Genomic DNA, 72,089 nt, shown 5'->3' with positions numbered 1-72,089 from the left:
AAGAGTTAAAGAGAAGGTTGACTACTGCTCCTATTCTGATATTACCGAGTTCGTCGGAACCATTTGAGGTTTACTGTGATGCTTCATTGTTGGGTTTGGGTGGTGTGTTGATGCAGAATAAGCAGGTTATAGCTTATGCTTCGAGACAACTGAGGGTTCATGAGAGGAACTATCCGACGCACGATTTAGAGTTGGCAGCTGTGGTATTTGTTCTGAAGTTATGGAGACATTATTTGTACGGGTCAAGATTTAAGGTTTTCAGTGACCATAAGAGTTTAAAGTATTTGTTTGATCAGAAAGAGCTGAATATGAGACAGATGAGATGGTTAGAGTTTCTGAAGGATTATGACTTTGGTTTGAATTACCATCCGGGTAAAGCAAACGTAGTGGCTGATGCATTGAGTCGGAAATCATTACATATGTCTATGTTAATGGTTAGGGAATTGGATTTAATTGAGCAGTTTAGAGACTTGAGTTTGGTGTGTGAGAGTACTCACAATAGTGTTAAATTGGGAATGTTGAAGTTAACGAGTGGTATTCTGGATGAGATCAGAGAGGGTCAGAAATCCGATATGCTTTTGGTTGATAAGTTGACTTTAGTGAATCAAGGTCAAGGTGGTGAATTCAGAGTTGATGAGAATGGTATTTTGAAATTTGGTAGTCGGGTGTGTATTCCGGATGTTACTGAGCTTAAGAAGAGTATTCTGGAGGAAGGACATCGTAGTGGCTTGAGTATTCATCCTGGAGCTACGAAGATGTATCATGATTTGAAAAAGTTATTTTGGTGGCCGGGAATGAAAAGAGAAATTGCGAGTTTTGTTTATTCTTGTTTGACTTGTCAGAAGTCGAAGATTGAGCATCAGAAGCCATCTGGGCTAATGCAACCGTTGGCTATTCCAGAGTGGAAGTGGGATAGTATCAGTATGGATTTTGTTTCTGGTTTACCGAGGACAAGTAAGAATTTTGAAGCTATTTGGGTGATTGTTGATAGATTGACGAAGTCGGCTCATTTCATTCCGATTAGAATGGATTATCCATTAGAGAGACTAGCTGAGTTGTATATTGAGAAAATCGTAAGTTTGCATGGTATTCCGTCGAGTATTGTTTCGGACAGAGATCCTAGATTTACATCGAAGTTCTGGGAAGGTTTGCAGAAGGCTTTGGGAACTAAGCTAAGGTTGAGTTCTGCATATCATCCGCAGACTGATGGCCAGACTGAGAGGACGATTCAGTCATTAGAGGATCTTTTGAGAGCTTGTGTTTTGGAAAAAGGAGGTGCTTGGGATTGTTATTTACCTTTGATTGAGTTTACCTACAACAATAGTTTTCATTCGAGCATTGGTATGGCACCGTTCGAAGCTTTGTATGGTAGGAGATGTCGGACGCCTTTGTGTTGGTATGAGTCCGGTGAGAGTGTTGTGGTTGGACCGGAGATTGTTCAACAAACTACGGAAAAGATTAAGATGATTCAGGAGAAGATGAGAATTGCTCAGAGTCGTCAGAAGAGTTATCACGACAAGAGGAGGAAGTCACTTGAGTTCCAAGAGGGAGATCATGTGTTTCTTCGTGTCACTCCGATAACTGGTGTTGGTCGAGCTTTGAAGTCGAAGAAGTTGACACCTCGATTTATTGGTCCTTATCAGATTTTGGAGAGGATAGGGGAAGTAGCCTATCGTATCGCTTTACCGCCGTCGCTTGCGAATTTGCATGAGGTTTTTCATGTGTCTCAGTTGAGGAGGTACATTCATGATCCGTCGCATGTAGTCCAAGTAGATGATGTACAGGTGAGAGATAACCTGACTGTTGAAACATCACCTATGAGGATAGAGGATCGAGAGTTGAAGCAGTTGCGGGGTAAAGAGATTGCCTTGGTGAGGGTAGCTTGGGGAGGACCAGCAGGTGGCAATGTGACTTGGGAACTGGAGAGTCAGATGAAGGAGTCTTATCCGGAGTTATTTGCTTGAGGTATGTTTTCGAGGACGAAAACTCTTTTAGTGGGGGAGAGTTGTAACACCCCAATAAAATAAAATAATTATTTAAATTAAGTTAATAGTATATTATTAATTTAATCAAATAATTGGGTTATTTTATTATTGGATTATTATTATTATTATTTTGGAATAATAATTATTGGAAAATATATAAGTTGGAATAAGGAAAAAGAGTTTTCATTTTGTAAAAGGGTTTTACGTGAAAACTGAGAAGCTGCAGAGAAGAGGAGAAAGGGGCAAAGAGGAAGAACCAGAGAGCAAAGGTTGGAGAAGAGCTTGGAGCTTAGAGATTTTGCCGGATTAACTCAGGTAAGGGGGGTTTATCGTCGTTTAATGGGTATTATGGATTAGCATGTACTGGGTAGTGATAAGCCATGGAATTGACCCTAATTGGGATTACGAATGCTGAAAAATTATGTTGGATAAATTGTGTTTAGGCTGTAATTGAATTTGTGTTTGAGTTAGTTGTGAATTTCCGAACATATAGCTTTTTACGGAATTGGAATCGGAGGTCCGGAAGTCCTCCAACGGCGGAAAATGCGGAGAATTCTGCATTCTGCCTTGTGTTAGCGCAGGAACAGCTTCTGTCTTGCGTTAACCGGTTAACCCAGGGTGTTAACCGGTTAACACTGTGTTGAATTGTGTAATTTGCTGTTTTGTCTGCGTTAACCGGTTAACCCAGGGTGTTAACCGGTTAACACTGTTGTGATTGCTGAGATATTGCTGTTTGTGCTGTGTTAACCGGTTAACCCAGGGCGTTAACCGGTTAACACTGTTAAGTTTTGGGACAGGAAGCGTGTTTGTGCTGCGTTAACCGGTTAACCCAGGGTGTTAACCGGTTAACACTGTTGCAGAAGGGAAAAAGTGTTAATTAAAATGTTGTATGCCTAATTGATGGTTGCCTATACCCGTGTGTGATATAGTAGGGATTATTTCCCGCTGTTTTGAGCAGTATCGGTATTAGTAGAGTGTGTTAATATTGTGATTGAATTAATTGACATGATATGATGTTTTGATACATGTGTTGATGATGTGTAATGGTATGCATAATATTGTGAATGTATATGTTATGCATGTGTTGTGAATGGACTGTTTTATGGCTTAGAGTGTGAGCATATGTCCATTGTGGATTTTGTTGTGATGTTGCATTGCTAGATGATTAGCATGCATATTGTGGCCTTTATGGTGGTAGCTAATTCCCGTGGTGAGGAATTAGTGATGTTAGTCGTTTTGGACTATTGTTGATGTTTGCATGCTAGGTGAATTAGCGTGCATAGCATGGCCCTTGGGGTGGTAGCTAATTCCCATAGTGAGGAATTAGTGATGTGAGTCACTAGGTCTCAAATGAGTGGGACTAGTGAGCTTGGTAGCCGTACCTGGATTGGTCGGTGAAGTTGAACTATATGTTCAAGAATAGTCGGTACCGCATGCATGGAGTCTCATCGCATAAATTTTGTATGGCGTATAATATGAATGGATGTATTCCAGTATTATACGTGTGTTGTGTGTTTGTGTTGGCATTGAGTATGAGTATGAAGTGTGTTGGTGTTGAATATGATATTTGAGTTGATGTGTCGTTACTGAATAAGTGATATGATTAGGGTGATTAATGTGTTATTTACTTAACAATACATGAGATTTTATAATGCTTGTTATATCGATTGAGGAACTCACCCTTACAACTTTATTTTCAGGTAACGAGCAGTGATTGAGTAGAAGCTAGTCCTTGGAGTCTAGTATAGTTCCTTAGGGGGTCGTGCTCTGATAGATGTAACATCGGGACGGGATGTTTTACTTATTTTCATTGATGATTGTTGAATAAGTTTACATGTATTGTGTTACATGTTTTATACTGATGTTGGATTTTATTCCGCTGCGAACTATGCAAATGTTTTATTCGATTAAATAAATGAGCATGACAGGATAATTTGGAACATGGTGTGAAGTGTTTGTGTGACACCCTTAAATGGCATAATTACTCTGATTGATATGTTGTTATATTTTAATTGAATATTTGGGGTATTTTAGAAGGGTGTTACAAAGACTCCCCTAGAGTAGACCTGTTTGTAGATCTCGTTATAAGACAGCTATCCTGTTGCATGACGTTGATTCATGAAGGGTCCATGACTCTAGGACCCCCTCTTAGAACCAGTTTCTGCTTTGGTGGTTGTGTAATGTTGGACCCCAAGGGCCTTTCCTTGTTGCACCCAACATGAAAACCCCGCTCAGAAGAGACCTTTTCGTCACTCTTGTCATAAAGCGGCTAGCCTGTTGCATGATGTTGATACGATTATGGTCCATGACTCTAGGAACCTTATCAAAAATGTAGAAACTATCCCGTGAGTGGGTTTATGGGTAGAAATCCTAAAACTATATGTTAAGGAGCCTACCTAGTAAGATGTTATGAGTTACTCACATTATCCCAGATCCTAACTACCTGGATTGCATACCAAAACATAAAAAAAAAATACATTGCATCCATTCATATACCATTGCATCTGCATTCGTTATCATGCATTGCATATCATTTTCCAAAAATACAAAAAAAACTCATTCATCCTTTGTCCATGAAGAGCAAAGTGATTCCTGACACGCGTTTAGAACAAAGAACCATGTCTAAGGAAAGTTCAAGAAGCATTAGAGGAGGAAGGCTCAAGTACATATATCTTGATTTCTGGGCCAAGTAATGTGAAAGGGAAAGGACCCCTGAAAGCCCTCAAGGTTTTGTAACACAAGGAAGAGGTCAGGGATGTGGCTAATGAGATATCATCATTTCCTGGTAAGAGCATTGAGATATCGCCTTGGATTTCCAACCCCTATGACATATAGCCAACTCCTATAACCTCTATTTCAAAACTCGTTGGTGGTTCCCAAGTCTCTCAAGCCGGTTCCACAACCTTACTCACCCGGGTATGACCCAAATGTGCAATGTGGATATCATGCTGGATCAGAAGGGCACTCAACTGAAGACTACAACGCGTTCAAAGCCAAAGTACAACAGTTGATTGACAACAGGTACATAGCCTTTCAAGAAGGAAGATTGGTGGTAAACGTTAACCCATCGGTCGGATAAGTGCGAAGGTCTCAAGGGGTGTCCCCATAGGTTAATGGATCAAGTTTGAAGAAGTCATTCCCTAAAGCTGGCAATCATTTGGTTGTTTTAGCATTTCTGTTGTGGTTTCCTCGCATGTTGATTGTTATTTGCTTTTAAGTTGTTTTCTTTGAATTGGTAAGATTAATGAAATGTTTATGCATCTTTTGAATTGATCCATTCGTATTCACTCGTTTCTCATTCATGTTAAAAACAAAAATACTCCTCTCATTCACTTTTGTTTACCAAACCGTTGTGGCAACAAAGATTGGAAGGAGGAGGATGAAAACGAAACACCTAAAATTGTTGTGGTATGCTTTTGAGTAAAACTTTGTCGATGATGTAAGGCATTGTTTCAAATCCCCAAACACTAAAGAGATAAGGAGTTAATCCCTAGTCAACCACTTTGAGCCTAGAAGTTGGTGTTTATTTCGGATCTAAAACCCTTAATCTTAACCTGGGGCGGGGTAGTTATGTTCAGATAGTTTGATTGTGCATTCGATCTTTCAAAAATCGTCCATATGTACATCCTCCAATTAGGTTCAACCACACGTTATCCTTCGCGCACATGTTGAAGTGTCAAAGGAATTGAGAAAAGCTAAAATTAGTGTTGGTTGATCCTCACCCACCAATAACCTGGCAGTCAACACGCGTAAAAAAATAGAAAAAAGTCCGCTAAGTCAAACACCATAAAATGACTTAGGCAAAAGTCAGGGCATCCCGATGGACCGAAAGCTTCAAAGAAGCGATCCAGGAAAAATTAGGGATAAAGAAAATCAATCAAAAGAGGTCATTAAATCCTCAACAAAAACAAAATAAGGTGATTGCCATTTCAAGAAAATCTCACATTGAATCCTCATTTTCACTTTCGCACCTTCGAAATCGAATGCGTGTATTGAATTAACTGAACATAGGAACTGGAGATCATCAAGAAGAAGGGGTGGGTAAAAATAAATTTTGAGCCTTATATCCTTTTGTTTCAAAAAACCGTGAACCAGACCACGTTACAATCCTTAAGAGACCTAATTGAGACATGGTCTATTTTGAAAGCATACTACAGCAAGGTTGTGTTAACCTGACTCCAAACGATCTTTGTTAATCATTTGATCGCCCAACTTGCATACTGTGAATGACTTGATCACCATTGTGTTCTTCTCAATGACTCGTTCACTGTATTTCACCCATTCATATCAATAAACTTTGATTTCAAATTTTTGCATAAGCACTGCATTAAAATTACCATTTTTGAATGAACAATCTTATTTGCAAGTCAACAGTTAGCATAAAAGAAATTCCAACAATATACAGTTGAGGAACTTGATAAAGTGAAAGAAGTCCAGTCATGGAAAAATCACTTTGAGTATCATTCAACCCGATCCAATCACCCCAAGGGTCATTTGGTTAAGAGTAATTTGTTTCAAGACTCAGACCAGGGCAAGCTACCTCAGAGCTCAATAAGTCCAACTATCCAAGGAAAGTCAATCAAGAGTCTACCATTCCAACATTTGGTTAGTCAAATTCAGACCATTGTAAGTTTCAAACACTTGGGGCAAGCCATCTCGAGGTAGTCTCATGGCAAATTGTTTCCAAACTCACTTTCAAGGTGAACATTTTCAAAGACCCAACAGACTGGGGCAAGATGAGCCACAGAGGGGCAAAACCTCTTTCTCCATGATTTCAAACTGCTCAAACAAATTCTGCCATACGTCAACAACTATTGAGTTTAAGACGAGTGCCCAAAAATTATGATAGCATGATTCATTAATCCTCCAAGAGGATCCCATTGGCTAAGTTGTGGCTGTCAAGCTTGATAGAATTCTCCTTTGATAACATCTATCATAAAATATTTGGTTGAGTTCTCGGTGTTGAGGAATCATGAGCTTCCATAAACAGTCTTTACAAATTCCCTGTCCACTCAGGTGTCAGCATTTTCATATCATGATCATTCATATGTCATGCATAAAAGGAAATTCAAATCATACATAGCCGAAATATACTTCGTGCTCATTTTGCATTGACCTAGGTCTTGTTGTTGATCCTATATCCTTTGACCTCTAATTCCAATTTGTATTTGGTGCCCTTAAACCATCATCCAATTTTTGCAGTCATTTTCAAGTCCGACTCAGTTGGCAGTTTTGTCCAGGAGGTTCAATTTCTTTTTTGGATTATCCGATGAATTTCCGGATTACTCCTTGGTTTATTGATGTATTTCCATAACTTGTCTGATCTATTTCCAGATGTTTCCTCACCGATCTGATGTATTCTTGAATATGTTTATCTTGTATTCTGATGTATTTCCAGAATTTCCTCGATGTATTACCAGATGTGTATGTATTCTGATGTATTTCCAGAATATCACTTATAATTCTGATGCATTTCCAGAATTCGTTTCTTTTACTCCCTGATGAATTCCCAGACATGTCATTTTTGTTCTGACGCACTTCCAGAACCCTTATGCCACTCCCTGGAATTATTTCAAGACTCATTGGTGTCTCCTAAAACCCAGTTGTCACTAGCATTATTCCAAGCTCAGTTGTTACTAGAACTCATTTTAAACCCAATTTTTGTTGGCATCATTGTCACTCTGTTTATAAATACAATTGTAATTGGTATTTGAATTTTGGTTGTCACCAACATCATTTCAAGTCCAATTGTTGTTGGCACCAATCCGTTAAAAGCTGGTTGTAACCCATTACTTTCGGTAAAAGTCCAGTTGTTGCTGGCAAGCTGGTTGTAATCCATTGCTTACGGTCAAAGTCCAATTGTTGTTGGCAAAATCTGTTAAAAGCTGGTTGTAATCCATTGCTTACAGTCAAAGTCCAATCGTTGTTGGCAAAATCCGTTAAAAGTTGGTTGTAATCCATTACTTATGGTTAAAAGTCCAATTGTTGTTGGCACGTACAGAGAGTTTAATTACCCTGTCTTTCCTGATGGTTCCGTGAAAGTCATGTATGACTCATCATCTTGAGGAATTCCCAGAAGCTTGGAGATTGTTTTTCGTGTTAGAAAGCCCCAATGACGTTGGTTTTGTTTGATTTCTTTGTAAAGAATCACCGTAGCCTTTTGCGTGGATGATCTACTTATAAGAAGACTCCCGTTTATCTTTGTTTTGCATAAATTCCCTATTAGGAATCTCCAAAATCTTTGATTGGATGAATTTCTTGTGAGAAATCTCCAGAATTGTCAGATGTATTCTAAAGTGTCAGGTCATGTATGAACCTGTTGATGAAACTTGATATGTATGTTTTTCAGTATTTTCAGGTCATGTATGAACCTATGGTTGAAGTTTCCTTTGTGTTTTCTAGTTTGTCAGGTCACGTCTGAACCTGTTAATTCTTTGACTTTCTCCAGAATCGTCAGGTCATGTCTGAACTTGTTGTTGAAACACTTTGAATTTTCCAATGTTGTCAGGTCATGTTTGAGCCTGTTGATGGAACTTTTGTTTGTTTATTTTCTAGTATTGTCAGGTCATGTTTGAACCTGTTGATAAAATCTTTTGATGTCCCCTGAAATTGTCAGGTCATGTTTGAATCTGTTGATAAAATCTTTTGATGTCCCCTGACATTGTCAGGTCATGATTGAACCCGTTGTTGAAATGTTTTGTATATTCCAACGATGTCAGGTCATGTATGACCTATTGATAAAACTTGCCTTGTATGTTTTCCAGTATTCTCAGGTCATGTTTGAACTTGTTGATGGAACCTTTTGATATCCCCCAGCATTATCAGGTCATATTTGAACTTGTTAATGAAACTCTTTGAATATTCCAAATGGTCAGGTCATGTATGAACCTATTGATGAGATTCTTTGATTTTTTCCAGTGTTGTTAGGTCATGTATGAACCTGTTGAATAAAGTTTCCTTGATATTCAAGTTGTCATTAAGTCATGTATGGACCTGTTGGTCAAACCTTCCTTGTATGTTCCGAAATGCTGTCAGGTCATGTTTGAACTTGTTAATTGAGAACTCTTTGAATATTCCAAATGGTCAGGTCATGTTTGAACCAGTTGTTAAAAATTCTTTGAATATTCAAATGTTGTTAGGTCATGTTTGAACCAGTTGTTGAAAATTCTTTGAATATTCAAGTGTTGTTAGGTCATGTTTGAACCAGTTGTTGACAATTCTTTGAATGTTCATGTTTTGTCAGGTCATGTATGAGCTTGTTGTTCAGCCTTTATTCCAGTATTACCAGGTCATGTCTGGACCTGTTTTGAAGAATCTTTCTCTATGATTATTTCAGTGTTCTCAGGTCATGTATGAGTTGTTGATATACTCTTCTTGAACCTTTTTTGGGTTTGTTAGGTCATGTTTGAACTTGCTGTCAGAACCGTTCTTGGTATTCCTCAGCATTGTCAGGTCATGTATGAACTCGTTGTTGTTGAGCCTTTATTCCAGTGTTACCAGGTCATGTCTGAACCTGTTTCGAAGAATCTTTTCTTTGATTATTCTGGTGTTGTCAAGTCATGTATGAACCTGTTGCAGAACCTTTTGTTCCAATGTTGTCAAGTTAGGTATGAACTTGTTGTGGAAATTTTCTCAAAATGTTCAAGTTGGTCATCAGGTCATGTATGAACCTGTTGATATGCTCTTTTTGAACTTTTTTTGAGTTTGTTAGGTCATGTCTGAACCTGCTGTCAGAACTTCTTGATATTCCCCAGCATTGTCAGGTCATGTATGAACCTGTTGTGAGCTTTCATTCCAGTATTACCAGGGCATGTATGAACCTGTTTTGAAGAATCTTTCTCTATGATTGGTTCAGTGTTATCATGTTATGTACGAACCTGTTGTATAAATTTTTCTTATTCGGGTTTAGTAAATCATGTGTGAACTTACTGCCGAAATCTCTTGTATTCTAAGTGTCGTTCATCGAATTTCATTTTGAGTGCTCTCTAGTATGCGTCCGATTCTCCACCAGGATTATTTTCCCCAGCGAGTTGGTTTTTACCATTTGTCTGTCTCCCTGTGGACCATCAGCATCCCCCACAGATCTTTGTTTCATTTTGTATCCATCATAAAGCATCATGCTAGGGTTTATCTTATGTCTGATCATATCCCTAGCAAATCAAATGAAAAAAGAGTCATTCATTCGGGCATTCATCTCATATCATATCCTATCATTTGCATTTCAGGATCAAAATTCGGGTCTTCTTAGTATTTAACTATCTCCCACTATGATCATATGAAGAGTGTACTGCTTCATATTCTCATGTTGAAGATACTTAAATAGGGGCAACTATCACACCCCAATTTTGACCCTGAATCGTTGATTCAATACATTCATCATAGCTATTGCATGTCTACATAGCATACCATGCATTCCATATCGCATAGCGCCTAAAATATCAGTCGAAATAATTTTTTCGGATATACAGACAAACCGGTCGAATTAATCAATGGATGTGCGTCAAATCAGTGGACGAAAAATTTTAAAATCAAGCTTCTAGACATCAATTTTACTAATCTACGTTTCACGTAGTTTAATCTGGTATGCTCGATTTATTTTTCAGCTAATTTTTCGGCCATTTTCTGATCAGCTCAAGCCTGTTTAACCGGTCAAAATTTATTTCAAAATTAAAAGAAACGCTGTATTTTTTCAATAAGTTTATTTCGCACTGATCATTTTGGTGCGTTCAATTTAATTTTTCGAGCGATTTCGCACCTGATTTTTATTCATTTTAAATCCGTTTATTTTCATTATTGTGTCAGAAAAATAAAAATAAAATCAAATAGGTATAATCATGCTCTCATTTTAATTTTATCATGTGAAGTTTATTTAATTTAGTTGATTTAAATTGATTAAAACTTCTATAAAGGGTAAGCTGGGCAATTTAAATTAGTTAATAAATTGTGTTTCTTTAGTTTGATCTTGACCGTTGGTCTCAGTTAATCAAAAGCCTAGAATTTCTATCCATGTTTTTCTCTCTTAGCTAATAGAAGTTAAGGAAATAAGTTAAAAAAATAAAAAAAAAAAGTTAAATAAAATAGATGGGAAAACTCCCCCCATTTTTCTTTTGGTCGACAGCCCACGTCACCCTGGCTGACAATAACTTTCACTCATGTCCCTCTCTCTCCTCCTCACACGCGTCCCCCCTATACCTAGCCACTCACCACTCTCAACTGTGGACGCTCTCTCTTCTCTCTCACTTCTCTGAAAAGATAAAACAAAAAAAATCTCTTCTTCTTCCTTCACTCCCTCACGAAACCCTCACAGCGAAAACCCTACGCCACCACTCCACAAGCCCTCACCGTCATCTCCTTCATCATCGATCACCTTCAATCTTCCACGATACCCTCCACAAATACATCCGACCACCTCTCATCTTCCACAAATCGAACCAACAACCCTCCGTTTTCGTCCTTAACCGTAACTCTCACTTTCTCCATTTTTATACGCCGTCAAAACCTATTTCACTCAACCAACCACCCCCACCGTAAATCCCTACTCCTTCATCATCACCTCCGTGCTAAACCGCCGGCGAAACCCCTTCCAACAAACACCTTCATCCGCTCTCTTCCGCACAACCTTCGCATCATCACCACCTTCCTAACACGTCAAAACCCTCAACCTCTGCTTCCAACTTCCGTCGTGGCATCTCCATCGCCAGAGGTAAACTGAAGAAGGAAAAAGGGAAAACTTTCACAACACACACCCTAAGCGGTAATGTGACTAAGAAGATTTTGGATGCCGGTAAGAAGGTTATTGTTTTCGAAATCGATTCTCGTATGGTTCTTGAGCTTCACAAACAGTTCCAAGGAGTCCCTTCAAGTCGCCTCACGATTATCAAAGAGGACGTCACGAGACAACACTCAAAGGAATGGATAAAGCTTGTCTGTCATGCCGGATTCGAAACATATTAAAGTTCTGATCATTAGAAGAATGAAGCTCAAATCTGGAATTTCTTTTCGGCGATAAAACACTTGTCTTTTCGAGCTTCATTTTCTCTCCGACAAACTCCGTTGTTGACACTTGTGGTATCCTGGATGCATTTTGGTATAACTCACAGCATGGATATCAGCAGAAGTCGATCTAAAAGATTAACAGGAAGTTTTTGAACAAGCAGCTAACCGTCAATAATCAACATAACCTGCTGCTCGGATGTAAACAATGGTAACCTCTACATTTTGAACTTATATTCAATCCGATCCATTTTCGGTTCAAATTCCGTCACACCTCAAAAGCAGTAGTTATCGTCATTTATGTTGGGTGATTGTAAATGGTTTTTCATAGCATTTTGTGAGCAGGGTTCTGTGGAGTTGTTGTTGCAGGTTCATAGGTTGCATCAGTTCTGCAACCAGTTCCTTGCTGCAGGTTCTGGTTTAGTAAGTTGATTTGGTGTTAATTTGTGGTGATGCCATTAATTTGTACTTCTATCATTGTTAATTCTATGTTAAGTTGTTGTACCAAGCATTGGTTAGTGAATGTTGGTTAATTAGATGATGCAAATGTTAATTGGGAAATTAGAATTGTTAGATTTATTACTAACAATTAGTTGAATAAGACTGTTAGATTAACATGCTGATTGATATGCCTAATGGTGATTTTACTGAAAAATCTATGTCGTAGTTGTTTTCCTCTGTTTATGACTCAAATGCTAGGAATATTTTTGAGCAAGGCTTTGATTTTGCTGATTGAAACAAAATTGGTTATGCAATGCAAAGTGTTCATCTTTTAGCCGTTGTTTCAGTCTGTTATGCAATGCAAGAATTGATGGAGTTGTTATATGATATTGATGCATGGTTGCATCCCGTTGTAATTTCACAAGCAGGTCTGTTAGGATGTATGTGCATGAGATGTTTGAATATGCAATGTTGGGATTTGTTTGGGAAATGACCATGTGACAAATCAAAATTAATTTATTTTTATACTCACGTCATTTAATTGATTATTTAGAATTCTCGTTGATTAGTTTAAATTTGGGTTAATCAGTTTTAATTAACTTGACTATTTGATTCAACTAAATAATCTTGATAATTATTCCTAATTAACTTAATTAATCAACTTAAATTAATTTTAATAAATTATTTTTTTTAATTAAATATTCTTATCTCGCTACCATCCCAACCATTTTTACCATTCCAATTTCAATTTAAATCTTGTCTCAATTTATTTGAATTAAACCTTGACCAGGTATCAATTGACCTCTCTTAAACCAAGTGCAATATTCAATTGTCTTTTCTCCATTTGTTTTATTTTTTATACTTGCTGTTCTATTTATATCTTTTATAATTTCTTACTATAACTTACAAAAATCTTTTCTTAAACAAACTCGAAAGAAAAGGACCATCGGAATCTAGCATTCTGGTGGGAACTCTCGAATGATTGATTCCGAGCCACGCATTTTGGGTTAACCATTCATTCTTTTCTTTCGTCCCTAAAAAACTTTAATTAACTTGGACAAAATAAGGGCCGTTGGGATCAAGCATTCTGGTGTAACTCTTTGAACAATTGATTCTTATCAAGTGTTCATTAAATAATTTTCTTAAATGATTCGAATGAAAAAGGACCATTGGAATCTAGCATTCCGGTGGAACCCTGAATTATTGATCTCGGGGCTTATGTCCCGTTCTTATAAATATTCGTCTTTCAAACTCAAAAAATACTTAATCCCTACCTTAACACTTTTTTAATAAAGATGGAAATGGAACATGGTGTATACCGTGCACTCCTGAGATTAAGATTCAAGGTGGATGCCTTGCCTATCTTAGCTCTCGCCATCGTCTAAAATTGTCAATGCGGTTTCTTCAAACCCCTTTCTCAATCAAATTCAAAACACTTAATCTTTATTAAACACTTTTGCCAATAAAGATGGAAATGGAACATGGTGTATACCGTGCACTCCTGAGACTAGGATTCGAGATGGATATCTCGCTCGTCCAAGTTCTCGCCATTACTCAAAATAAATCCAACCAATCAAACTCTTTCTCGCCGCCGTGCGATTAATCAAAAACCTTTTTCATAAATGAAAGATATATTGTCTTAAGGTGATGCAAAACAATGTTTCGGCCACGATTGTTGAGTTGAGATAAGTGACGTTTTTCCGAATGATGATTTGTAAATCCATTCGATGTGTGATATACGTCCACTCCTCATCTGTTTTGGGTAAAACAATGTTTTCGTCGATTAATACAATATAGCTTTCGCTAAAATCGACCAACAAACAAACATTTTTCTATCCAGAAATACGTAAGCCTTGATTTCTCTTTTGAGATACGTAGGAGCAGGATTTGTAAATCTTGTCAGACCCACTAATAAAAAGCTTAGGTTTAGTCCCCTTTATTGCAAAAATCAAAAAACATCTTCTCTTTTCTTTTGATCCTATTATTCTCTCCCTAATAACTTGAGAAGACTAACATAAGCTAACATTCAAAATGAAACTAACTAAACGGTTCCCGTTGAATACAACGGACGTGAGGGGTGTTAATACCTTCCCCTTGCGTAATCGACTCCCGAACTCGGATTTGGTTGCGACGACCAATAATCATTGTCGTTCTTTCTTGGGTTTTATCGATATTTCCCCTTTCCTTTTTAGGAATAAATAAAGTTCGATGGCGACTCTGTTCAGTTCATCATTGTGAGCGTGCGATTGCACTTCGCTTATAGTCGTGTTCTCATTTTTCGAGGTGCGACAAGGATGAAAAGGACTCTGACGGAGAAGGAAAAGTTCATTCGATTCAATGTTGGTCTTTCAAAAGGTTTCTAGACATCAACACTCGATATGGCATGTTATCTAGTTAACAAAAAATCAACACGAGCTTCATTGGATGGAAAAGTTGCAGAGGAGGTATGGATAGGTAACCCCATTGATCTAAGTAATTTGAGGATTTTGGGGTGTCCAGCATATGTGCATATTTCCAGTGAGGATCAGTCTAAACTTGACCCCAAGTCAAAACAATGCGCCTTTATTGGCTACAATAAAAGAGTGAAGGGGTACAAGTTATGGCATCGGGTTAAGAGGAAGGTGGTTATCATAAGAGGTGTTATATTTTATGAGCAATCAATATTGAAACACTCAGATGTGACAATTTTTCCAGATATTGATGTAGAAATTTCCAGTCAAGACAAGATTCAGGTGGACATTCAGAAGCAACCAGTGAGTCCAAGACAAACTATATCCCAACAACAGGATGAACCAGACTCAGATTCAGGTGGAATAAAAGACTTTACACTTGTGCGTGATAGGGAGCCTCGTAGTATTACACCTTCAGTCAGATATGGGTTTGAAGACTTAACATCATATACTCTTCTTACTATTTCAGGAGACCCTTCTACGTTTTGAGAGGCTATGGCTAGCCAGGAGAAAGATAAGTGGGTGGGTTTTATGGTGGAGGAGATGGAATCTTTGAAAAGGAATGAGACATGAGATCTTGTTAAGTTGCCACATGGAAAGAGAGCTATTGGTTGTAAGTGGGTGTACAAGAAAAAGCCAACAACAACAGAAAAAAAGGGAAGAGTTCAAGGCCCGCCTAATTGCAAAAGGGTATTCACAACAGAAGGGGATTGATTATGATGAGATTTTCAGTATGGTCGTTAGACACGCTTCTATTAGAGAAGTATTGGCTCTGGTAGTCAACAGGAATATGCATTTAAAGAAGATGGATGAGAAAATAACTTTCCTCCATGGTAATCTAGAGGAGCAAATCTACATCAAGCAACCAGAGGGATTCAATGATACTGGACATGGCATAATTATTTTCAAATTGAAGAGGTCTTTGTATGGCTTGAAGCAGTCTCCAAGGTAATGGTACAAACACTTTGATTCATACATGCTATGGATTACCTATATAAGGTGTGATTATGATTGTTATGTTTATGTGAAGAGCCTTGATGATGTCTCTTTTATTTTCCTGTTACTTTATGTTGATGATATGTTGATTGTTGCAGATCATTTACGTGATGTAAATGATTTAAAGACCAAGTTAGGTAAGGAGTTTGATATGAAGGACCTGGGTGCTATAAATAATATTCTTGAAATGGAAATTCACAGGACTGAGGAGCTAATAAATTATGGTTTTCTCAAAAAAGTCATGTTAAAGATGTTTTGAGCAGATTTGACACGAGCAAAGGAAAGTCTGTGAGTACTCCATTGGTGAATCATTTTAAGCTTTCTTTAGAACAATATATGAAGACAGACTCATAAATTGAAGATATATCTAAAATTCCTTATTCTGGTGCAGTTGGTTGTTTGATGTATGTTATGGTTTGCACTAGACCCGATTTGGCACAAGCAGTTAGTCAAGTGTGTAAGTTCATGTCCAAGCCAGGGAAGCAACATTGGGAAGCAGTCAAGTGGATCCTAAGGTACTTAAAGGGTACAACAAATCATGATATAATGTTCAACAAGGAGCAGGGTGTTCCATCAGTTGTGGGATATGTGGATTATGACTATGCAGATGATCTAGATTATAGAAGGTCCAAAATAGGGTATGTCTTTACTCTAGCGGGGGCCTATATGCTGTAAATCATCAGTTTAATCCATAATAGCTATGTCTACAACTGAGGCAGCATACATGGTTGTAGTTGAAGCTGCCAAGGTAGCATTATGGCTACAAAGTTAGTGAGAGAGTTGGGTGTTGAGCAAGGTGGAGTTCAGTTGCATTGTGATAGTCAAAGTGTTATTATTTAGCTACCAATCATGTGTATCGTGTTAGGACCAAGCATATTGATGTGAAGTTCCACAAGATCAGGGAGTTGTTGGTGTCCGAACAAATATTACTTTAGAAGGTTCACACTTCAGAGAATGCAACTGATATGTTGACCAAGTCAGTCACCAGTGACAAGTTCAAACACTAATTGGACTTATTACATATTTCTCAGCGTTAAGCAGGATGTGTACCTCCTTAGTTTCCAAGACGAATCGTTATGAAGAAGTCTTCATAGAAGTTTGATATTCGCCAAGGAAGAGCTTGTTGAATATGTGCTTATATTGTTGATATCATTATGGGTTGTTGAGAGTATAACTCATATTGTTGAGATATTTAGGGGTTGTTGAAATAACTATAGGTTGTCGAGAGAATAACTCATATTTTGAGATAATTGGTTGTTGAGGAAAATTATAGATTAGGATTTTAGATAAACTAAAACCTCGTATTATATATATATATATATATATATATATATATATATATATATATATATATATATATATATATATATATATATATATATATATATATATATATATATATATATATATATATATTGTAATCTATATAAATAAAATGAACCATAGCTACTTTATAATCGCATACGTAGGTAATTTGGTCGAATTGCGTGAAGAAAACTTTTGTATTTTGTGTGTTTCTCTTTACTCTGATTTATATTCGTATTTTTGTTCTAACATAGAGATGCATTTGTTTGGATAAATTTAAAGAAGAAATTTGCACAAGGGGATTTGATTCGTATTTCTGAATTGTAAAACTAAATTTATGCTCTCAAGTAGGATTCTCAATCAGTAACTGAATTCTATTATGAACTTAAATTTTGTTTAGGAGAAATTAGAAATTTATATGCCTATAAATGTTTCCACCTGTCATATTAAATGTTCCATCAATGTTATGCGAATTACTTAGAATAATCATCATTTGCTACATTTTATTGGTTTTCTTACAGGATTGAATGATAACTTTGTAATTGTAAAATCTCAGATTTTACTTATTGATCATTTACCTTCTATGGACAAACTTTTCATGGTTCTTCAACATGAAATAAAGAGTGGCATTGTAATTTTAGAATTGTAAAATCTCAAATTTTGTTGAATCATTCATCATATTTGTGTCTCACTTCACTACTTTCATTCTTATAATGAAATCACTCTCATGACCATCAAATTGCCTAATGGTCATCATACTATTACAAAATATGCAGGCACATTAATTTGCCTAATGGTCATCATACTATTACAAAATTCACATCATATTTTAAGTTTTTTTATAATAATTACAACCACACATAAATTTTTCAAACATAGAGAATATGGTACAACATATGAACAAGGTTATGGCACATGACACATGAGAATGAAAATGATTGTATTGTCATGTTCTTTGCTCCTAAATGAGGGTACATCATAATCTTTAACCCTTAATTAGTTGATCAAGTTCATGCTTGATCAATTGATTATACTTGATATTGGACCTTGTCTTAGACTTGCCATGAATAACTTGCATGTTTCTCCTATTCAGCCAAGTGATCATAAGTCTCTTGATCACTTGATTGGATTAGACTTTGACACTTGCGTTGAACTGGATCTCAAGTCACATCAAAGACTACACACTTAAGACCTTGGAGACAGAAAGGACATCAAGACCTTGATCATTGTTGAGCTTCATCATTCAAGCACACAATGTATTTGCAAAACAAAAAGACTCTTATACTCCTTAAAACACTTCTTAGTTATGATGTGAATTACACGCCATGAGCCTTAAGCAATGGAGAATAATAAGAGGGATTTTTTCTATCCTTGTTCTGAATATCTTTGAATACGGGACGTATGTCCTAGTTATTCAAAGTATTTGCCTCCTTCATAGACTTTAGTGCAATTCAAATCAAATAACTTTCAAGTTCACTCCCCATTGACAACACTTCAACAATCCTCGTCAACAATACTTTTCTCTTTGGACCAAACACAATTCTCTTTGGACATCATACACTCTTTGGGTTAATCACCTTCTGATGGTTAAACACACATCTCTAAATAAAACCCCTCTCTTTGGGTTTATCACCTTTCACAATTAAAATCTTTGTTTCATGCATTGCCCTTTGGAGCCATGTGTTATGGCAACCTCATGCATTGACCTGTGGATCCATGTGCTCTGGTAATGTCATGCATTGCCCTTGGAGCCCTGTGTTCTGAAAACCTCATGCATTGCTCTGTCTAGCCCTTGCTCTGGAAACCTTCATGCATTATCCTATGGAGCCTTGTCCTCTGGCAACCCCCATACATTGTCCTGTGGAGCTCCATCCTCTGGCAACTCATTCATGCCCTATAAGCCATGTGCTTAGACAACTCCCTTTCTTGTAGGTCTTGATCTCCCGGATCTAAGAAAAACCCTACAACTTTGCATTGGTTAATCATCATCTATTGGTTGAACGCCACACTCTTTGGTTCAAACACATATGTTATATGAATTCAAACAACACAACCTTGCTCCAAACCATACTTTCACTACATCCACATAACATCTTTCTTCATTTCATAACTCTTTTGTAATTCAAGCAAACTCTTTCTTTTTTAATTCAATTCAAGCAACTCTTTCCTTTTATTTTTATCACAAAAACATTTTCCAAAACACCAATATTTCTTTCTTTTTATAAAAGAACCATTATAACCTATTTCTTAGCAGTCAGACTAAAAACTTAGAGCATCAGAACAAGGATCAGAATCAGCTAACATCTACACACTTCTAGGATACGATTATAAATGTTCACTAAAATCAACCAACAAATTCGTATTTTCTACCATAAAATATGGAGCTCTGATTTTCTCATTGTACTATGAGAATACATAGACACGAGGTTTCAAATCCTCGGTGAGCATACTAATTAATAAATTTATTTTTTCCCTTTTATCATTCGTAAGTAACCTTTAGATGATAACACTCATCCGCGCAAAAAACAATCAAAACGGTTCTCATTTAGTACAACGAATGTGATTGATGCTAATATATTTTCCTTGCATAACCGACTTATTTATCGTTTTTCTCTTTCCCTTGAATTTTATCGATATTTTTCCTTTTATTTTGGAATAAATAAAGTTCGATGGTGACTTTATTGTATCTTCGAACGTGCGATGCACTCAGTTATTTTCCGTGGCGCGACAAGATGCTTATCCAAAATAAGATTGTTTAAATAGCTTAAACTGTACTTTCAAAGATGCATCTCTGAATACACTTCATAAATGTTTCGCAGATACATCTTCGGACTAATATTTTGCAAAATGGGGTGGTTGCTTGATTTACAAAAGTTAAGGTGATTAAAGGTGTGTCCGGAGATTCATCTTCGAAACACTTAAGGACAATTATATGTTTTCAGAGGTGCAAGTCACATTATAAAGATGAATTTTTTTTCTCTATTTTAACTTATCAAAACCGAAGTGTTCTCCTATATAGATTGAGTATTGGGTTTGATCAAACTCAACCTAAACCGACTTATGTACATCCCTAATAGTTTATTACATATAGATATTTGGAGTTCAATCATTCTGAAATGAATTTAATTGATGTACACTGACATGACAGTGTAAAGATTTTTTAGACTGTCAGTTAATCACAACCACCGATATATTTTAAAGGTTTAACTTTTATTTTAAACATTTAAAAAGTAATACAAATAGATGATTGTGATGTATTGACAGTGTAATTTTTTTTACATTGACAATACATACCAATTAATCTCTTCTGAAATATATTAATGATTATTCTTAATTTTTGAGTGATGTTTATGATTATTCTAAATATACTTAGATTACTTTAATGAAACACAAAGGGGAAACTAGACAACATATCACGAATTTCATAAATCAATATATGCCAAAATACACGTTGAACAAGCTTGCAGCAATTCAAAATTGGACTGCATAGTAAGCTATGAAATCAACATCCCTGCTCCAAAATCTTAAGCATCTCCCTTTACATTTTGTATAGTAGTGATATTTTCCAAACGTTGCATTTAATCCTTTGTTGAAAAAGGAACTCAAGTTGCTTGACAATTACACCTTTGGCTAGACACATTCCACATTTTATGGGTCCTTCAAATAACTGACTTTATCATAACGTGGAAGGGGACCTATTCTATGATAGATTTAACATGTTCTTTGGTTTAATCATAACTAAAATTATTATAGATATTTGTAAGACTATTCCAATGAGATGAGGATTTAGTAGTGAAATGTTTGATAATTTAGTTAATGTTAAAATAAAACCATAGTAATTGTTAATATTTTAAAGTGTTTATTTAGATAACAATTACAACCACGGAGAAATTTTCCAGACGTAGATAATACGGTACATCATGTGAACAATGTCATGGCACATGAACATGAAAATGACTCTACTATCATGTAATAAATGTTTGAAAAACAACACAATGATACTATTCTGAATTGCCACAAAAGCTTCAATGAGCCATGGGAAAACTCTCAGTGATACTAGAAGGAAGAATGATATAAAGAACAGCTACAATAACATCAGAGAAACTCTGAATAAGATTAACCAAAGATTCTCCAAAAGGTTTCACCTGTTTTTGTTGATGCTCATTAATACTATGCTCACTGATTTTGCTTCTACAAAGTGGACATGTTGAGTTGTTCTTCAACCAAGCACCAATACACTCAGAATGATATCTATGGTTACATAAAGGTAATAGCCTAAGTTTTTCCCATTTACACATCTGGCTTAAACAAACTGAACAACAATCACTTTCACAGCTTTGCTCTATTTCCTTCACTGAACCACCACCAACGTTGACATAGCCATGATAATAATAATAATAATAATAACTCATGTGATGCAGAAACTTGATTATGTTTTCTTGAAATGAGTTAGCTATAAAAGCTATTATTGTGAGGAGTTTGAGGATTGTTGTTGGCATGTTTGGCTTTTTTAGGATAAAAAAACTCTAAGGGAAAAGGTGCAGAATAAGGAATATTGTAACTTGGTTGTTGGGATATAAGGATGATAAATCATAATTAAATGAGTCAAAACATGGAATGTTAAGTTATTGGGGGAATTGGATGATGCATGGCATGATAATTAAATGAGTCAAAACATGGAATGTTAAGTTATGGGGGGAATTGGATGATGCATGGCATGACGCGTCATCACACTTCTTTATTGACTGAAGAAAAGTGTTTCTATTTCTAGAAGAGAAATGCTACAATATATACTCATTCGTTTTTTAATAATTCTTTATCTACTTTAATAAATACTTGTGCAATAGTAAAATAATCGTACATATTACGGTGTATTAAGATGGTGTCGACACAACATACTTCTTTTTAGAGAGAGTGTAAAAAAATATTTAAAAAATCTTGAGGAAACTAAAGATGAGAAGAAAATTTGTATGTTATAAATTCTGGACACTCGCTTTGGTAATTGAAATCCGAACTAATTCGAATGGAAAAATAAATTATACATGTGTAAATTTTGTATATGTAGTACTCTATTATACTCTTTATGATTATAACTATTTTCTTAATCCCTTGTGAAAATTCCTTACATTTTATTCAAGATTTTTGCTTGCGATAACAATATGAAATATTGTCGATGGGAGAAGACGAAAAGATTGTAGGCTATGTGTCGAAGGTGCAGAAACCCGTTCATTTTATGAAGGGTTAAGGTGAAACCCTAACTGATAAGATGATAGTAGGGAAGGTAATGCATATGTTGACCTCTCACATTGATCACGTTATAGTAGTTATTCAAGAATCTAACAATCTTGAAAGCCTAAAACTGAAATATTTGGTGGGTTCATTGGAGGCGCATGAGATTAGGATTTTCAAAAGGAAAGGAGTTCAAGACTCGATACAAGCACTACAGACTCAGTCATGGAAGAAGAATAGTGGTTCTAACAAGTTCAAAGGCAAAATTGACAAGACTCATGGCAAGAAGTCTTGGTCGAATTCTCACAAGAATAACGTCGATGATAGAGCTTCTGAATCCTCGAAAAGAGGAGAAGGAAATTCCTATAAAAAAGACAACGAGGAGAAAAAAGACGTGCAATTCTAGAACTGTGAAAAGCGGGCTCACTTGGTCAATCATTGTTGGTACATGAAAGACAATGGTATAAACAAAAGGCAAGGACGAAGGAGCGAAACTTGCACGTCAAGATTCAAATGATTCTGATGATATGGTGGTTATGACTGCAATTGCAGATGACCATGTCGAATCCAAGATCTGGTTCCTCGACTCGGGTTGCTCGAATCACATGACTCATCAAAAAATATGGTTAGTAGATTTCGACGAGTCGAAGAAGAGCAAGGTCAAACTTGCTGATAATAGCTCATTGCAAGCTGAAGGTACTGACAACATAGTTATTAAAAGGAGTAATGGAGCGAAAGCATTGATCAAATATGTACTATATATCCCTAGAATGAAGTGCAATCTGCTAAGTGTTGGACAAATGGTCAAAAAATGGTTCTCAGTGGTTATGAAAGATGGAGCCTTATAACTTTTTGACATCGAGAATAACTTGATCTTGAAATCTCCTTTGTCGAATAATAGAACATTTAAGACCATGATCAGTTCTATTGAGGTAGAATGTTTGAAAACAATTGTCGACCATAAAAATAGTTAGTTGTGGCATCTGAGATTTGGCCATCTAAATTTTAGATCGCTTAATTAATTGATCACTCAAGGTATGGTAACTGGTATACCAAGTGTTGAGATGCCCGACAAACTCTATGAAGGTTGTATAGTCAGAAAGTAGTCCATGAAGTCTTTTGTTTCGACTATGCCAATGAGATCCTCCTGCATACTCGAAGTTGTACATTGAGACGTATGTGGTCCTTTTGAGGAGCATATCAATGGTGGAAACATGTATTTTTTTCGTTTGTCGAAAGTTGTGGATCTATGTGATCAAGAAAAAGGACAAAGTATTCGAAATATTTAAGAGATTCAAGATGCTTGTCGAAAACCAGAGTGAAAAGAAGATCAGGTGTTATGAACAGATGGAGGCGGCAAACACACATCCAAGATATTTGAAGCATTTTGTGTAGAGCATGGTGTTGATCATGAGTTAACTGCTCCTTGTACTCCTCAACATAATGGAATGAAGAAACATGACCATATTGGACATGCGAGATGCATGTTGAAGCAAAAGAATTTGCCAAAATCCCTATGGGGGGAAGTTGTTTCGACTATTGTTTATATGTTGAACAGGGGCCCTACCAAGAAACCTAAGAACAAGGTTCCTGAAAAATGTGGAGTGGCAAATGACCATCAGTGAGTCATCTGAAAGTGTTTGACTCTATGTGTTACAAGCATGTTCCTGATGCAAGAAGAAGGAAGCTTGATGACAAAAGTGAATATATGATTATGGTAGGATATCATAAGACTAGAGTATACATGTTGTTCAATCCAATTAATCAGAAGATTATGACTAGTCGAGATATTGTGATTGAATAAAAATATGTCCGGGATTGTAATTCTAGTAATGCAATTGACAAGTCATTGATGAACTATGACTTCGACGAAGCAAGTAATGATGTCAAAGTCAAAGATATTATCGATATTCTAGTTGAAGTTGAAGTTGTTACTGACATACCTGACACATTCGAAGTCAGAGAGGTTATGGTTAGCACAAGTCAGAGACCTCAAAAAACTAGAGCTCGTCCAGCAAGACTTCAAGACTATGAAGTGGTTGGTGATGATGAAGTCACAACAGATGGATAACTAGTTCATTTTGCTTTACTTGCAGGTGCTGAACCAATAAACTATAATAAGGCTTTAAAGAATATGAAGTGGAAGTATACTATGGTCGAAGAGTTACAAGCAATCGAAAGAAAAAACACATGGGAGTTGGTCGAATTGTCAACCCATACAAAAGTTATCAAAGTGAAGTGGATTTTCAAGTTGAAGCACAATGTTGATGGATCGATAACAAGACATGAGGCGAGATTGGTAGCTCGAGGATTTCTCCAGTGATCAAGACTCGAATACTCTGAAGTCTTTGACCTGTCGCAAGATTGGAAATTGTTCGACTAGTGGTAGCCTTGGCATGTAAGCAATGATGGTCGACATTTCACTTAGATGTGAAATTCTTATATGTGAAATTGATATTTCACTTAGATGTGAAGTAGACATTTTTTAATGGACCTTTAGATGAAGAGGTGTATGTCATACAACCTCCTGGGTTTGTGATTCAGGAGGAAGCAAGGAAAGTATATAAGTTGCACAAAGTATTTTATGGTCTAAAGCAGGAACCTAGTGCATGGAACAAGAAGATCGACTCATACTTAGTTGAATTGGGATTCGTAAAATGCAAATCTGAGTATAGTGTCTATGTTCAGGTTATGGCACAAGATATAACAATCATCTGCTTATATGTCGATGACTTTCTAGTAATTGGAGATAGCTTGAAGAATTTGTCAAAGTTCAAAGAGTTGATGAAGAAGGAATTTGAAATGTAGGATCTGGGAAAGTTGTCATTCTTCCTAGGAATGGAATTTCAAATGTCGAAGCAAGGTATGATGCTACATCAAAGAAAGTATGTCAAGGAGATACTCAAGAGATCCGGTACGGATGATTAAACTTATGCATCTTCTCCTATCGAACCAAACTTAAAGTTGGAGAAGCATGGGGAGGAAGACAAAGTTGATGCAACTTTGTTCAAACAAATTATCAGATCTCTGAGATATGTGTGCAACAGACGACCTGATATATGTTTCTTAGTCGGATTAATGAGTAGATATATGAGTGAACCAAGAGTTTCATACATGAAGGCTGCAAGAAGAATCCTAAGATACTTAAAAGGATCGACAAACTATGAAATTTTATTTCAACGAGACTCTGAAAGAAAAGAAGCTATGGTTACTTATTATTCAAATGTTGATTGGTGTAGAGCTAAGGAAGATCGAAGAAGCACTATTAGATATTTCTTTCAAGTATTATATGCCCCAATCTCATGATGCTCGAGAAAGCAACACGTGGTGGCATTGTCATCGTGTGAGGCTGAATATATAACGGGATCCTATGCTGCATGTCAAGCAATTTGGATTAGATCTATGCTAGTCGAGATATTGTGATTGAATAAAAATATGTCCGGGATTGTAATTCTAGTAATGCAATTGACAAGTCATTGATGAACTATGACTTCGACGAAGCAAGTAATGATGTCAAAGTCAAAGATATTATCGATATTCTAGTTGAAGTTGAAGTTGTTACTGACATACCTGACACATTCGAAGTCAGAGAGGTTATGGTTAGCACAAGTCAGAGACCTCAAAAAACTAGAGCTCGTCCAGCAAGACTTCAAGACTATGAAGTGGTTGGTGATGATGAAGTCACAACAGATGGATAACTAGTTCATTTTGCTTTACTTGCAGGTGTTGAACCAATAAACTATAATAAGGCTTTAAAGAATATGAAGTGGAAGTATACTATGGTCGAAGAGTTACAAGCAATCGAAAGAAAAAACACATGGGAGTTGGTCGAATTGTCAACCCATACAAAAGTTATCAAAGTGAAGTGGATTTTCAAGTTGAAGCACAATGTTGATGGATCGATAACAAGACATGAGGCGAGATTGGTAGCTCGAGGATTTCTCCAGTGATCAAGACTCGAATACTCTGAAGTCTTTGACCTGTCGCAAGATTGGAAATTGTTCGACTAGTGGTAGCCTTGGCATGTAAGCAATGATGGTCGACATTTCACTTAGATGTGAAATTCTTATATGTGAAATTGATATTTCACTTAGATGTGAAGTAGACATTTTTTAATGGACCTTTAGATGAAGAGGTGTATGTCATACAACCTCCTGGGTTTGTGATTCAGGAGGAAGCAAGGAAAGTATATAAGTTGCACAAAGTATTTTATGGTCTAAAGCAGGAACCTAGTGCATAGAACAAGAAGATCGACTCATACTTAGTTGAATTGGGATTCGTAAAATGCAAATCTGAGTATAGTGTCTATGTTCAGGTTATGGCACAAGATATAACAATCATCTGCTTATATGTCGATGACTTTCTAGTAATTGGAGATAGCTTGAAGAATTTGTCAAAGTTCAAAGAGTTGATGAAGAAGGAATTTGAAATGTAGGATCTGGGAAAGTTGTCATTCTTCCTAGGAATGGAATTTCAAATGTCGAAGCAAGGTATGATGCTACATCAAAGAAAGTATGTCAAGGAGATACTCAAGAGATCCGGTACGGATGATTAAACTTATGCATCTTCTCCTATCGAACCAAACTTAAAGTTGGAGAAGCATGGGGAGGAAGACAAAGTCGATGCAACTTTGTTCAAACAAATTATCAGATCTCTGAGATATGTGTGCAACAGATGACCTGATATATGTTTCTTAGTCGGATTAATGAGTAGATATATGAGTGAACCAAGAGTTTCATACATGAAGGCTGCAAGAAGAATCCTAAGATACTTAAAAGGATCGACAAACTATGAAATTTTATTTCAACGAGACTCTGAAAGAAAAGAAGCTATGGTTACTTATTATTCAAATGTTGATTGGTGTAGAGCTAAGGAAGATCGAAGAAGCACTATTAGATATTTCTTTCAAGTATTATATGCCCCAATCTCATGATGCTCGAGAAAGCAACACGTGGTGGCATTGTCATCGTGTGAGGCTGAATATATAACGGGATCCTATGCTGCATGTCAAGCAATTTGGATTAGATCTATGCTAGTCGAGATATTGTGATTGAATAAAAATATGTCCGGGATTGTAATTCTAGTAATGCAATTGACAAGTCATTGATGAACTATGACTTCGACGAAGCAAGTAATGATGTCAAAGTCAAAGATATTATCGATATTCTAGTTGAAGTTGAAGTTGTTACTGACATACCTGACACATTCGAAGTCAGAGAGGTTATGGTTAGCACAAGTCAGAGACCTCAAAAAACTAGAGCTCGTCCAGCAAGACTTCAAGACTATGAAGTGGTTGGTGATGATGAAGTCACAACAGATGGATAACTAGTTCATTTTGCTTTACTTGCAGGTGCTGAACCAATAAACTATAATAAGGCTTTAAAGAATATGAAGTGGAAGTATACTATGGTCGAAGAGTTACAAGCAATCGAAAGAAAAAACATATGGGAGTTGGTCGAATTGTCAACCCATACAAAAGTTATCAAAGTGAAGTGGATTTTCAAGTTGAAACACAATGTTGATGGATCGATAACAAGACATGAGGCGAGATTGGTAGCTCGAGGATTTCTCCAGTGATCAAGACTCGAATACTCTGAAGTCTTTGACCTGTCGCAAGATTGGAAATTGTTCGACTAGTGGTAGCCTTGGCATGTAAGCAATGATGGTCGACATTTCACTTAGATGTGAAATTCTTATATGTGAAATTGATATTTCACTTAGATGTGAAGTAGACATTTTTTAATGGACCTTTAGATGAAGAGGTGTATGTCATACAACCTCCTGGGTTTGTGATTCAGGAGGAAGCAAGGAAAGTATATAAGTTGCACAAAGTATTTTATGGTCTAAAGCAGGAACCTAGTGCATGGAACAAGAAGATCGACTCATACTTAGTTGAATTGGGATTCGTAAAATGCAAATCTGAGTATAGTGTCTATGTTCAGGTTATGGCACAAGATATAACAATCATCTGCTTATATGTCGATGACTTTCTAGTAATTGGAGATAGCTTGAAGAATTTGTCAAAGTTCAAAGAGTTGATGAAGAAGGAATTTGAAATGTAGGATCTGGGAAAGTTGTCATTCTTCCTAGGAATGGAATTTCAAATGTCGAAGCAAGGTATGATGCTACATCAAAGAAAGTATGTCAAGGAGATACTCAAGAGATCCGGTACGGATGATTAAACTTATGCATCTTCTCCTATCGAACCAAACTTAAAGTTGGAGAAGCATGGAGAGGAAGACAAAGTCGATGCAACTTTGTTCAAACAAATTATCAGATCTTTGAGATATGTGTGCAACAGACGACCTGATATATGTTTCTTAGTCGGATTAATGAGTAGATATATGAGTGAACCAAGAGTTTCATACATGAAGGCTGCAAGAAGAATCCTAAGATACTTAAAAGGATCGACAAACTATGAAATTTTATTTCAACGAGACTCTGAAAGAAAAGAAGCTATGGTTACTTATTATTCAAATATTGATTGGTGTAGAGCTAAGGAAGATCGAAGAAGCACTATTAGATATTTCTTTCAAGTATTATATGCCCCAATCTCATGATGCTCGAGAAAGCAACACGTGGTGGCATTGTCATCGTGTGAGGCTGAATATATAACGGGATCCTATGCTGCATGTCAAGCAATTTGGATTAGATCTATGCTAGTCGAGATATTGTGATTGAATAAAAATATGTCCGGGATTGTAATTCTAGTAATGCAATTGACAAGTCATTGATGAACTATGACTTCGACGAAGCAAGTAATGATGTCAAAGTCAAAGATATTATCGATATTCTAGTTGAAGTTGAAGTTGTTACTGACATACCTAACACATTCGAAGTCAGAGAGGTTATGGTTAGCACAAGTCAAAGACCTCAAAAAACTAGAGCTCGTCCAACAAGACTTCAAGACTATGAAGTGGTTGGTGATGATGAAGTCACAACAGATGGATAACTAGTTCATTTTGCTTTACTTGCAGGTGCTGAACCAATAAACTATAATAAGGCTTTAAAGAATATGAAGTGGAAGTATACTATGGTCGAAGAGTTACAAGCAATCGAAAGAAAAAACACATGGGAGTTGGTCGAATTGTCAACCCATACAAAAGTTATCAAAGTGAAGTGGATTTTCAAGTTGAAGCACAATGTTGATGGATCGATAACAAGACATGAGGCGAGATTGGTAGCTCGAGGATTTCTCTAGTGATCAAGACTCGAATACTCTGAAGTCTTTGACCTGTCGCAAGATTGGAAATTGTTCGACTAGTGGTAGCCTTGGCATGTAAGCAATGATGGTCGACATTTCACTTAGATGTGAAATTCTTATATGTGAAATTGATATTTCACTTAGATGTGAAGTAGACATTTTTTAATGGACCTTTAGATGAAGAGGTGTATGTCATACAACCTCCTGGGTTTGTGATTCAGGAGGAAGCAAGGAAAGTATATAAGTTGCACAAAGTATTTTATGGTCTAAAGCAGGAACCTAGTGCATGGAACAAGAAGATCGACTCATACTTAGTTGAATTGGGATTCGTAAAATGCAAATCTGAGTATAGTGTCTATGTTCAGGTTATGGCACAAGATATAACAATCATCTGCTTATATGTCGATGACTTTCTAGTAATTGGAGATAGCTTGAAGAATTTGTCAAAGTTCAAAGAGTTGATGAAGAAGGAATTTGAAATGAAGGATCTGGGAAAGTTGTCATTCTTCCTAGGAATGGAATTTCAAATGTCGAAGCAAGGTATGATGCTACATCAAAGAAAGTATGTCAAGGAGATACTCAAGAGATCCGGTACGGATGATTAAACTTATGCATCTTCTCCTATCGAACCAAACTTAAAGTTGGAGAAGCATGGAGAGGAAGACAAAGTCGATGCAACTTTGTTCAAACAAATTATCAGATCTCTGAGATATGTGTGCAACAGACGACCTGATATATGTTTCTTAGTCAGATTAGTGAGTAGATATATGAGTGAACCAAGAGTTTCATACATGAAGGCTGCAAGAAGAATCCTAAGATACTTAAAAGGATCGACAAACTATGAAATTTTATTTCAACGAGACTCTGAAAGAAAAGAAGCTATGGTTACTTATTATTCAGATGCTGATTGGTGTAGAGCTAAGGAAGATCGAAGAAGCACTATTAGATATTTCTTTCAAGTATTATATGCCCTAATCTCATGATGCTCGAGAAAGCAACACGTGGTGGCATTGTCATCGTGTGAGGCTGAATATATAACGGGATCCTATGCTGCATGTCAAGAAATTTGGATTAGATCTATGCTGGAAGAGATCGAGGTCGAAGTGAAGAAATCTCTGGTATTGCAGATCGGCAACAAGTCAGCCATAAATCTTGCGAAGAATCCAATTTTGCATGGAAGAAGTAAGCATATAGAAGCTAGATTTAACTTCTTAAGAGAGAAGGTGAATCGAGGTGAACTTGAAGTAAGACATTGTTCAAGTGAAACACAATTGATCGACATTTTCACCAAAGGATTAAAGATCGACATGTTTCTAACGTTCAAAAAAAATTGGGAATAATTCAAATCAACAATGATTAGTGTGCTTCGACAGCTTGGATTATAGGGGGTGTGTTGAGATATTAAATATAATCCAAGTTGAGTTGTGTGGCCCAAGCCCAAAGATAATTAAGGTTTATGGTTTGTTACTTAGTTTGTTATTTCACTTAGTATTCAAGTTACTTAAGTTTATATAAATAGACACTTTGTAATTCAGTATTATCATTCAATTCAAAAATACAATCCTTATTTCCTTATTATCTTTTTCTCTCATCACTAAAAGTGTCTCAAGCACTAACATAACCATGTATAAATTCAGAAACCACATTGTTAATGTTACAAATCAAGTTATGTTTTAGAAATTTTCAAAATGATGAATGTTTTTAGAATGCTTATCCTAAAGTACATACATTCCCATAATTGCTTTCCATAATTGGTATTTGTTGTTGCCCTTCGAAGAACAACAATATCCCCATACCGACAATTAAGTCTCCATCACAACTAGCTTTGCAATGGAAGAACAATGTCCAAAAACTCATTTCTATATTCAATTAAAATGAACAAATGAAGTGAAGTGTTTTAGCATTTGTTGTTGCCACAATTATAGAGAGACTACCCATATGAAATTACTTGCCCTGATTTAATTTATGGTTCATATGTATTAAGAAACCACAAAAATAATGATTGTGATGACAAATAAGCCAATTGGGATGCCGCGTAAACCACAATATACTTTGTTTGTGGGGATTAGACGTTGAAGACTATATGACACCTAATAATAAGTTAAATGATCAAAACTATATCTGAAATAGTAAAAGGACTAAATTGGACTCCCGAATCAAAGATAAGAGTCAAAAAATAGTATTAATCGTTTTTTTTAAAATTGTTTTTATATTGGTGACATGTCTTGAGACCAACTCAGTCTTATATTTGTGTTGTCTCGTTCTTATTTAACATAAAGGAGTTTCACTGAATTTACGATTAGGTTTGATCTAAAAATTCACTCGAATAAATATTAGAGTCGGATTCGAGCCACATACAACTCGACTCAATGTATCATTTTTTACATTTAATTTTTTTAAATATTAAAATATTATATTATTCAATAACAAAATTTTATTTAAATTTTTTTAACATGTATCCTTAATGCGCCGTTAACAAAATTCATAGAAATAACATATAACATCAACATTATTACTGAATTATTCTTAAATTCTATAACATTTGATAAAATTCTATTTATTTCCATATACCATCCTTTTATTACTCTATATTTATATTTTATTTTAATAGTATCCATTATTTTGTATGTTTTAGATATGTTTGTGTAATTCTTTTATTAAAAATAATATTTATTAAAAATAGAATCTTGATTAACTTTTATTATATTTATATATAAGAAAAAAGCATATGTACTGAGAGTGTAAAATAATTTTACAAACTTCTTTTTATATTTCTATATGAGAGTTAAAGGTAGTACACAGTCAGTGTAAAGAAATATTACACTAACATTCAATCAAAACATTTTATATTATCAAATCATAACAGTATTTTAAAAATAAAAGTGTGATGTGGTGGGATACACGAGTCTCATTGGTTGACACTGTAAGAATATTTTACACTATTAGTGCATATTCTTTTTTCTCTTTTATTTTATTTTATATATATATATATATATATATATATAGAGAGAGAGAGAGAGAGAGAGATTAATTGTTATGCACGGTCACTGTAAAAAGTTTTACACTATCAATGCATCACAATCATCCGTTTGTATTACTTTTTAAGTGGTTAAAATAAAAATCAAACATTTTAAATAAATCAATGGTTGTGATTAACTGACGTGTAAATTTTTTTTACACGGTCGGTGTATATCAATTAAATTCATATATATATATATATATATATATATATATATATAATATATATATATATATATATATATATATATATATATATATATATATATATATATATATATATATAATATATATATATATATATATATATATATATATATATATATATATATATATATATATATATATATATATATACTTTATGTTTTTTCTTTTAATTGTTAAAAGTAATTTCTAAATTACTTATATAAAATAATAATCTATGACTATATATCTATGATTATACATAAAGAAGATACATGTGTTTGGTCTGGCCCATTTTTGTTCCAAAAATATCCTTTATTTTATTTTTATTAATAAATAATATATCATAATTAAAAATTTGTGTGGTCAATAACTTCCCTCCATTACCAATTAAAAGACATTGGGAGTTATAACTTCCACAATTCAAAAACATAATTTGCCTCACTTTGTTAATTTCAAAACACAATGGCATAAAGGAAACTATATATTTATGTAAATAGAAGGGAGATGTAGAAAATAGTGAAATCAGAAAGAAGAATAAGAAAATTTTGGGTGAGAATTGTGAGAGCCATTTGAGTAAGCAATATGAAGATGGTTTCTCCATAATCGGCAATATAGATCACACCATTTTGATAGGGATTCATCCACTATTTACATTTATATATCCTTATTTTTATATTTTTTTAAGAGAACTCTCTCTCTCACTTTTTTTTATTGGTGTGGTTAATTATTAGTTTTTTTTATTGTTGTTTTCTTAGGCCGTTTAGATTCTAAAGACTCCTTTTAACTTTTATTTATATATTTTTTTCATGCGTTGCTTTGCTTGGGAAGATTTAAAGATAAAAGCAATAAACATCATGACAACAATGGGAATAAATGATGGTAAGTCTTTCTTTGTGTTTTTTAACTTCAATTTTGAATAGTTTTTGAAATTATTTATACCATTCTTGCTGCAAGTTCATACCTTTAAAAAATAAATTATGCTGAGAAAATTTAAATGATCAATTTGGCAAACATATTTCCGTTACAAATATTTGGAATTTATTTCCTTTTTCAAAATTATTTGTATAAAATTCTATAAAAAAACATAAGAAAAATAATATAGATATTTTTCATTATTACAAGAAGACATTTACATCCATAAAGATATGTTGAAAGAAGACATTTACATCCATAAAGATATGTTGAAAGAGTGGGGGAGGAGAGGAAAGTTGTGAAAGTGAATTTTCATTTCTTAATTGCTCTCAACTTCCATTTATAATTAATTGTTTTTTTTATTTGATAACTCCGTTTATATTTGTCCTATAACTTCTCCTTTTCCATTTAAAAAAAATATAATTTTGTATATCTCCATAACAACTTTTGCATTTTTTACTGTAACTTTTTTCTTTTCTTTTTGCAAATCTTAATATGTTTACTTCGTTTTTATTTATTAATTAAAATTGTGTAAGAAAAACGAATAGTAGAAAGAGAAGTTATGCAGTTAACCTATGTCAACCCCTCTTAGCAGTTACATTATACTAACTCCTCATGTTCTTATCTATATAGAAAATGTCTTTTTTTTTCGCTCTCTCAACTTTACTCTTTACATCTTTTTCTATGTATTTATTCCTCTTATATTTTTCTTGAATTTTATTTTATTCTTGATTTACAATTATCCATGACTATATAAATCCAACAACCACCATATCAATTTGCAAGTCTTGAGAGGCATCAGGAGTAATATTAGATTACAAGTGAATTTGTGTTCTTGAATTTTAATACTTAGGCTTATTCATAGAAGATAAATCCAACCACCACCATATCAATTTTATATTTATTTATAGAATCGATTTTATATTTTTGTTGTTTGAAAAATTGCCATCTTTTAATTCAATTTTAAATTTGTTTAAATTTTAGAATTTTGACTATCATACAATGAATGTGTAACAAATTCTTTTTTCTGGTAAAATATATAACAAGTTTAGCCTCCAATTACCTTTGTCACAAAAGAATCAATTTTACATGTTAATAGATGGTTAATTTAATCATATGTTTCATCATTTTTTTTTATTTCTATCAAGAGTTTTAATAATGATTTAGATGAGATTTTTTATGATAGATTTTTATTTCTCACTTAAAAATGGAAAATTGTTTCTTTTTACACTTCAAATTTACCCTTTCCAAATGTTTTCCTTAACCACTTTTGTTGTACCTCCAACAGCCAGCCCTCACGATTGAACCGCCGTGTCAGAAACTTCTTAAAGGTACGCGAAACTCTAACTTCTATCTATTATTTCTTTGATTTACGTGTTTCGAAAGCAACACTGAAGATTTTGTTATGATTCGTTCATTTTTTAATGATTGATAACTTAATTTATTCTCATTGTCGCTAATTTTGAGTTAACTTTGTTAAACCTTATTTTTTGTGAATTTGTTTTAAAAAATATGGTTATTTTAAAAGAAGTATCAAAGTCATCCAAACAACATTAGCATGAATAGAAGTTGCTACATATAAAGTTTCAGTAGTTGTATTAATAGTAAGAACAAGACTCATCCAATCATCCTCATAATTAAGTTCAACTCCAGTGTACTTTGAATTATTGAGAAACTTTGCATAGATGTTATTATGAGTGTAATTAGACAAGGAAATAAGGATCAACCAACTATATTTTTAATTAAATTTTTAATGACCATAACAATTATACACTCTTATATTTTGAAGCAGACGATAATTTTATTGTATTAGATCAACCATTATTTCACTAATAATTTAATTATTGTAATACAAAGTTTATTACGCATTATTAAAATACAATTATTAAAATAATTTAAATTAATATAAGCTTCAAATTATGAAAATAATTATTAAAATATGACACTCTACTAATTAAATGGGTAATTTAATAATGTAATTATTAATAATTATGCGTAATAAAATATGCGGTAATAATTTAATAATTATTTTCATAATTTGAAACTTATATTAAAACAATTATTGTTTCACTGCAACACTTATTTTAATATATTTTCATAATTTGATATAATCTTTATTTTGAAAACAAATTATAGTAAAAGATATATATGAAATATAAATTATAAATTTAAAAATATAAAAGGTAAGTTTGAATGACAAAAGAAAAAAAAAGATTGAATTCAATGTTAAAATTCTGAAGTTTAAAAATGCAGTAATTGTGTCAAAAAATCACATTAATTAACCAACAAATTTTTTTTGACCTGAAGTTTTAAAATATTTTGTAATCATCGTTAAATAAGTATAGTTAGAATCAATAATTTTACTATTTTACTCTCTAACAACTTTAAAAGTCTATGTAGCAACCTTAATTTGAAACAACTTGAAAAATATTTTTAAAACAATTTTTTTTCACCCGAAGTTTTAAAATATTTTGTAATCATAGTTAAATAAATATAGTTAGAATCAATAATTTTATTATTTTACACTCTGGCAACCTTAAAAGTCTCTATAGCAACTTTAATTTGAAACAACTTGAAAAATATTTTAAAAACAAAAAAATTTCCCTGAAGTTTTAAAATATTTTGTAATCATCGTTAAATAAGTATATTTATAATCAATAATTTTATTATTTTACTCTCTAGCAACCTTAAAAGTCTCTGCAGCAACTTTAATTTGAAACAACTTGAAAAATATTTTAAAAACAAAAAAAAAATTACCTGAAGTTTTAAAATATTTTGTAATCATCGTTAAATAAGTATAGTTATAATCAATAATTTTATTATTTTACTATCTAACAACCTTAAAAGTCTCTGTAGCAACCTTAATTTGAAACAATTTGAAAAATATTTTAAAAAATCAATAAGATATGTATAAAGAAGATGATTTATAGTAGAAGATTAGAGTAGAGATGAAGAAGAAAACAATATATAGTAAAACATTCGAGTAGAGATGAAGAAGAAGAAATTAGAAAAACACATATTGTATTATTATTTTCACCTGACAATTTTCATTAACTTGAGAGATAACATATTAATCATATTTAATAGTAGGAGTTTATTGAGGGATAACATATTAAACATTCTTAATGTAAATTCGTAACTATTTATTACCATAATAAATAAAAACTGAATTGATAAAACCATTTAAAAAGGAACCGAGAATATCATATATATATATATATATATATATATATATATATATATATATATATATATATATATATATATATATATATATATATATATATATATATATATATATATATATTCGATATTACAATATAACGTCTCATAATGGTTTCAAAACTTTATTATAACGAGGGAATAGTGAAGTTTATTTTGTTTCTCTTATGAAGACGTTACATGTTAAAATAATAAAGTTTATTAAATACAAAGTGTAATGCTTATTTTAATATATTTTCATAACTTGAATAATAAACTCATCTTATTCACTACAACACTTATTTTAATGTATTTTAAATAAAGTGTAATACAATAATATATTACATAATTATTACATAAGTAATATGTTTAATGTATTTTAACTATATTAGATTAAGTGGACATAATTTAATTATTAAATGCGTAATTTAATTATTAAAATTATTTTGAATGCGCAAATTCAATATTATGTGAAAAAAAAACATAAATGAAATCTCACTAAAAAATATCGCTTATACCTATTTGTAATTATTTCACTGTTAATAATTAAATTCTTATATTATGACTCCATTTGTTGTAGTGTTAACTTTAACATCAATTTATCAACATTTATGTACGTCATGCAATGCAACATATTAGGACTAAAAAGCATAAAATAGGTTATTTGTGGAAATCAACAACATATTTAAATTTATAGTATACTTGAAATTGTGTGGTGTTCTTATAAAAACCCTCAAAGTTTAATGCAGAAACATGAAAAAGATGCACGACTCAATTGAAGTTACTGAAATAATTTAAAGTTTCTGAAAAAGTAACCAAAAGAGATAAAAAAATTTTTAAATGTGAGGTAATAGAAAGTGTTAGAGAGAAGAAAATTTATGTCAAATCATCTTCTGATGATATATCGGTTTTCAATCGATTATTTTTGCAGGGGATTCGGTATAGTTTCCAGTTGACAATTACATTATTAAAATGGAAAATAATACCCGTCAAATATCAAGTCAACAATAAAGGTCAAGAAGGGACGAAAATGAAAAGAAGAGGAGACAAAATATGAACAACGAGCCGAGAGAAAACAATTTGTCGAGACGACGTGAAAATTATAGGCGGCGAAAAGAACAAGAGAAACAAGCTTAAACATCTCGCCCTATAAACAGTCAGTCGAGAGTTCCATTTCAAAATTTTACAAATATGACTTTTCCAAGATCACACTTTCAAGGAACTCATGACAGTGAAGTCGACCCAAGTAGAATTACATATGTTAATGATGTTGCACTTGGTTGATGATGATCAATATATACATTATATATTATATTTCATAATTTTGTTCGCTTTCGTCATATCTCATTTTATGTATTTAAACCCGCAGATCATAATTACATATCACCTAATCAACGAAACAACATGAGTCAATCCGATACAAGTATAAGTGATATAGTTCTAAGTATACGAGTATTAGCTTGTCAAAATGTATATATATATATTAATTATTATTTTTGTATCAGGTGATATGGATGTTGATGAAGCTTTGGAGGATGCAGTAATATCATATGTTAACATGGATGCAAGAGAAAATGGTGCATTATCACGTCGTCCTCAAGATATGTTCATAAAAATTTTGCTTCAAATAAATGTAGCCTTTACTCATGTGACATAAAATTTAAAATAATGCAATATTAAAATATAATAATTGAGGCATCTTGCGTACATTTTTTATTTGTATTTTAGATTTTAGATAATATTTAGTAATCAATCTCAAACTCTTGCCTGTAGAATCAGGGCATGCTTTTCGAGCAAAGCACAATATTGCTCGAAATTTCAAAAATAATATGATGATTGCAAAATCTTGGTTGCCTCATCCAATTACCTGTAGACACTGCAATGCAAGATTGTTTCATCATGAATCACGTGACACATGCTGTAATGGTGGAAATGTATCATTCTCACGAGTTGATGCTCCTATAGAATTACAACAATTATTTTTGGATGGTTCAGCTGAAGGAAAACATTTCAGGCAACATATTCGAAGTTATAACCATGTGCTTTCATTCGGTTCAATTTGTGTTCACGTTGATGAGAATATTCTTGCATCTGGTCGTGGTATATACACATTTCATGTTCAAGGTTCTTTTTACCATAACATAGAAGGTTTCTATCCAAATGAGGGTGTCAAGCCGCGTTTCTTACAACTATACATCTACGACACCGATAATGAGCTACATAATAGAATGTAGGAAAATCCACAGCTGCACCAAAATGTAGTTCACAAATTACAGAAAATGCTCCATCATTTTAATCCTTTTGTAATTAGGTTCAAACAATTGTCAATACTTTAAAATATCAGTGAATATAGCCTCATACTTAAGGAGCGTCCAAGTAATCACCATCAATACAATCTTTCAACTGCTAAACAAGTTGCGACAATTATTGTTGGATGTGATGTATATTCTATGGATAACAGAAGGAATATTAATGTCATTCGTTGTGATGGAAATCTCAATAAAGTTCAAGAGACAAAGGGATATTATGATCCTTTGCAATACCCTGTATTATTTCCATTTGGGACGCATGGTTGGGACGTCAACACAACAAATTGCAATGGACGAAGAATGTCATGTCGAGCATATTACAGTTACATGCTTTAGGTAAATTTGGATTAATTTTAGTAGATATTTACTTAGCTAAACGTTGTTTAAAAAACTTTACCTTTAGCACCGACATTTTTTTCAATCAGCTGTAGATTCACCCAAATGATTAATCAACGTTGTTAAATGCGGGTCGACTGTTGTAACAATATGTTGTAGACAATTATGTCAAAATTGAATTAGGGAGATTAAGGTGGATTAAAGAGCACCAAAGTGATATACATTCTGAATTGTACCAAAGTTTACATGATGCTTTGCATATTGGTGAAACTAATGCAGGTACAAATTCATATAGCATAAATATACAATTTTAGATTAATAATTAGTTGTACTTCTAATGCTAATTATTCATGTATTTTAATACTAATGCATTTCATGAATCGTCGTAGAGAACATTGGAAAAAGAACAATATTGCCATCATCATTTATTGGCGGTCGTCGAGACATGACACAACGTTATGAAGATGGCATGACTATTGTTCTTAATGGCGGTAAACCAAATATTTTTCTAACAATGACATGCAATCCTTCTTGGAGTGAGATAACATCATAACTTTTGCCTTTTCAAACACCACTAGATCGTCCAAATTTGCTAACAAGAATATTTCGTTCGAAATTCGAGAAATTGAAGGATGATGTTATTAATAAAGGAGTCTTGGGTAAAGTTAAAAGCTACATGTATGTCACTGAATTTCAAAAGCGAGGACTGCCGCATGTGCATATGTTGTTGGTCTTAGAAAGTAACGACAAGTTGTGTGACCCAAAAGATTATGATAGTATGGTAAGAGCAGAAATACCTAAATTAGAATGTGAACCACAATTACATGAAGCTGTTGTAAGACATATGATCCACGAACCTTGTGGCACAATCAACCGAAAGTCTCCATGTATGAAAGACGAACATTGTAAAAAAGGGTATCCCAAACAATTCTTGGATGAAACACGTCAACGCACTGACTCATATCCCGAGTATAGGAGAAGGTTTGATGAGTCTATATCGTTAGGTAGAGATAGGTCTGTCGATAATAGATGGGTGAGTCCTTATAACCCTTGGTTACTGTTAAAGTATGACTGTCACATCAATGTAGAGATTTGCACTAGCACTAAAAGTATAAAGTATCTATACAAATATGTGTACAAGAGCCCTGATCGTGTGGCTATGGAGGTTCATAAATGATCATGCATGGATGAAGTTCAGCAATATGTTTATGCAAGATGGATTTGTGCTCCCGAGGCATTATGGAAAATATTTTGATTCACTCTTTACCGATTATATCCTTCGGTTGAAAGATTGCAGATCCACTTGCCGAACCGCCATCAAGTGCGCTTTTATGATCATCAGCAAATTGCATATGTGTTAAATAATGAACGCAACTCCAAAACAATGCTCACACAGTTCTTTGCATTGAATCTACGAGATCCATAAGCAAGAAAGTATCTATATAGAGAGATTCCAGAGCATTATTGTTGGAACAAGCGGGATATGGAATGACATCGTAGACGGTCAACAAGAAAAGTTATCGGGATAATCTATACGGTATCACCTTCAGAGGGAGATAAGTTTTACTTGCGACTGTTGTTATCTCATGTCATAGGTCCAACCAGTTGGGAATATCTTCTTACAAATAATGGCACGACTTTCAATACATTCAAAAAATCAGCCGAGGATAGGGGATTTCTAGATACTGATCATAATATTCGTGATTGTTTGGTTGAGGCTACGAGTCTCCGAATTCCATATGCTTTACAGAGGTTATTCGTGACGATTTTAATATTTTGTGAACCTACTGATGTTAGAGGCCTTTAGAATGAGTTTTTTACACATATGGTAGAGGATTACCAAACAACTAACAATGTTGTGGAATCAGACTTAACTAATATGTTGTTGAAGGACTTGAATGAACTCCTAAACCTGCACGGTAAAACAATTGAAGATTATGATCTCCCATCTTTACCCCCTAATACAATAGACAGAGGTGCAATTCTAAGTATCATACAAGAGGAGTTAGCAGTCAATATCCCCAATGAAGATATTGAATTTGTTGCTAAGTTAAATAATGATCAAATGATTGCATTCAACACCATTATGAATGTAATTGTTCAAAAACACAGTGGGGTATTTTTTGTTGATGGTACAGGAGGAACAGGTAAAACATTCCTTTATAGAACATTAATGGTAAGTTTAAGAAGTAAAGGAGAAATTGTCTTAGCAACTGCATCATCTGGTATAGTTGCAACATTGTTACCCGGTGGTAGGACTGCACACTCTCGATTTAAGATACCTGTTGATATACAACCGAGTTCCATTTATGGTATTCAAAAGCAAAAAGATCTTGCAAATCTCATTAGAGTTGCTGCCGCAATAATTTGGGGTGAATCACCAATAACAAATGAAAATTGTTTGGAAGCCTTAGAATGGTCATTACAAGATATTTGTAGCAACAATGCTCCATTTGGTAGAAAAGTTTTGATCATGGGGGGAGATTTTCGTCAAGTTCTTCCTGTTGTAAGAAAAGGTACTAAGGCACAAATGATTTCAGCATGTATTATTCAGTCTCACTTATGGAATCATACCAAGATTTTGCGTTTGCGTCAAAATATGCGATCATTGCATGATGAAGAGTTTGCAGAATTTCTTATTCGCATTGGTGATGGTGTTGAACCTACCAAACTAGATGACATTGTGAGGTTACCTTTATATATTGTAATCCCATGGGAATGTGAACATTCCATACAAGTACTTATCCAACATATTTTTCCTAATTTAGAATTACATGGTTGGGATGCCCTATATATGGTACAAAGAGCTATTTTGACACCAACAAATGATGATGTCCAAAAATTGAATGATATGATTATCGACCAGTTTCCAGGAGAAGAACATAATTTGTTGTCGTTTGACGAGGTTGAAGGAGATAAACATAATTTATACCAGCAAGAATTCTTAAACTTAATTGCACAAGGTAGTTTGCCACCACATATTCTAAAAATAAAAAAGGGTGCACCATTGATGTTGTTACGAAATCTAGATCCTAGATATGGATTGTGTAATGAGACGTGGTTATTATGTCGTGGTTTATTTATGAATATGTTGGTTGTGGAAATCTTGACAGGAAGCAACGTAGGAAAATATGTTTTTTTGCCCAGAATTAAAATAAAAACATCTGCAAGTGATGGACTGCCTTTTGTCCTTAGTAGAAAGCAGTTTCATGTACGACTAAGTTTTGCAATTACAACAAATAAATCACAAGGACAAACCATTCCAAACGTTGGAATATATCTTCCACGACATGTTTTTAGTCATGGACATTTATATGTGGCGTTATCCAGGGGTGTTTCAAAGACTACAACAAGAGTTTTAAATAGGGAAGGAAAATTGAAAGGAGAAGATGGTGATTATACAAAAAATGTAGTTTACAAACAAATTCTTTTATCGCACACGCAAATATTTATTAAATACATTGAAAAAATTGCTCACACGTTGATTCCCATTTTGGTTACACGACATACCAAACTTATATTGTATTCTTTATATCATAGATAATAAATAAATATAATTTTCTTTTGCTTTAATATACAGCCAAACTAGAACACGGTGAAATCTTTCAATTATGTAAGGAGTTGAGACGAAAGAATGTTGAAACCTGCTTCGACATAAAAGTAAGTTATACTTAATCATTTATTTTATGCTTTTATGTTAGATATCAATTGGGTTATACTTATTCTCACTATTATTATGCAATAAATTTTAGATAACAGACTTTGAAGATAAATGGAACACATGGAAGGATGAACAAAGTATTTCATCCATCGGCAAACTCGACAATAAGGTGTATTTACCTTTTCTGCAATACGTATAAAAAATTATTTCTTGCATTTTCATCACTCTTTCACTAATATTTTTATCATCCTTATTGAAACAGGTCAAACGTCTGAAAATTTTCTCTATCGGTTGGAGATCCACAGTGATAACAGATAAAACACAACTTTGGAAAATGTTGAAAAGAGAAATAATATCTCAAAGGATGTAGAAGTTTTATTTAATTCATTTAAGAATATTTTTACTCTAGACTATTTTTGAATGCATGAATTTAACCGCTCTTTGTGGTTTATGTAAATAAAACCATATATATTTACTAAGTCCATTGTTTTTCTTATTTACCAAAAATCCAGGTAATCCAAAAACAAGTCATAATTGTTGTTCTACCAAATCTAGACTAAAACAAAGTATCTCCATTCTGCAAGTATTATTTGTGTCGCAATAAACCATATTATATTCAAACGAGTCAAATGTTCTGAATATATTTCTTTGATGATATGACATTTCGTCGTGTATTTGTAGTTTTTTAAATCTCAAGAGCGCATTGATAAATGGATGTATGAAAAATTGATTCGAATCTTTATAAGGTAAACAAAAACTTGATTACACTATTTAATATTAATTTTACTATCTATTTCTTTAAAAAAAAATCTAATTTAAGAGTCTTACATTTTTTCTTTACTACGGAAAACAATTGTAGAGAAAAAGAAAATACTTCGAATATAGATTTCATGTTCGACATTCCTCTTAAAAAATGTCATTGATTACACAGTATCAATATTATTTTCCATGTTTCGATATAATTTTGAATATCTTTATTTACCATTTTAAAAATATAATAATATTATTTTTAATGCGACTTACAATAAAAATCTCATAAAAAGAAAAACAAATATATATTTTTCTCTGGACGCATTAAAAAAAAGCGGGCCGTGCTCGTTTGAACGCTAATAATAATAATAATAATAATAATAAAACAAACTATTCCATAGTCGCCATAGCAATCTATTTTTGAAGTGGCCCATCATCATTCCCTAAACCCCCAAAAAGTTCACTGGCTACTTCAAAACAACAAACTGCTGCCGCCGCTCACAAAGACACTCTACCACCGTCCGCCACCGCCATAGCGGATACTGCATTAGAGCGACTGGCTTCTGAGAATCCTCATCCTTAGAGTTCTTCAAATAAGGGCAATACTTTTGCTCATTCTATCATGGATAAAGAGTCTCTAACGGCTCCAGTGAAAACCGCTGTTGACAAGTTTCAACTTGTTCCCGAATTCCTCAAGGTAATTAACCAACAAACTAATTAACTCATTCGTTATTAAAATTGATTGCGCACAAACTACGATTTCAGAGATAGTAACACCAGTGATCAGTTTTCACTAACTGATGATTGTCATCGAATTCGTTTGTTTTAGGTTAGAGGATTGGTGAAGCAACATTTGGATTCTTTTAACTATTTTGTTAGCACTGATATCAAGAAAATCGTTCGTGCTAATGATCGTATTCAAGCTACTAGGCATCCGCATATTTATATAAGGTATGGCATTTTGTGCTATGACTGTATTGTCTTTGTTTCAATGTCTTGGAAGTTATTTTTGGAATGAGAAATTTAAATTCACATATTTCATACAAGTTTTCAAAAATTATTATTATTATTATTGATTTCCAAGGATATAGATATAATTCATGGGAGTATAGTGTTGTACACTGGATTTTGGAATGGAGAAATGTAGTCAAATGTTTAGCTTATGAATGTTAATTAATTTGAATTGATGCTAACTTTTTTCAATTGTTCTTTATTCTTGAGAGGTTGGCTCAAACCTTTTAAGTTGTTTAACTGATGTGCTAATGAACAACATGACTCATTATGCAGGTTTGTGGATGTAAGAATTGGCAAACCGTCAATAACAGTGGATGGTAGTGTTGAGGATATTAGCCCACAAACATGCAGGCTATCTGACCGAACGTAGGAATCATTTCCCTTAGAATCATGATCTAATGTTTTTAATTGGATACTGCTGAGCTATTGATAGAATTCTAATAATGCTCAAAAAAAATTTCTTGATTTGCCTGTAAAGTTTTTTTCATGTTTCAATTTCTTCTAGTTTACTTATACTACTATTTGGAAGTAGTAGTCAGACCAAATGTTATTCGTTTTTGTTGTACTTGACCTGTTGTGAATTGTGCTTCATTTTGTCTAATAAAAAGGTACGCGGCTCCAATACTGGTTGATATTGAACATACTCAAGGAAGTCCTGATAACCTAAGAAAAGAGATAAAGGTGATTGATCCCTATTTTTAGTAGACTTAAATATGCAAATAGTCCCCTGAAAATATCAAGAGTTTTGGTTTTAGTCTCATTAGATTTTGTTTGTTTTAAGTCCTTGCAAATATACCGTTTTTTTTCCTTTTGTTCCTTGTTGTTTTGTTTTAGTCCCTACAAAATTTGTTGATATTGAAATTGGTCCCTATGCTCTATCGAATTATTGATTTTAGTCATTCAAAAGGACTAAAATGAATACTACAAGGACAAATTTCAATATGATAAGATTTTGCAAGGCTCAAAACAATGTATGGAGGACTAAAAACAAAATATTGTAATTTGCAAGGACTTAAACTAGAAATAGTTTTACAGGGGCTAAAACCCAAATATGGTATCATTGGAAAAATATTTGTAAGGACTAAATTTATCTTCTGAGTTTTACTAAGATATATTTTATTAACTGCAAAAATGTTTTTTCTTTCTGCAGAGAAATATTATCATTGGAAAAATGCCCATTATGTTGCGGAGTTCTTGTTGTGTTTTGCACGATAAAGATGAAGCTGAGCTTGCAAGACTTGGTTTGTTTTATTCATTTAATTGTTTTATTTATCTTTTGCATTTCTCATCATTTTAAATAAAATCTTACCTTTAGTTTTTTCTTTGATTAGGTGAGTGTCCCCTTGATCCTGGAGGATATTTTGTAATCAAAGGGACTGAGAAGGTGATTTTCTGATTCTAAATACTTCTCGATGTTAGGGACTGACTTGGGATTTTTTTTATAAAATTTATGTGTTGAACGGTTAAAGAAATAATGTCAGCAATAATTGATGAGTATCATTACAAGAATAAACTGATAAGCATTTTTCATTGACTTGTCGAACTTGCACGAGATCAGGTGTTTTACTTAAGAGCTCCTGATAGTTGCTTTTGTTTTTGTTTTCTTATCTCATCTAAATATGTCCCCCTTTATCTTTTTTCTAGATTGTTTTTATTTATTTTGTTTACAAAAATATTTCACGAATCTGTTTCAGGTAATTTTAATACAAGAACAACTTTCGAAGAATAGAATAATTATAGACACCGACAAGAAAAAAAAGTAAGTATTCTCTTTGGTATGACGAATCTTCCTATTATATATATATATATATATATATATATATATATATATATAAATTTTCTCTCTCTCTTTCACATTAGATATTATAGTGCTTTCATAATAATTGCATGGTTCATTTTTTTTGTATCTTCCGTTTTGCTTTTGGCTCTGAAGATGGGTTATGGGAGAACATCTAACTGCCAGCGAGGAAATAATGAGATATACTTTCATGAATAAATTGTTTTACATCTTATATCCATTTTAACAATACTGAAAACAATAAAGATAATCCTCCATGATAAAAAAACAAAACAAAACAAAGGTGTACTAGGTAAAAAACATTTGTTGGGGTTTTCTATTTTTGTTTTTTGATAGCCTGTCCTACATCGGATAATATATGGCCTGAACACGTGTTTATAAGTGGGGGCAGTCCTCACTCTACCAATCGGTTTTGTAGGGTTGAGTTAAGCCCAACCACATTTCTTAACATGGTATCAGAGTCTCGTTTAAGATCCGGTGGACCACCTATTATGGTTTCCGCTATCAGGCCACGTACCATTTATTTCCACGCTCCAGTTGTCTAGTCCGGAGAGTGAGGGTGTGTGTTAAGAGTTCCACATCGGATAATATATGATCTGAACATGTGTTTATAAGTGGGGGCAGTCCTCACTCTACCAACCGGTTTTGTAGGGTTGAGTTAGGCCCAATCACATTTCTTAACATAAGCATTCATTTATAAAGTGAGAAGTTTAAAATTCCTGTTTTGAAGCTATAAGTTCTATATATCATTCTGCAGTTCTTTCCTTTTCAGTTCATATCCAGTAAGAAAATTTGTTTTCTTCATGTGTCATTTGGTGTCCATCGAGTGGCTTCTTCTTCTCCGTTCTTCATAATCTTTTCTTGGCTGCTTTTTTCTTCCATTTTTAGTTTCTTTCTTCTCTTTTCTAGTTGTGGTTTCTTGGGTGATTGTTTATCACTCCATTATGCTCGGTGCTCCTTTTCTATCTCTCTCCTTGTGAACTCTCTACTTTTATCCTCAAAAGATAAGTGATGCAGAATAGATTAGGCATTTAAAAAACTGTACTATTTTGATTTATAATTGTGATGATCATTTTTTAGATATGAACTGTGGTTTTAACGGGATACATTCATGTTTTTGGTTATTTTGTTGGCGGTTATGCTATTCTTCCTCCAGTAGGATTTCTGCATTTTCCCCCTCTATTAAGTTTTATTTTCTCTATCTAGAAAGTTGTTGACTAAATTACTGTTAACTTTGTGTTATGCATTTGTCCTGCCATGTTAAATTACCGATTGTCCTATTTCATGTTGTTTTTAAGTATATTTTGGTTCCTATTTTGGCTTTCAGCATTACTGCATCTGTTACAAGCAGCACGGAGAAAATAAAAACAAAAACCACCATTGTGATGGAAAAAGAAAAGATGTGGTTAGAATTGAATCAATTTCCCAAAAAGGTTTTCACTTTACCGTTTTCATTGTCTTATTCACCTTTAGCCTTTTGATTGCATTATAATTTGGGCTTGGTAATTTTAGCTTCTTGTTATATCCAATAGGTTCCTCTTATGGTTGTAATGAAAGCTATGGGGATGGAGAGTGATCAAGAAGTTGTACAATTGATTGGAAGAGATCCTCGATACAGTTTGCTACTTTTGCCCTCCATTGAGGTAATTGACATGTATGTTTGGTTATGGATGCATTACGATAAACAACTTATTAATGTCTCATTCACCCAACAACTTTAGGGAGCTTAAACTTAGTGCTTATCATTAAGATGGTAATTATTTAATAAGCTAAAACAACTGATGGACAATAAGTTTTTTGACAAGATGGACATGTCATAGATTATTTTTCTAAGTATATCCAAACATCAATACAAATACTTATGATATGCGATAACTTCAAATAAATCATACATAAGCTCTTCCAAATGCCATCTTTGTCAAGTTAAAATTTTTTCCTTTCCTGCACACATTGAATTATAAAGGATGGTAGAAGCTAGTGGCTTGTATAATAACTATATAATTAGCTGCTCTTTCTTAGCGTAACAAAGCATATTGTATTATTATTTATGCTACATTTTAATATGTTTGCCCTCTAATCAGGAATGTACAAAAAGTGGTGTATTTACACAAGCCCAAGCATTGGAGTACCTTGATTCAAAAGTGAGTTCTTCTTCTTATTCCCATTCACAAAGGATTTGGTTAGATTTGACCTCCTATTAATATTAGGAATTATTGGGAATCAAAACTGAATGTGGCATCTTCTATTCTATCAAACAGTTATTTTAGGGCAGTTATGCTTTATCTTTCAGTCAGTTATTCTAGGACATTCTAGAACAATTTCACTAACTTATAACTGATACCTTTAACAACGCCTCACACATTCAACCTTCAACAAGAAGACACTGACCAAGGAAATTCTGTTCTCAATCAAACATGCGGTGAGAAAAATGAGGAAAAGGTAGAAAGGGAAGTAGAAATTTCCACCGTAAATGTCATCATTGTGGTATAGGCAAACACTTTGATGGACATGGCGTTAGTATTTTGTTCAAATCAAAGGCGAGACTATCTAGAACAACTACTAGAGAGAAATGGGTTTCACCCGAGTTGGACGGCCTATCGTTGTCGCCGAAGCCGCCTGATCCAGGCGATACCTTGGTTAATCTTGGATTGTCCTTCAGTTTTATCAAACTGAATCTGGCTATTTCTATTATGTCAAATAATTATTGTTAAGAGTCTCACATTAGACAATCTATGGCTTGGACATGTGTTTATAAGTGGGGGTAATCTTTATCATACAAGCCGGTTTTGTAGGGTTGAGTTAGGCCCAATCACACATTCTTAAGATGGTATCAGAGTCTCGTTTAAGATCCATTGGGCCACCCACCATTTAGTTCCCCAGACTCAAATCCTAGGCGTGAGAGAGGGTGTTAAGAGTCTTACATTGGACAATATGGCCTGAACATGTGTTTATAAGTGGGGGTAATCCTCACCCTACAAGTCGGTTTTGTAGGGTTGAGTTAGGCCCAACCACACATTCTTAAGAATTATTTTGGGTGCAGTTATGTCTTATTTTTCTGTTAGTTGTGTTTTATTTATTAATTAATTCATTATGTGCGAAAGTTACGTAGGCTGATATGTTCAATAAATAGGCAAAGGGAAAGGCATAGTGGGTTAACTAGAAATTAAGTGGTTAATTGGGGGTGAGAACCAAACTCTTGAAATTTGGTAGGAACCGTGTCTTTGCTTAACTTTTTCTTTGTTAACAATTTTTCTTTTCTGTTCTGTAATTGTATGACCCATCTCTGATTCCAAACTTTTCTCCATGGTTTTTCCTTTCACATAGTTTATTCAATTGCAATATTTGTGGTAGAGTTATTGTGTCGGGAAAACTTCCAATTTGGAGAAAAGAAAACTTTTCCTGTAAATGTTCTGATGTGTTTTTCATTCTTATTTTTTGTTCTTGAGTTTTGTAGTTTAGTACATTAGTAGGTGGACTTTGCTTTGTTCTAAATTCACTTATTCTTAGATCTTCCACTCTGTTCACAATCTTATACTTTGTATTTTCTTTCTTATATCTAATTGAATTTGATGCTTTTATCTTGGGACTAAAGAATAAAGAGAAATTAAAGTAGTTAAAGTTGTTAGAGTAGTTAGTTAGTTGAGGTTGTTATAGATAGTATGTGTATAAATAAGAGAACACAGCGAATAGAGTATCTTTGGAATACTGTAAAGTGAATAGAGTATTCTCTCCCGTGAAGGGGAAACTCTTGAGGATAGGTTCTCTCCTGAGAAGTGAATTATTTGCAGAAGTTGAGTCCCCTAGATCAGGAGCTCTAATGCCATGTGAAAAATAGGAATAAGAAATTTTCTGTATGTGCTTGAGTGAGTAAAACACTCGACAACCATGATATTCATACACACTAGATAATTAGTTACATGTTATGTTTAAAAGGAGAAATAAATACAAGTTCAACTCCCTAAATGCATGAATCTACATGAACCTAAAGACAAATGCTTTTTAGCCTATGTTTGGAACTCTGTAAAAATCACGACAATACCGCACGGTTTGTAAAAGCTACCAATAGTAGCTTCAGAAAATCACGGTGGAAAGGATGTGAACGTGCGGCAGCGGTCACTGGCATTGTTGCCAAACACACGCTTAATGGGAAACATACAATGGATTTAACTATTTCAAACAGGCAGTTTCCGGTTTTAATTATATACTTATGTTTCTAATTTTGCATACATATACTTAATATTTAGTTTTGTTTAATTTATTGCTAATGGCTTGTGTGCACATCAGGCAAAACGTTCCATGTTTCAAAACACACAAGCTGAAAAGGTTTTAATCTCTCTATCTCTCTCATGTTATTAGTTTGTTTATTAGTGCATTTTCTTTCAATGTATAAAATAATGTATAAATTTTTCTCTTTTCAACAATTTCCTGACTTGTTATTTGAACCTCTTATGTAGGAAGGAAGAGCATTTTCTATCCTAAGAGATGTCTTTCTTGCAAATGTACCGGTAAGTTTTCTTTGAATCATAAGGACATTATGAGTTTTAAGGGTCTTTCTTTTTTCTGAACTTTCATCATTTTACAACTTGATTTGATTCTATTGTAATACATGTAATTTGCCTGCCTGACTTGGTTTAGGTTTCATCTGATTAGCCGCTTCTTCTGTTGTCATTAGGTGCACGAAGATAATTTTAGGCCGAAATGTATATATGTTGCTGTTATGATAAGACGTATAATGGATGCAATTCTAAATGCGGATGCAATGGATGACAAGGTAGTATCTTCTTTTTAACATGAGGTCTTAAGTAATTGGAGCTCAATTTTACTCAATAGTCATGGGATATGCACTGATTTTACGTTCTTCACGGCCTTCATAAGAATTACGAGTCAATTTGGAGGCATATTCCTCTTTCGCCTAAGATTCCATCCATAGAGAATGTGATTAGCTGTCGCATATGCCTACCTATTTTTGAATGAGGTTGATAGTATCATTTTACTTCAGAGTTTTAATTTTAAGTAAAAAATATTTGTAATGCTTATCATGTTTAAAGCAGTACTAGAAACTAAAGAATACAGTGAAACTGATTTTCTGTTTTGCAATAACATACATTAACAACTGAGACAACCTCTCTTTTTATTTCTATCCTAATTAGTGCTTTTTTTGTAAAGCATATAACATGAGGTCTTAAGTAATTGGAGCTCAATTTTACTCAATAGTCATGAGATATGCACTGATTTTATGTTCTTCACGGCCTTCATAAGAATTACGAGTCAATTTGGAGGCATATTCCTCTTTCGCCTAAGATTCCATCCATTGAGAATGTGATTAGCTGTCGCATATGCCTACCTATTTTTGAATGAGGTTGATAGTATCATTTTACTTCAGAGTTTTAATTTTAAGTAAAAAATATTTGTAATGCTTATCATGTTTAAAGCAGTACTAGAAATTAAAGAATACAGTGAAACTGATTTTCGGTTTTGCAATAACATACATTAACAACTGAGACAACCTCTCTTTTATTTTCTATCCTAATTAGTGCTTTTATTGTGAAAGCTCATCTGCACAATTTGTATAGTTCTAAGTTTAAAGCATATAGCATGTACTCTGCATGTGTAGAATTGCGTATATGTGTTGGCATTGGGCAATAGTTACTATCAGTTAACTGTTTCTTTCAACTCATAGGATTATGTGGGGAACAAGCGATTGGAGTTATCTGGCCAGTTAATCTCTCTTCTTTTTGAGGTACTATCTTGTTGAAATTAGTATACAACTAACTTCTGCAAGTATATGTTGTGCATCTTTCATTGCATAAGTTATTCTTCTTTCTTTTTCAGGATCTTTTTAAGTCTATGACAGCTGAAGTTAAGATGTTGGCAGACAAATTGTTGGATAAGTCAGACAAGGCTAAAAATTTCGACTTCTCTCGTGTAAGTTCTTTTTAATATTTTTAATTGAACATGTGAATGAAATCAAAGCGTTTTTTAATCAAATCCAGTCTCTCTGAAGCTATCCAAAACTCTACCCAAAAGTATACTGCTGATCCCTCTTTAAGAGTTCCTTTTGCTCAATCCTCTTTCCATGTCATTCCTCGTATTTATTTGGACTTGTCTGTCCAAGATGATCCTTTATTTATTTATTTATTTATTCTTATTATGCATGGGATTTCCTCCCGTGTCTTGTATAGGTTGCTCCTCATAAAAAACCCACAAGGTACTGAAAACTCTATTTCGTATCGTTGATTGTCATCCGATTACAACATGCATCAACTACACATACTTTTGTTGGATACCAGTAATAAGTTGACAAAAACATATAGACACTGATTTACTTGCAAATCTCCGATCATGATAGAGTCATGTTTTCATGGGAAGCTCCAAAATTTATCATATTCATCATCAATATAAAATCTTTTAAATGCGGCTTGTTTGTACACATGAAAGGCATACTTCACTGGTTTCATCATATTATGTGTTCATTTTTGGTGGTGTTGGTTTTTTAATCCAAACTGATTTTAGTATCTCTGGGTGTGTTTATAGATACTTGTTAGTCGTGATTGTATCTTCCCTGGTTTGGAAAGGACTCTCTCAACTGGTAATTTTGAGGTTAAAAGGTTCAGGATGAAAAAAGGCGGAGTGACACAGGTTGTTTATTGTTTCCCTTTCTAATGTTTCCTTTCTATCTGCAAATATTTCTTCTAATGGATTTTTTTTTTCCAGGTGCTACAGAGGTTGTCATTTATAAGTGCTTTGGGCCAAATGACAAGAGTGCAGCCACAGTTCGAGAAGTCCAGGAAAGTAAGTGGCCCTAGAGCTTTGCAGCCTAGCCAGGTAAGCTGCTATCCACTCGGGAACCTTGATATATCATTTTGATATTGCATCGTTTTTTGAATAGAACATGATGATTTTGTTTGATCTTTGTAGCTTACCTAAAGGCTTTATTGTTGTTGTGCTCTTATGTTGCATTGGCCTTTTATTCTAGATTTTAAAAAATTGTTTTCACTTATGAACTTATTGTATCTCATTTTCTAAATTCTTCTTTGATACAGTGGGGCATGCTTTGTCCATGTGATACTCCTGAAGGTGAAGCTTGTGGACTAGTAAAGAACCTGGCTTTGATGACTCATGTCACTACTGATGAAGAGGAAGCCCCCCTGATTTCTCTGGTATGTTTTATGTATTTGATGTCACTGGATGATGCAATTTTTTCAATTTTTGTTTATTAGTATTACTAACTGTCACTAGCTAATGACTTGCTTGTTTAATCATGTATATTAACCGAACACCTAAAGGACAAATATGGGAATTTGGCATTGTTGTGTAATCTACAAGGAAAAAGCATATGTTGATAAATGGAAGCAATTTTCACCTTACAACTTGGTTTTGTAATGTTGAGTTAAGCCCAATCACAATAATTAAGATATACAACAACAGTAACAGCCAAGCCTTGTTCCGCCGAGTAGGGTCGGCTATATGTATCAAACTACGCCATAACATTCCGTCAAAAATTATGTTTCTATCCAACTTGTTAGTCTCAAGATCTTTTCTAATAGTTTCTCTTATGGTTTTTCTAGGTCTCTCTCTACCTCTAGTTTAGATACCCTTCATTTTATCTACCCTTCTTACTACAAAATCCACATGCTTTCTCTCTACATTACATACCCAAACCACATAACCTTAACTTTCACAATCTTTTCTACTATGGGTGCCCCAACACTCTAATATTGTTATTTCTAATCTTATCTCGTCTAGTCTTACCACAAATCCAATGCAATATCCTCATCTCTATTACACTTATTTTATTTTTGCGTTGGTTTTTTAACGCTTTACATATTTGATACATGTCATAGAGATTCGACAAAGTTTTATGTTAGTTGTTGACTGCCTAACCAACCTTCTTCTTTTAACAAGGTTTGAGACCGGCTATGTATAACAAAGCTAACATAGAGAGGATTACAGCTCTTGATATACATTCCTATATAATTTATATTTAATATTTATTCTATATTGGGTTTTAAATTCAATAATTAGTGTCCCACAGACCCAATATCCTATATCCTGTTAGTAGACCTCCAATTACTCATGTATATGTTAGGCGTAGGCCCAAGGCCCAGTAAATTAGGCCCAAATTATATAATTAGGTGTAATGTATTTAAGTAGAATAAAGAAGGAGAAAGTCTCGTTCAGTTTGTTGTTGCCCAAGGCCCAGTAAATTAGGCCCAAATTATATAATTAGATGTAATGTATTTAAGTAGAATAAAGAAGGAGAAAGTCTCTCATTCAGTTTGTTGTTGCCTTTTTTGGATTGGGAGAGACGAGACTCTCTAATCAAATCCTAGAGGTTGTATTTAATTATAAAGTTAATTGCATATTCTGTAACTGCTGTTGCAGGTTGTAAGTGCTACTGTAGGAAGTTATTCCCAATATAATTGCAATAAAATATTGTATTCAAGTGTACTGTTCTCCTTTTATCTATCATTATTATTCAGAATCTATCATATCCCAACTGAGCCAATGACTAGGCCGAGTTGTAATGCTTGTATGGTTGAGTCATTGTGCTTTGGTTCGCCAAAAGGAACTTCTTTGGAGATGTAGAGAATGCAATTAATAGATACATATTTAAAGCCTTTGTGAGTAGTGTCCGTTTGATTCATACAAGAATAAGTACATGGCAGAATAATACATGGAAAGCCTAAGTTACTCCCTCTTCCTAGATCTTTGACGTAAAAGTGCCATACTAGATGTTGTTTGTGTCATGCAATTCCATCTTGATCATCACTTGTAATGACTATGACACACAGCCAAATAAATGTATTTGTGAGAGGTGTCTCTATAAAACACTGAGTGGCAACTTCACTCCGAATCATGGCATACTGTGAACCACGGAACTGAATCTTCCAAACCATGCACGAGGGGATTGTTTGAGATCATACAAGACTTTGTGAAGGCGGCAAACATACCCCCGATACTGCCACCGAGCAACAAAACCAAGCTGTTGCTTTAAATAAACTTTTTCTTTCAAGTTCTCATGAAGAAATGCATTCTTTATGTCTAAGTGATACAACGTCGCATGATAGCCATAGAGAGAAAAAGATAAACATAAGCCATTTTAGTTACGTGTGAGAAGGTATCAATGTAATCAAGATCAAACACCTGAGAATAACTTTTAACCACCAGACGAGTTTTCAAACAATCAATTCTTCCGTCTGAACCAACTTTAATTGTGTAAACCCAACGACATTCAACAATAGATTTTCCTAGAGGTGGTGGTACACATGTCCATTTTGGTTAGTTTCCAAGGCTGTTATCTCAATAATCATAGTTTGTTGTTAACCTGGATAAGAAAAAGCTTACTACAGAGACTTAAGAATAATAATGGAAGAAATAGTAGAAACAAAGGTAAGAAATAGTAGAAAGAAAGGTATAATGTGAAAGTGATAACTGAGGAAATGGGATAATGATTGCGAGTAGAACATATACTTCTACGTAGTGCCATAATAGAAAATTCAAAAAGGTGATAACTGTGAAGGTAAATCCACGTACACATAATAGAAAATTCAAAAAGGTGATAACTGTGATGGTAGATCCACGTACATATATATAGAAAACTCAACCGTAAGAGTAACAAAATATCTGTCCTCCAACTGAAATGACTCAACTAGGTTCCCATACATTGGAATGAACTATATCCACAAGTGAATAGGAAACCTCGACCTACCTACGCGTTGTGAGGAAGATGAGACATGATTCACAATCTAGAGATTGCAACTGAGACAAGTCAGGAACTGTAACTTTGAATTTTGAGACTTGGATGACCTAATCGGCGATGAAAGACATGGAGATTTTGTAAAAAAAAGTGGAAGCAGTTGTAGATGAAGACCGAAGGTAGTAAAGTCTGTGTGACTCATAGCCCAATAATCTGTGTCAAACTCCGGTCCGAAATAATAAAGGAATCAGGAGTCGAAGTTATAAAACAATTTAAATTTTGGGTGAGAAGATTAACATAAATTAAATTAAATGGACAATTAGAAAGAAAAAGAACATAGTTAAGAAATAAAGATAGGAGAAGGGTGGCTGGACCAATGCCTATGGATCTAGTTTTTGATCTGTCTGCAACGGTAATCTAAGAATTTGGTTGAGCCTAACTCAACCCTACAAAACCGATTTGTAGGATGATGATTTTCCCTACTTATAAACACACACACAAACCATATATTTTAGTGATGTGGGACTAAACCAACCCTTCAAACCCAACACAATGAAGGTGTTGGAGGTTGCAACTAAGGCAAGTCAAATGCCGCAATTAAGGCGACTAAGGGCGGACCGAAATGAAGGTGGATGTTCCAACACACCCTTTCACGCTTGGGCCTCAATGCAGCCGAAGCATGGACGATGCGGGAAGCCCAACATCAGATCTAGGATAGACTCCGATACCATCTTATAATATGGGTTGGTTAAACTCATCCCTATAAAACCGGCTTGTAAGGTGGGGATTGCCCTCACTTATGATAACAATACATGCCATATCTCTTAGCTATGTGAGACTAAATCTACCCCTTCAAATCCAACACAATGGTGTCAAATGCCACAATGAAGGCAAGTCAAATGCCACAGTTAAGGCGACTATGGGCGGACCACAATTAAGGCGGAAATTCAAACACACCCTGTCACGCTTGGTGCCTCAATGAGCCCGAAGTGTTGACGATGCGAGAAGCCCCAACAATGAATCTAGGATAGACTCCGATACAATCTCAGAATTTGGGTTGAGCCTAACTTTACCCTTCAAAATAGACTTATAGGCTGAGGATTGTCCTCACTTAAAAACACAATTATTAATAGTGGCCGCTCCAGGCGCTATCCCGAAATTCTCTCCAGGGGCACTAACCCTCCCTTACAAAAGAGCGGCACGCATCCCAGTTTTGGATAGCAGTCGGGAAAGCTGGGATAGCGGGTTGCGGTAGTGGAGCGCTTCCCGGCCCGTAGCGATTTTCTGTTTTTAGTGCTCTTTTGGAGTGCGAAAAGACCTTTTAACCCTTAAAAAGTTTTAAAATTGAAAAATCTATTATAGTCGTTCATGTTTTCTCCTCTCTCATTCGTGTTTTATCACCTTTCTCCATCGCGTTTCTTCTATTTTTTGCTCTTCTATTTTGTTCTCTATCCTGTTCTTCTCTACTCATTGTTTTTCTATTCGTTTTCGGGTTGTTTTTCCTTTCATATCATTGTTTTTTATTATTTCTTTTAAAATATATTGATTCTGGGATTAATATAGGTAGATTATTCGTATAATTAGTCCAACAAGTTATTTAATCTACGATAAATATATATGTAGATTATTCATATAATTAGTCCAAAAAATTATCCCACTATCCGCTATCCCACTATCCCATTTTGGGGTCGGCTGCTCCGTTCCACTATTCGAGATTAAAAACTCTGCTTATAACCACAACACGTGCCATATCTTTTAGCAACGTGGGACTAAATCCACCCCTTCAGGCCCAACACAATGAAGACGTTGGAGGCTGCGATTAAGACAAACCAAATGCTGCAATTAGGCGACTAAGGGCGGACCGAAATGAAGGTGGGAATTCCAACAGGTAATATAGGGTTTTAGGTTGGGATATTTTCGATAAAAGAGATGGATTGCCACTAAAATAACTAGAAGTTCAAAAGCCCACAACCCAAGGGGCATTAGACAAAGACTGAGAGAGACAAACTTTAGAATAACCAGCATGACAATTTTTGCTGATGACGAAGCTTGTGAAGCCTTAAATTGCAAGTATGCCTTGTACTCACCATATTTGATTAGTGGCATGAACAACTGGCAGAGGTGGGGTGGTAGAGGAGGATATCCCAGGCCATATTTCGAACATGAACGCATTGATACCATATGAGATATAGGAAAAAGAGAGAAATTGATAGAGAATCTTCATTCATTCATTTGAATCTCAAAGTTGAACTTGATAACTTAGATTATAAGTATTTATACAGAACTTAATGTTCAATCAATTTGGTACTAACCCCATTCTAACTATGAAACAATTTGTAAATTGTAACTGTCAGAAACTAACTAGTGCAGTGTAGCTCTTGACCGATAGTCAATGCTTAGGACAGCAGAACCTTTGATAACAATCATGTTTACTTACAGCGGAAACCATACTGCAAAGGAAATAAACAGGGAATTAGTGTATAGTTCTAGAAACTAGGTACATGCAAGTGAAGACTTAGCGTTTTCAAAATACTATGCTGGATGACATGACAATAATAGCCGAGACACAAGAATTACACCCTATATTGCCCCACCCGAAGCCAGTGTTCTGGGTATTGTTGGAGAAGAAATGTAGCGGAACAAAGGGGGTATTTTGCAACTTGGGTCTTATTCTAAATATAATAAGCCAGACCCAATTTAGTGTTACTGGCTTCATAAAAAGGGGGTTTTAGATAGCCTTATGCAAGGCCAAACTCGTTGGGCCTAACCCAGGGCACATCTAGCCCAATTTGGAATTCAGGTGGCTTACCTCGAGTTTTCACAATCCTTTTATTTGGTAGCTAGTTTGTTTTACTGGTTTGCTGCCGATGCCTCGCCGAACTTTCCCCTGAGGTGTTTGGAAATTATTTCTCCCCATTGGCATCAACCTCGGTTTGACAAGGAAAGTGCAGATTGGTGGGACCTTGATAGAAGTTTTTACCCCTTATTTGAAGCTGGCTTATCAAGCTCCCTTCAGTGGGATTCTGGATCATTTGTCCTACCTTTCTCCTATTCTTTTTATTTTTCGTTTCCTCCGATACACTTGTAAGTTGGGCCAATCAATGGTAGCCAAAGCATTTTCTACAGGGACATATCTCTTGATTGATTTATTTCCGTATACTTATGTTTCATATAATATACCACTCTAAGTCTAGGGGTTAAAGCAAGCTTGGATTTGACCGGCACTTTCCATGCTTTTAAAGTAAAGATTTTTTATTCTTTGGCCAGTATAGAGCATTTATGCAGCTACGTTCTTTGTGCTTGCTTGCAAGGGCTAGTCATTGACTATCTTCTAGTAAGCTGGATTTTTATCTTGTTATTTATGTATTTGTCTAAATAGGGGATTGTGTTTCACTCTTTGATGCTCCTCCCTTGGTTATTATATATGTATGTAACTGTGTGTTTGTGTGTATGTTTTTTTTTTGTTTTTTTTTATTTGACTAGTTATTGTGCTTCAATTTAACTTGTATTGTTCAAAAAAGATGTAAGATACAACATGTTTCCACATGCGTTATTGTTTACTTCAGTGTTTTACAATTTTTGTGTTTATTATTTCTCTGACAGTGCTATAGTTTGGGCGTTGAAAACATGGAACATCTCTCTGGAGAAGAGCTTCATACACCCGATTCCTTTCTTGTCATTTTTAATGGTTTGATCCTTGGCAAGCACAGGAGACCACGGGTATTGATATGCTTTTTATCATATACTATTTGTACTTTTTCAAATATGCATTCATAATTATTTCATTTATCTTAAACCTCAACATTTTATTGTTCTAGCGTTTTGCTACTGCAATGAGAAAGTTGCGAAGAGCTTGTCTAATTGGCGAGTTTGTGAGTATCTATGTCAACGAAAAGCAGGTGAGTAGTTCTGTTGCAGTTGATTTTTTTTACATTTTATTCTCACTGTCTTGTACTTGTACTATTTATTTATTTCTAGTTCAATCATTTTTTTGGGTTGGTGATTTCTCTTAATTGGTGGATCAGGATGTTTCAGTTTTTTTTTTCATATCTAAAAATATGATTATAGTGTTTGTGTTTGTAAGTATGTTATATTTAAAAACATGCCAAGAATATACTTTTTCACTCTAGTTTCATTGCTGAGTGAAACTTTCAATATTACTGAATGAGTTGAAGTGTACAAGGTCAAATATGAATATTATTGAACGAGTTGAAGTGTACAAGGTATATAAATAATTAGACCAATTCTATTTACTAGGTAAATAATAAATACACTATGCTGATTATTGCAAGTATTATACTCCTAATAATTACATATACAATTTGACCCTGTATTTACAACAATTGCTATCTATTTCCACTATCTATGGGTTAGCTCAAAATCTATACTTAGTGTTTCCTTCAACTATTGTAATGTTAGAAGGGTGTGAGTTGAAACTGCTATTAACGGACAAAAACATGTTTTCAGTGTTGTGTTTACTTAGCTTCAGATGGTGGTAGAGTTTGCCGTCCTCTTGTCATTGCTGACAAAGGAATATCAAGAGTCAAAGCTTATCATATGAAAGAGTTAAAGGTAATCTTATCATATGCTTTTATATTGAAATAGAGAATGAAAGCTGTTTATGAGAATATTAACTCAAATGTGTTTCAGGATGGCGTGTGCACATTTCGTGACTTTTTACGTAATGGCTTGATTGAGTATCTTGATGTCAATGAGGAAAACAATGCTATGGTGTGTTTTTCTCAAATTAAACCTAGCTTCTTTTGTCTTTGAAATCTTATTCTTGACAACCAGTGCCCCTTTTTTCGTTTTTTATAGATTGCTTTATATGAAGGAGGTGCAACATTAGAAACTACTCATATTGAGATTGAGCCTTTCACTATCTTAGGAGTTTGCGCGGGGCTAATTCCATACCCTCATCATAATCAATCTCCCAGAAATACTTATCAGGTTGTTCCTCCTTGGCCCCCTTTGGTTTTAAGTTAGTAACTAAGATTTTGCACTTGTAAGAATAGACAATGTTCATTTCCGTTCTTGAAATAGCTTTTGTTTTGTTCACTGTAGTGTGCAATGGGAAAGCAAGCTATGGGAAATATAGCATATAACCAGGCAAGTAAACAGTTTGTTGTTTATGCAGCTTAAACACTACTATTGAATGATCTTCAAACTTGATGAAAATATCATTCATATATTTCTAAACAAATTTATTAAATTTAGACTAGTTTTTTTAATGAGTCAATTTCTATTAGCTTTACTCTTTAGTATGAATGGAATTAAATACAAACATATGTTTATGTCTGCAAATACTGTTTTTGAAATATACCTGAATCATATGGTCTCTTTTCAAAATGATATGCATGATTAATTTTTATCGAGTTACTCCGATTTTGGAGTGAGGACTGTTAATGTGCATTTTATTGCCTGGAATCCAAAGGTCTTAATTTTTATTTTGATTATTATGAAATTAGAAGGGGTGAAGTTTGCACTGTATGCTAGCCGTGTGATTGTAGAGGTGTTCTAATGTATCAATCATGTTAATACTTTGGATGGTGGTCTAATTCGAAAGTATTGAAATGAATATATGTCGAAGCACAATAGTTTACACGAGAAACTAATATTAGGTTTTTATATTAGGCCTAACTCTTTACCGGCCTAATCATTTTCCAATGTAGGACTTGAGTTTTTCTTAATACACCCATCCACGTCCTACACTATTGAGTTTGGTGTGCTGACAATTTGGTTGGTGGTCCAAATCAATAAGCTATTATAAGATTTTAGGTTTTTATTTTGAATCTGTTTCATCCTTACAAAATTGGTTGGAAGGTATGTAGTGCCACTCTTTATACTGTTTCAATGCAGGCCTTAGATTTTTTCCAATAACTGATGAGTCGTAACTGTTTTGTATGAAGCACGAATAATTTGAAAAAATAAATAATTGAACGTAATCACAAGTGTCGCTGTCGGTATCCGACACGGACACATACATGCATTTTTCAGAAGTGTCGGTGCTACAAAGACTGTTTTTTCTTCTTGCATTTCGTGTGTAGAGTAACTATGCTGCTGCACTGTGTTTTCTTTGTAGAGTATGTTTGTTCTATTAGAGATAAACTTCAATATTCCATGCTTAGTGATGGAGTTTTAATCTGGTTTTTTTAGCTCCGACGAATGGACACCTTACTTTATCTATTGGTTTATCCTCAACGACCTTTGCTGACAACAAAATCAATTGAGCTGGTTAGTAATGCTTCCATTGTTTTATTTCTCAATGTGTCAAGGACTCTTATTAATCTTTAGGCTTTTAGGTTGGATATGATAAGCTTGGAGCAGGTCAGAATGCCACTGTAGCTGTAATGAGCTACAGTGGTTATGATATTGAGGATGCAATTGTCATGAACAAGTCATCTCTTGACCGAGGCTTTGGTCGTTGTATAGTTATGAAAAGGTATATACTATTTTATTTGGTGATTTCACTTCTCTGGTTGCGACATATTTCATTGATATGTTTTTAAAGTAGCAATGTCAAGCTTGATAGTCTTGAATGTTTAGGTATGTTGCCGTTAGACAAAAGTATCAGAATGGCACACAAGATCGTATTCTAAGGCCCAATAGAGCTGCAGACCCGGGGGGAAATATGCAGGTGATATATGCCTTCAGTTTGCATAGTAATTAATTTTTAATTGATGATGTTACATAAGATGTATTGAATTAAAATTGAAAGGAATCTGGATATATGTACAAGAAATGTATATAGGACTAATGTATTCTTACTACAATTAAATTAGTAATTCGTTTTTTCCGTAACTCTTTAGATATCATCGGTGCTCTCGAAACCTGTAAGCCGCCGCCTCTGACTATACAACAAAAAACCCTAGACAACACCCTTCGTTACTGTCTCAATCATTCCCGCAATGACAACTCCACTTCATTTTTAAAGTTTAATATTTACATTACTCCCCCTCAAGCTGGTGAATTAGCTAGTAAGTTGCTTGAACTGTTTTGTTGCTAAACCCTTTATTAACACATCTGTCAGCTGAGGCCCATTGGTATGTAGGCGGTACTTATTAATCCACTATCCAACTTTTCTTTGATGAAATGTCGATCAATCTCAATGTCTTTTGTGGGAGAGATGCTTATAATATGTGAACTTGCACATAGCTCTGAACCCTGCTTCAGTGCTTATTCGAGCAAGTACACTTCGAGTCTTACTCCTCCAAGCAAGAAGGTTTTTCATACAAGGTACCGTAGTCTGAAGTAGATCTTCTATCAACTTTCCCACCAACTTCTGATACCCGACCCTTGTCAACTTTGACACTTTCCTCTTTGCACTTTAACTTTAACTGAAAGCTATTTTCAAGCAAGCCTTCTATAGACATTTTTTTATGTTAGGAAATCATACTTTTCTATGTTAGGAAGTTCTCAGTTTTTATAAGTTGGGAAGTAATTCTAACAAGGAAACAAACCTTTATGATTTTTGAGATTCCTTATAGTCTAGAATCCTTATTTCCTTTATTTATTTACCAGTTTCCAGATTTCCTTGTAATGTTCTCTTTTGATTAGTTTCCCCATTTCCTTGTATATTCGCATATTCTGACTTTGTTGCTGAGATTAATTACATCGTCTAATCCCTAAATCAGTTCTCGGGTAAGTAAATAATTCTGCCCCCTGTTTTATTGCTTGTTCTAGATACTTGATGATGATGGGATTGCTGCTCCTGGAGAAATTATAAGGCCAAATGACATTATGGTAAACAAGCAATCACCAATTGATACGCAAACTCAAGGATCTATAGCTAACTTGCCCGATAGGTTTGTTTTATTGACATTAAAATTTTACTATGGTTAAGTTTGTGTTAAATAGATTTTTCTTCATGTTTTTCCTAAATGTTTTCCTTGTATGCCAGTGCATATCGGTCCAGTCATTCAACTTTCAGTAAATGTCATGGAGGTGAAGTAGTTGATAGAGTAGTTCTTTGCAATGATAAGGATAGTAACATGTGCATCAAACTTCTAGTCCGTCACACACGGAGGCCTGAGGTAAAGTTTTGTTCGGTTTATTGTGAGGTTCTGTTCTTGATTTGAAGCATCTTGTTGATTTCTCAGGCTGTATTTGTTTTCTTAGCTTGGTGATAAATTCAGTAGCAGACATGGGCAGAAAGGTGTTTGTGGAACAATTGTCCAGCAGGAAGACTTCCCGTTTTCTGAGAAAGGCATTTGTCCAGATCTGATTATGAATCCTCATGGGTTTCCAAGGTAATTCATATCATTCTCACTAGTTATATATTGACACTAAAACGGAGCAGGATTCTGAACTTCAAAGTAGTGTTATATTCAAATAAGATTAATGTTCTTCAGATGGAGAAGAAAACAAACAGTAAAGGTAGCGTTTTTTATTTCTTTAATGAAAGTATGACAATGCCAAACTGAGGGGGCGTTAAGGTCAGGGATATGTATAACTTGTGTGAGAACATCAGATAGGAGTTCACTGAGGCCAACTTGGAGGCACTATCTTTGTTATTTGTTTACCAATATCCTTATTGAACATATCTAGAAGTGGGTGTCACAATGCATTTTTTAAAGATGATATAGTTGTTGATAACGAGGAATTAAATCGGAAGGTAGAGATGTGAAGGAGTGTGTGCTATGCGGTAGAGTATCAGTGCTCAAGTGGTCTTTTTGTAGAATGGATGTGATTTCTCTTCTATGCTTAACATTAAAAAAAACTATTTTTAAATTAATAAATGTAAGTACAATGTTACATGTGTTCTGGATGTGAACTAATATTTTTTATGGCATCAGTCGAATGACAGTTGGAAAGATGATAGAGCTTCTTGGAGGGAAAGCAGGGGTTTCATGTGGTAAATTTCATTATGGCAGTGCTTTTGGGGAAGAAAGTGGTCATGCTGACAAGGTCGAAACCATAAGGTATCATGTTTCTCTCTGGTAAGTTTTATATGGTTTATCTATTTAGTGTTCTCATCGTTTTCTTGCTTTGGCAGTGAAACTCTTGTGAAACACGGCTTCAACTACAGTGGGAAAGACTTCATTTATTCAGGTTTTCATTTCACTTTAGAATTCTTGGTTGTATTGCAAATGAAAGTATTTTTTAAATGAAGAGTATTATGCTATCAATGCTAGATATTTTTGTTTAGAGTGGTTGTGGTAGTACCTAATATTGCGGAAGCTTTACATTAGGATTCATAGGAGTGTCAATAGGCATAGCATCGATCAAGGTTGTCTCCTCTTGAATTTCCATTGTACGCTTACTTTAGGAAATTCCTTCTAGACGTTTTGTTTTAAAATGTTAATAATAATTTCGTTTTAATTTATTTGGGCATGCCCATGGTGTTCACTGTTTGTAACAACAATGTTGTCAATGTACACAAACACAACTAAGTATAAGTAAACCTAGTAGTCATACTCACTCCTTACCTTAGCAAACTATTGAATCGAAGTGCTAAATCTATCCTACTAAGCAGTAGAGAATTGCTTGAGCCATATAGAGATTTGCAAAGATGAAAAACTTGTCTTGAAACAAAATGCTCTGCGCAACAAATCTAGGAGGTTACTCCATATCAAATCTTGATTGAGATTACCATTGGTGAATGCATTTTGTGGAATAGGTGTCACCATAATGCAAGTCAAAAACCTGGGATAACCTTTAGCAACTAGATGAGGCTTGAGCCGGTCATCAAGATTCACTCTAACTATAAAGATATGCCAACATCCTATTTACTGTCTTCCTTGGAGGAAGGGAAACATGGTTCTAATGTTCCACACCATTAAGTGCACAACTTTGATCAACCGTAGTCTGTAGTCATTCTAGAAGCGAAAAGGCTTATCCTCGAGTCCAACAAATGTAGATGTAACATGGATTACAAAAGTGGTTAAGTTGTGTTGTGCACATACGAGGGAAGAAAACAAAAAGAGAAAAAAGTCTCTTCTACCCTACTTCACTCATCTCATTATCTCTGATAACAAACACAGGGTAAAGGTTACACATCTTAGGATTGGTCCAAGTCATGCATACTTACTTACCTTTGAATTTCCTATGTTACGGTCTACAAAAAGGAAGATTAGTCTTTTATGATACTGGTAGTACCAATCTATTCTTTTATGCTTTTTTTCAACTAACCTCATCCAGGCGGTCTTAGTATCTCTCTCGTTCTAAGATGATTTATGTTTCTGCTTGTATTCCTCTGCCTAGAAGTTGGATTGGAGCTGCTATTTGTTTGTGTGTTCTGTTGTACCGACATTTATATCCTGCCCTTGTCATTTTTCTAGTGTCGCAACTCACAAGTAGAGTGATTACAAAAAACAAATACCTTTTGAGGTTTGGCTTTGGAGGCAAGGTTTTCTTATTGTCCTTGGACAATATGGAAAAGACCACCATAAATTCACACACATAAAGTGCAAGATCCTAGGTTCAATCCCGGGACACCATAGAAAATATCCAGCTTAACAATGTTGGAATTGTTGGTAGACAAATAATATATCTAGATTAACTACTAATGAGCAGTAACATTGTTTCTTTGTGATGTGGGTGACTCAAGGAGGGTAACATCTACCTAGACAAAAGTTTAATAGAGTAGGAGAGTAACACCGTAACTTTGTGATGTGGGCATTATTTGATAATCCTTATTTAAACAAATACTAGAATCCTAATACTAATCAAATAAGGAAGCAAATCAGCAGCCATTTTGGTGCTCTGCTTATATGTGACTTTGACCTAATCCATGAATTTTGACAGGTTTCTGAAGCACAATGGCATTGATTAGATTTTACAGGCTTTGTCATGGGGCTATTCTGAATAGTAGTGAATTGTCAATCTCTTATTTTCCATGGACAATTAAATATTTAAGTGATACTTCAGCAGTATGGTATTCCTCTTTGTATTTATCAATCTAAGAGGTGTTTTGGTTCATCTTTTTTTTAGGTATTACTGGTTGCCCATTACAAGCATATATTTTTATGGGGCCAATATACTATCAGAAATTAAAACATATGGTGAGTTTGAAATCGTTTTATAAAGAATGAAGTTAGTCGTATGTTTTTTTATGTTTCACAGTAAAGGTTGGTCATTTTAAAAATACTTCCTTTTGCACTTGATGTCCATTAATGTGGTGAAATATTGCTGTTAGTATCGTGATATAGATGAAATTGAAAGTATTCATTTTATTAATTATTAATTTAATGGCATTCTAATATTGCTTAGGGAAGTTTATTATTCACTGTAGTGGTAACTTAGCTTATATTCATACCAATAAACTCACCAGCAAAACATCTGTGTTGATGATCAGGTGCTCGATAAGATGCATGCTCGTGGTAGTGGCCCTCGTACCCTGCTAACTAGACAGCCTACAGAAGGAAGAGCTAGAAATGGAGGTGTTCAATTTATGCTTTTGATGTGTTTTTGAATTTATACATGTTGGTATAAAATAGTTTCTTCTATTGTGTTAAGTCGTATATTTAAATGATATTTATGGTAAAAGTTTTATACTTGCATTTTACTTGTAGCTGTTGAAATTTTCTTATGGTAACTATCAATTAATGAGTGACTTGTTTGAAGTATTATTTGAGCCGTTAATGTTTAAGAATTGCATTGTTTCTTGTAAAATGGGATATCTTGATCCTCTGAATTTTATTCTCTTATTTAGATCTTTCTTTATTATGTGTTTTTCTTACTTCCTTCTTATCATTTTCACCCCCTAATCACGGATTAAATGTATCTCCATTTGCTATATACCTGCTATAACATATCCACAAATTAGCATTTTACTGGCAACTATGGTGGGATAAAGTGGGGAATGCTTTGAGATCTCCGAATAAAGATTGGTTTATTATTGAGCTTAACATAACTTTTTTTCTTATATTTTTAGGTCTACGAGTTGGAGAAATGGAACGTGATTGCTTAATTGCGTATGGTGCTAGTATGTTGATTTTTGAGCGACTCATGTTATCGAGTGATCCTTATGAAGTTCAGGTGTGTAGAAAGTGTGGGTTGTTAGGATATTACAACCATAAGTTGAAAACTGGTGTTTGTTCATCTTGTAAGAATGGAGACCAGATTTCTACCATGAAGCTACCATATGCATGCAAACTCTTGATTCAGGTAATGAATGTGTTGGATCCTCCTAGATATTACTAATTACTATACCTGATGTATGTATGTTAATCAATTTAGTCTGTGTTTCAAAATTTCAGGAACTCCAATCTATGAATATTGTTCCACGCTTAAAACTAGCAGATGCCTGAATTAACAGAATGCATGCAGCTCTCCAGTGAATACAAAGCTTTTTTTTTCTTCCAATCCTCTTCCATGTTAGAAGCCCTCCAAGCAATTTTTTTTAACCATTTAGAAACAATTTTGTACGGTTATTAGTTGATTTAGCACATTGTAAAAAGATTAGTTATTCTGACTTATATGGTTTCATTTATATTAGTTGATACATGTTTTTTAAACTTCATCTTAGCCATTTATATTGTGGAGGTTTGGTGTGTATTATTGTGCTGGTACACACGTGGAATCTGAGAGCTTTTATCCCTCAACCACTTTAGAAAAACTGAATCCGTCACAGATTCACCATAAAATAAAATAAGAGTTTCTTAATAAAAACGGAAAGAACACCATAAACTATCTAAAAGTATTAAAATAATATTTTTATTTATTGATAGATCTCAAATTATTCAATGCTAGTAATGTGAAGTAAAATAAAAGGTAGGCCAATTAAAATAAATTTTCTTTTTAACTTAATATTTATAATTTCTAAAAACTAATTTTTTTATAGGATGCTATCACTACTTACCACTTAATGGCCAACGTTATCTCAAAAATGGCGAGACGAATTTTTTTCGACATAATGCTTCCTCTATTTCTAAAAGAGCCACCTTGTTGCACCATATACTAAGTCACACTTCAGATTCTATTCACAGATATATTACTTCCCATTTCCCTTCTATATTTTACAAATCTAATAATATAAGTTTTTGTAATGCTTCTCATTTTTCTAAATAAAGGTTGATATTTGGGGTCTCGATCATATTCCTTTTTTTTTAACTCTAGTAGATAATCTAAGTATATTTTCTTAGACCATATTAATGACTCATAATGGTGAAACTAGAAAACATTTAGTGGATTTCATTTCATACATTGAGACACAATTTTCTATTAAACTAAATTTTTTTAGAAGTCATAATGACCCTGAGTTCTTAATACATGATCTCTTTCTTAAACTCTATAAAAAGTTCTTAATTTTGTGACAATGGGACGAATCTATAAAAATCATATTTTTGACACTGGAACGATTCTATAAAAATCATGTTTTCTTAAGAATTGTGATGGTGATGGTTATGACCAATCACCGCCATGCTAGTTTTTGTTGTCTAACTTTCTCCATGTTTTTTTTAGAGAATTTAATTTTTTTGTGTATCTGCATTTTCTCTCAATTCTATAAAATAATAAGTTCAATTTAATAAAATGGATTTTTTTTAAAATTTTAAACGGTGGATGGCCCATGATCCGATCGATAGACTCTGATATCATATTAGAGTTTGGTCTAACTCATCCTTACAAAACCAATATATAAGGTGATGGGTGTCACTCTATATAAACTCTTTCAATGAAATTTGTGAGCATTCACACTGTTATCACCATTACTCTCTATAGGTTCTGGCCCATTCATCAGTTATATGTCCATAACGCCTTTCTACACGATGATCTTCATGAAACTGTCTACATGCATCAACCATTGGGTTTCTGTGATGCTCATCATCCAGATTATGCATGACGCTTGCAGAAATCTCTCTATGGTTTGAAGCAAGTGCCTCGTGTCTGGTACCAGCGTTTTGCTGACTATGTATCCACCCATTGAATTTCAGCACAACATCTCAGATCACTCTCTCTTCATCTACCGAAATGGCTTTGACATGACTTACATATTTTTTTATGTTGATGACAACATCCTCATCAGTTCCTCTCATGACCTACACAAATCTATCACGACGCTTCTTGTCTCAGAGTTTTCTATGAAGGATCTGGACGGCTGAACTATTTTTTTTAGTATTGTAGTGACCAGACATGCAAATGGACTTACGCCATCTGACATTATTGCTCGAACTGGAATGGCCTCATGCAAACCTTATGTTATTCCAGTTGATACCAAGCAAAAGCTCAATACCTCTGTCGGCACTCCATATGACAATCCTACCTTATATTGAAGTCTTGTCGGTGCTTTGTAGTATCTCACATTTACCTGTCCTGATATCTCTTATGTTCTCTAGTAGATGTGTCTTGACATGCATGCTCCCTGCATCGAGCGCATGCTTGCATTGAAACATGTAATGCGTTATGTTTAGGGTATCTAACACTATGGTTTGCATCTCTATCATTCTCCTATCAAGAAACTTGTTTCCTATACATATGTTGATTGGGGTGGATGCCCCAACACACGTCGATCTACTTCTGGCTATTGTGTTTTTCTTTGTGATAACTTAATATCATGGTCTTCCAAGAGATAACTCAGACTTTCTCGTTCTAGTGCAGAAACTGAGTACTAACGCGTTGCTAATGTGGTTTTAGAATCATGTTGGCTTCATAACCTTCTTTTGGAGCTTCAATTTACCTTTTCTAAGGCTACTTTGTTGCACTATGACAATGTTAGTGCTATCCACCTATCTGATAATCATGTTATGCATCAGTGTACTAAGCACATTGAGATGGACATTCACTTTTTTTTAGAGAAGATCGCATATGATCAAGCATGCGTCCTTCATGTTCCTTTCTGACATCAAATAGATGATGTCTTCGCCAAAGACCTTTATAGTGTTCTTTTAATGATTTTAGGATCAGTCTAAGCGTTCGTCGACCTCCCGCTACGACTGCGGGGGTGTGATAGAATTATTTTGTCATTATTTTGTAGTTAATTTGTAATTATTATTTACCTTGAATTATGCTCCTATTAAGGAAATCAGATCAACTATTATGAGAAATACATAGAAAATTCAATTGTCTTATATAATGGTTATGTGTTTGATACTATGCATGTATATATGCATCTGAGGTAGTGATGGCTGGTCAAGTTTTTTTAGTTTGGAAGAAGGAACATGAAATTTTATTTTAGGTTTCTAATTAAAGATGTATGAGATTCAGAAGAGAAATCATACGTGTTACAACAACATCATAGATTGGTGCATATATATGCCTCATAACCACGTTAATTATCACACATTGTCAAGTTCTTAAATTTTCTTTACATTTTTCATCCTGCTTAATTTTTTTTGCTTATTCATTCAATGACTCTTTGAAGGTTCATTTTGTTTTATTTGATATTAGGTTGACTTATCTACTTGTATGATTAATTTTATTACATATGGTTTTTAATGAGATGTAGATGCATAAGGTTATGGTCAATGAGGCAAAAGGTATTAGTGATCGACAAAATAATACTTTAAGAGCAAACTAAGAAAGAGGGAAAAATTTTGATAGATCAATAAGTAATTATAACACAATATCTAATTTTGTAATATATGTGTTGCTGACTATGACATTACATGAGAGAAATTAGATAAACCAAAACATCAATATGTATGGAACCTTATTTTGCAGG

At 34.2% G+C, this 72,089-nt stretch overlaps 2 protein-coding genes across 2 annotated transcripts; both read left to right on the top strand.

The window, feature by feature from the left end:
• Positions 1-41,390: 41,390 nt before the first annotated feature.
• LOC127138001 (uncharacterized) lies at positions 41,391-44,559 on the top strand. The gene is made up of 5 exons (XM_051064409.1): positions 41,391-42,528; positions 43,146-43,225; positions 43,318-43,395; positions 43,908-43,972; positions 44,403-44,559. The coding sequence occupies exons 1-5, from the start codon at positions 41,391-41,393 to the stop codon at positions 44,557-44,559; spliced, it is 1,518 nt and encodes a 505-aa protein (XP_050920366.1).
• Positions 44,387-68,946, top strand: LOC127076190 (DNA-directed RNA polymerase III subunit 2). The gene is made up of 36 exons (XM_051017773.1): positions 44,387-44,673; positions 44,806-44,927; positions 45,264-45,356; positions 45,599-45,671; positions 46,141-46,231; positions 46,322-46,374; positions 46,685-46,749; positions 48,116-48,221; positions 48,321-48,431; positions 48,870-48,929; positions 51,073-51,111; positions 51,243-51,293; positions 51,461-51,559; positions 52,469-52,528; positions 52,621-52,713; positions 53,323-53,427; positions 53,503-53,613; positions 53,832-53,948; positions 60,092-60,208; positions 60,307-60,387; positions 60,956-61,060; positions 61,139-61,219; positions 61,307-61,438; positions 61,553-61,597; positions 62,645-62,722; positions 62,791-62,930; positions 63,035-63,125; positions 64,172-64,293; positions 64,389-64,521; positions 64,607-64,737; positions 65,284-65,409; positions 65,484-65,539; positions 67,421-67,491; positions 67,785-67,869; positions 68,364-68,596; positions 68,689-68,946. The coding sequence occupies exons 1-36, from the start codon at positions 44,599-44,601 to the stop codon at positions 68,737-68,739; spliced, it is 3,402 nt and encodes a 1,133-aa protein (XP_050873730.1). The 5' UTR covers positions 44,387-44,598; the 3' UTR covers positions 68,740-68,946.
• The last annotated feature ends 3,143 nt before the right edge of the window (positions 68,947-72,089 follow it).

This window comes from Lathyrus oleraceus, chromosome 4, assembly GCF_024323335.1.
Source record: "Lathyrus oleraceus cultivar Zhongwan6 chromosome 4, CAAS_Psat_ZW6_1.0, whole genome shotgun sequence".
In the NCBI taxonomy this organism is placed as follows: Eukaryota; Viridiplantae; Streptophyta; class Magnoliopsida; order Fabales; family Fabaceae; genus Lathyrus; species Lathyrus oleraceus.
This window is presented reverse-complemented; position numbering and strand designations above follow the sequence as displayed.

Coding starts and splice junctions, on each gene's coding strand:
- LOC127076190 (XM_051017773.1), top strand. CDS start 44,599: ATGGATAAAGAGTCTCTAACGGCTCCAGTGAAAACCGCTGTTGACAAG. Junction 45,672..46,140: donor ACCTAAGAAAAGAGATAAAG/GTGATTGATCCC, acceptor TTCTTTCTGCAG/AGAAATATTATCATTGGAAA. Junction 61,061..61,138: donor ATCATATGAAAGAGTTAAAG/GTAATCTTATCA, acceptor AATGTGTTTCAG/GATGGCGTGTGCACATTTCG.
- LOC127138001 (XM_051064409.1), top strand. CDS start 41,391: ATGGTAGAGGATTACCAAACAACTAACAATGTTGTGGAATCAGACTTA. Junction 42,529..43,145: donor CTTAAACTTAATTGCACAAG/GTAGTTTGCCAC, acceptor TTTAATATACAG/CCAAACTAGAACACGGTGAA. Junction 43,973..44,402: donor TTGATTCGAATCTTTATAAG/GTAAACAAAAAC, acceptor CTATTTTTGAAG/TGGCCCATCATCATTCCCTA.